This window comes from Somniosus microcephalus, chromosome 34 (genome assembly GCF_052327205.1).
Source record: "Somniosus microcephalus isolate GS21.2 chromosome 34, FLI_Smic_1.0, whole genome shotgun sequence".
NCBI classification, from domain to species: domain Eukaryota; kingdom Metazoa; phylum Chordata; class Chondrichthyes; order Squaliformes; family Somniosidae; genus Somniosus; species Somniosus microcephalus.
In genome coordinates, this window is record NC_141020.1 from 14,247,291 (window position 1) to 14,319,100 (window position 71,810).

A 71,810-nucleotide genomic window follows, 5' to 3' on the forward strand; every position below is an offset into this window, starting at 1 on the left:
CGCTGCGCACACCGATGACGTCATCGGTGGCGGCGCAGCGCAACAGGCTAACGCCGCCATTAGCGCCCCAGCTAAATATCGCAGGAGGCGTGGCCAGTGGCGCTAAAGCCACTGAGTGCCCTCTTTAGGCGCTAACTGGTGGCGCAGCCCACCAAATTTCTAGGTTATGGGTCCTCCTCCTGATGTCATATATCCTTGCCTACTCCAAGCTACCATGCAATCAGGCACCACCCCAAAGGCATACCGACTATCTGTATATGTTTACACTTTTTCCTTCGGCTAACCTCAGGGCTTTGGTGAGAGCCACCAAGTCTGCTACCTGAGCCAATAGGCTTCCTTCTAGCCGACCTTCCCTTTTAACCTGTCCCTTGCCATTGTAATGATCTTTACTGTGGTAGTTATAGATGTGGATTGGCCTATTCTGGTCTGGTAATCCCAGGGCAGGAGCACTTACAAGGGCTTGTTTCACTTTACAAAAGCTGTTTCATGGTCGGGGCCCCAGTCCACCGGCTCCTGGGACGGTTTCCCCCCTTTGATCAAATGCTGTATAGGCTGGGCCATTTCTGCATATTCTGGGATAAAGTTCCGGCAATAATGACATAGCCCTAATACCTGCTTGCCCTCCTCCCCTCTCTGGCACGGTCCCTTCCTGCTGCCATCTCTAGCTGCTTGTAAGTACGGTACTGTGAGAAATCAAAGCACACAGCCAGTGGTTGCGTGCTGCTCCTGCTAGCTTTCCTCTTGGTCCTGGTGCCCCTCCCATCTGTCTTCGGGCATTTGTCTCTTCCCTTGTGTTATTATGTATCCTAGGTAGATTTCTTCGTCCTTCCCTACCCGTACCTTTCTAGGGTTTAACTTCAGTCCCGCATTCTGTAGGGCTCCCAGTACCGTAGTCAATCAAATATTGTAGAGGGACCTGCCACTATCGGATGTTCTCGCGGAGCGGTGTTATCTTATTCAATTCGGACTACACCAATCCACACCCCATGGCCACAATGAAAGTTCGGCTTCAATAGGTTAACCCACCTCACAACTCCAATTCAATCCAAGCCAATCCCCCTTTCAACCAACCAGTATCACTTGGAAAAGGGAGTGGGCCTTTGGCGTTGCGGTAGCATCCCTGCCACGGGGCCAGAAGGTGTAGGGTTTCGAACACCGCTCCAGATAGTCCCGGCAAGTGGAGTCGGAGCTCCGGCTCTAAATTCTGGGTTGACATCCAGCGGGATACTTGCGTCCGTGGGTGTGGGTGTGGGTGTGGGTGCCCCCCCCCACCCTTTGTATGGGTTGCGGGAGCATGTAAAACCCTCCCACCATAGGACTAACTACCCTAATGGCTGGTATGAAGATGGTTACGGTCACGGAAGGAGCGTTAACGCGGCCAGAAATCCTTCCACCGCTTCATACAGTTCCCCAAAGGGAACAGTGTGAAGACACGTATGACGACGACGACTTGGAAAAGAAAGAAGGAAGTCATTTCAACAAAGAAACAATCACTCATGCCCTGCAAACATTCACATTCAAATTCATTTTCTTCCAGGCACACCGGCAACTGCAACGTCAAGGCCGAAGCCCATCCTCTGCATCAACAATGAACAGACAAAAGAAAACAAAATAGCACATTCTTGCAGAAAACAGTAAATTACATCATATTTCTTATTGTCCTTTCTTCAGATGTCTTTCCAAAATACTATAAAAACATTGGCCTAGAAATTCAGTGCCCTTAGCACCGATTTTGCGGCGCTAGAGGGCCTAGCGCTGCAATTGGCGCCGGTTCCTAAATTGCCTGGGGCCCTTCCGCGGCGGTAGACCGGTAGCGCTGCGCCGGCACCGATGACGTCATCGGTGTGCGCAGCATCCCGGTTGCCGTGGTAACCCGGCCCCAAGCCGAAATTCAGTTGCGGCCGCCTCGCCAGTGGCAGCCGCAACTAAGACTCCGGCAAACGAGTGCTGCCGGAGTCTGCGCCGGCGCTTTAAGGAGGCGTGGCGGCCGGCCGCTTTCCCGCCGGCCGCCTGCCCGCAGCTCCCTCCCCGGACTTCTTCCCCCACCCCCTCCGGAACAGATGCAAGCCCGGCACTTGTCCGAGGTGCCGGGCTCATTTTTGCAGAGATTTGCGCGGGCCGCGGCCGGGTGCAGGCAGCTCCTCCTTAACGGAAGGAGGAGGCCTGCACTTCCCGAGCCTGCCACACCGCATCGGGCGCCGCAGCGCCGGAATAGCGCCGCAATGCGGCGCGTAGCGCCAGTTTTCAGGCGCAAACAGCCTTCAGTAGCGCCGGCAGCCGTTTGGGCGCGGCGCTACTGAATTTTTGGCGCGCACAGCGCGACTTAGCACCGGCGCTAAATTTCCGGCGTTAAGCCCCGGCGCAGCGCAACCTCAATTTCTAGGCCATTGAATATAACTGGAGAAAAATTAGTTTTTCAACATTTAAACAAATCAAATCAAACTGTTTTGGAAGATTTCACCATAGCAACCGCAACTCCAAGGTTAAATCTTAAACTGATACTTAGGCCTAGAAATTCAGTTGGCAGCGCCAGCCGCTAGCGCCTTAAGAGGGCGATAAGTGGGGCGCGAAGCGGCTAGCGCCCGGGCGCGGCGCGATCTGCGCCTCTCGCGAACTTCAGTGAACATTTAGCGGTGGCGCAAATCCGCAACGCCCGCTCAGCTGCGCGCGCAGATCCTGATGTCATTTCATGGTGCAACACCCTTGGTGCGCCCCGAACCGGAACTTCAGTGGCGCCCCCCTTCTTTCCGCCTGGCGCTCCCAGCGACTGGTTGAGTGGAACGGTTCCCAGTCACTGTGGGGCTGGGGGGCGCTATTTAAAGGGGGCTCTTCCTGCATTCTTTGTGGTAGCCATTTTGGACCACTCCTTCTGTGTGAGAGAGAGAGACAAAGGGAGACAGCTTTCTGCTTTGACTCAGCGCTCGCACAGGAACTTCTGGCTTCGGGCCAGAGCTTTGCAGTTGGATTTATTTTTCAGTGCCATAGCCTTGAGTGGCCACATATAATGGGGGCTGCAATGGGTGGAATCGTTGGGTTTCTCCATTGCATTGAGAGGGCTCAGAGACGCCGAGAGAGAGTTCCAATCATGGCCATCGGAGGAGGGCCAACAGGCGTCGGCACAGGAGGCCTTACCCTCCCAGGGTATACCGCCAGCACTTCTCCTACCTCATGTCTGAGGAACAGTGCATTCAGAGGCTTCGATTCAGAAGGGAGGTGGTAACTGAGATCTGCCACCAGCTTCAGAGAGATCTGCAGCCTCAGCTGAGGAGCAGGACGTCTCTGTCGGTGGCAGTGAAGGTGACAGTAGCTCTGAACTTCTATGCCACCGGCTCCTTCCAATCCGCTACTGGGGACATTGCCAATGTCTCCCAGTTCGCGGTGCATTGCTGCATCCACCAGGTCACGAATGCCCTCTTCAAAAGGAGACGTCAATACATTTCCTTCCCCATGACCCTGGACAAGCAGCAAGAGCGTGCAATGGGATTTGCAAGAATAGCGGGCTTCCCCATGGTCCAGGGCGCCATTGACTGCACGCATGTGGCTTTGCGGGCGCCTCTAGAGAATGCCGAGGATTACCGCAACCGGAAGGGGTTCCATTTGTTGAACGTGCAGTTGGTGTGTGACCACAGGCAGCTGATACTAGCTGTCAATGCCCGCTTTCCAGGCAGCAGCCACGACGCCTTCATCCTGCGCCAGACTTCTGTGGCAGACATTTTCGAAGCCCCGGCTCACCCAGGAGGCTGGCTTCTCGGGGACAAGGGCTATCCTTTGTGCACCTGGCTGATGACCCCGCTCCGTGCGCCCAGCACCCCTGCTGAAGAGCGATACAGTGACAGCCATCAAGCGACCAGGAACATCATTGAGCACACAATCGGCGTGCTAAAGCAATGGTTCCGCTGTCTGTACCATTCCGGGGGAGCCCTTCAGTACTCGCCTAAGCGAGTCTCCCATTTCATTGTAGTGTGCTGCATGCTGCACAACCTGGCTATCCTCAGGACTCAGCCACTGCCAGTAGACATTGGAGGACCACCAGAGGAGGAGGAGGAGGAGCACCAAGACGGGAGGGAGTCACAAAGTGCAAGGGCCGTCCGTCGGCGGCTTATTGCAAGTCGGTTCTAGGCCCCCTCTCAGGGAATGGCTTGTGCCATTGAAAGAACATGAATGGACCCGCTCCGCAAACCCTCAGCCGGTCAAGGCAACAAATAGTTCAAAGTGCAAACATGCACAATCTGAATAAAGACAATTATTTATTTAACAAACTCTGTGCCCCTCCCGCATGATGAACAAATACAGAGAAACCCCCCAAAAAACAGTCAGACACATAACTGGTTCTCACAACCTGGAGACAATGAACAAAAGAATTAAACAAAAATGACCATGATCCTCGGCCTTCACAAAAAAAACACATTTTGCCACAGCTCCTACTTTTTGGCCTGCGAGGGTGATCTGCCTCGCTTCCGAGATTGGCCCCTTCCCGCCCTGTAGCTCCTCCGCAATGGGACCCCAGTGGCTGCAGCAAGGCTGGGGGAAGGCTGCTGAGGGTCAGATAGTGAGTCGGCAGATGCCCTTGGGGGACGGCCTGGACCAGCTCTGGGCCTGGAGGGCCCGGCTGCTGACTGCTCCAACTCTGCTTGGGCAGCAGCAGTCTGTCCTACGGGTGGTGGCAGCTGCAGTGGAGGAGTGACAGTGTTGGCAGCAGGAATGCTGCCAACCTGACAGAGCACAGGCACTCCCTGGTCGGACGACACACTGGCACTCGCACGGGTCAGCACTGAAGCATGCGCAGCAATCTGCTGAAGCACAGACTGCTGGGCTGCTGCGGCACGGTGAGGGCTCCGGCGAATCATGGCCGATCCAGCGAGGGTGGCAGCAGTTAGTGCTCATGTGGCCCTGATCTGTGTCTGCATCAGACCAGCCAGTGACTGCATGGCACGACTAAGCACTTGGCTGGAAGCCGCCTGTGCTGCACCGAAGTCCTGCAGACTCCTTGCCTGTGCTGCCTCGAAGTCCTGCAGACTCCTTGCCTGTGCTGCCCCGAATTCCTGTACACTCCTTGCCAGTGACTCTATGGAGTCAGGCATCCTTGCCACTGCAGCCATGAGCTCAGTGTGCCTGTGCTCAGCCTGGGTGCCCATTTCACCAAGGAGCCGCACCTCCTCTGCGCTCACTGTAGCAGGACTGGAGGCCGCACTCACTCTCCGGGGAGAAGGCCGCCGAGCTTCCCTACCCCCCCCGCGTTGCTGCAGCCCGCTGGGCCCCGGAGCTTCAACCTCCTCAGACCCTTCCCCCCTGCTCCCCTCCAGGGAAGACGTGTCCCCATCATGGCCATGGGCTGCCTCGGCTGAGGGTGGCGCTGATGTACCAACTTCCTCTTCCTCCTCCTCACCTTCCGATTCACTCACAGTGCCAGCTTGAGGGCCCGCCTCCTCACCTGGCGATTCAGCATCTGAAAGCAGGGAGGTACAAGAGTTGCTTTAGCGTGAGGACAGGGCGGCAGTGAGGGAGGCATGAGTGCTGCAATGCACTGCATTGGTTCGATAGTGGCAAAGGATGCTGGTGTGAGGCACAAGTGGAAAGAGAGAGGTCAAAAAGGTCATGACCTTACCATCGCTGTCCAGAATGGGGTCGGCATCTCCAGTGGCGACGGGGCCAATCAGCCGGCCTGCCATTATCCGTTCCACTTGCTGCTCCAGATCGCTGAGGTCTTTAAGGTCAGGACGGCCTCCCCCGGTCCGCTGCTGCTGCCTCCTGTTGTGGGCCAGCTTGCCCTGCAAGAGAAAGGACGGGCTCTGAGTACAGTGTGAAGCCCTGATCTTTCGTGCACTGCCTCCCATGGTGGAATAGCCCTGACAGTGTGAAGCCCTGATCTTGGGTGCACTGCCTCCCATGGTGGAATAGCCCTGACAGTGTGAAACCCTGATCTTGGGTGCAATGCCTCCCATGATGGAATAGCCCTGACAGTGTGAAACCTTGATCTTGGGTGCACTACCTCCCATGGTGGAATAGCCCTGACAGTGTGAAGCCCTGATCTTGGGTGCACTGCCTCCCATGGTGGAATAGCCCTGACAGTGTGTAAAGTGGTGAATGTGCATGTGAGTTTCATGAGAGGCCCATAGATGTTGGATGAGGGCTGGGCATTGGGGCTTTCAGGACCCTTTGGCCATGAAGTGAGGTGCACATGCAGGGATGAAGAGGATACTGGAAAGGGTACTCACCCTGACAACCCGAGTGAGGTCGTTGAACTTCTTCCTGCATTGCGTTGGGGTCCTAGGTACCATGCTGCTGGAGGTCACCCTGTGTGCCACCTCCCTCCAAGCTTTTCTATATTCATTGGGCAGCAGCCTCCTGCCACTGTCAGGAAAGAGGGTAGGTCGCCTGCGCTCCAGTGCGCCAACCAGAACCTTCAGGGCCCCCTCACTGAAGCGCTGCGCTCACTCCCTCACCCTCTCCATGGTCGTAGGCGTAGTGATGTCGCAGCAGGTCTGTCCAGGCCTAGAATCAGGGCTCCAATGTGCAGGGCGTGGCTGCAAGCCAAGTCGACCCTCCCCCTTTAAGAGGTGACCGGCGCCAGCGTGTCTGCCTGCAACCGCTAACTGGCCGCACCTGCGCTGCGCCTGCCCTCAGTGGTAGCGCCTCGGTTGGTCGGCTTAGCGCCTTAGGCTAGTCGTGCACCGCCTGCTTTAGCGCAGCAACAACCTCTTGGGGCGATGCAACTCAATTTCGCTGAGGGTGGCGCTAAGTTGCGCCTGGCGCTAAATTTAGCGCACGCCCGACTGTAGCACCCCAAACGTGGCGATACTGAATTTCTAGGCCTTACTCTTTTGTTAAACAAATTGTTTTTGTTCTTCTCAGTTTTTTTTTTACACACCAGCTTAAATTTAATTAGTTCAAAGTTTTTCCACTTCTGGGGGCACAATCTTATTCGCACATTCTTAAAACTTCCAAAATCCAAGACAAGACAAAAGGGTTAAATGCTTTTTTTTTAACACAGAGAAGTGGGTGGAGCTAAAACACACAACAGACATTTTTCTTTTTTTTTAAGGACAGACTTTCAGACAAATGAATATTGTAACTTCTTAAACATTCACAGCCAGGAAAACGTTCACACGCCAACACACACCTTCACACAAACTGAAATTCCAGCATATTCTCAAGGTTCCTTTCACTCAGCAAATCCTGTATCTCATTTGCCCCGGCATAGACGTCAATAACCTCCATGTCGGTAAAACCCTAAAAAAAAAATTAATTCGGTGACTCAACAGCTTTGCCTGGCTTTCCAAATCTCTGGGTTTTTTTTCCTTGCTGAGTTTTCAAATTGGTTAGCCTGCAAATTAGATCTTTTTCCTTCTTTATCTCTGCATCCTTTTTAGGTATTCTATATAACTTCTGACTTACTTCTCAATAGTTCTTATGTTACCCTATCATTCACCCACACACTTATTTTGTGCACACTCACTCGTCACGGGATCACGACCCTGTGGTGTTTATGGTTCCTGTAAAGTATGCGCATATACTTGATACAAAAAGGAAGAGACAGCTTGGAAGGGTTTAACTTAGGTCTTTACTTCATACCCACAGGCGGGAACTGAGGGGAGATCAGTACCCGCAGTACTATTTATACCCCTATGGCCAGGAGTGGTACTACGGTATCACTACGCCCTACAAAGTAGTGCTGCCCTGGCCATAGGGTTAAAGTAGCATACATATTACATACACAACATTCCTCCCCTTTTAATTAAAACGTACCCGTGCAATTAAGTCAACAGATGCACCATAACTAGGGCTAATAACATTTGGTAACACAACATACATAACATATTTACATCAGAGTTGTCTACCTATATATATATATAAAAAGAAACATGTTATAGATTCAGTCTCTGAGGAGGCCTCCTGTCTCGACTAGGATAACGTCTTTCTCTAGTCGGTCTCGGTGTAGGCGGCGGTACTTCCGTCACCACTTCATCGCTGGAGTCGTCGGTGTCTGATGGCACATCCTGTGCCGTGGAGCTCACTGGAGTGCTGAACTCCTCGCCATCCTGAGACTTCTGTAGCGACGAGCTGGGCCATGATTCCGCTGGAACAATGTGCTGAGACGTTTGAGGTAGTGAATCAGTTGGGTTTCTGGACTCCACAAGTTGATCAGCATGTCGTCTGATTATGCCGTCCCCAGTATCCACTGTGTACATCAAAGGTCCCTGGCGGGCCTTTATCGTACCAGACCGCCACTTTTCATTTCTATAATCACGGGCCAACACTTGCTGCCCCACCTCGAAGCTCCGTGTCTGTCTGTCAGGAGCCCTACGAAATACTCGGTTTTCCACATCTCTCCGGATGTTTGGTCTGAGCAATTCGAGGCGAGACCTTAACCTTCTATTAAAGAACATGACGGCGGGGGCCTGGTTGGTCACCGTATGTGCAGCATTACGGTACGCGAATAGGAAATTGTCCACCTTGTGTTGTAGTGGCAACCTTTCCTCCCCCATCGCCTTGATGGCCTTTTTAAAAGTCTGTACAAATCGCTCTGCCAGCCCATTTGTAGCCGGATGATATGGTGCGGACGTATAATGTCGCACTCCATTCCTTTTTAGGAATGCTTGAAATTCTTCTGCCACAAATTGTGGCCCATTGTCCGAACAGACTTGCTCGGGCACCCCATTTCGGGCAAAAATGGTCCTTAAGGCTGCGACCGTCTTTTCGGCTGTCGTTGATGACATCTTTATGACCTCCGGCCATTTTGAGTGGGCGTCCACTACAATAAGGAACATCGCATCCAGGAAGGGGCCAGCGAAGTCCACGTGGATCCTTTGCCACGGCGTTGAGGGCCACTCCCACGGATGTAGTGGGGCTTGGGGTGGTACGTTCTGTACCATCTGGCACCCTTGGCATGCTTTTGCTACTTCCTCGATGTCCCTGTCAATGCCGGGCCACCAGACGTAGGCTCTGGCGAGGCTTTTCATTTTGACACCCCCCAGATGACCTTCGTGTAAGTCCCGCAACACTTTATGTTGTAATTTTTGAGGGACCACCACCCTGGCTCCGCACATCAATGTGCCCCGGCATACGGACAACTGGTCCTTCCTTGCCGAAAACGCCGGCAATGATGCGTCACCCTGCGCCGGCCAGCCTTTCACGGTCAATTCGTAAACCCTTGCCAGTGTCGGGTCATTCTGTGTTTCCCGCTCGATACATTGGCTGGTGATGGGCAAGTGTTCCATAACCGCCGTATGATATATTTCCACGGGGTCCTGTACTATCTCTTCGATCTCTGCAGGCAATGGTAGCCGCGACAGGCCATCCGCATTGCCATGCTGTTTGGTACCCTTATATTCGATAAGGTACTGGTGTGCTCCTAAGAACAGTGACCATCTCTGTAGCCTTTGGGCCGTCATCAGGGGCACCCCTTTTGTTGGATTAAATATGGACACCAACGGTTGATGATCCGTCAGTAGTGTGAAACGTTGCCCATGTAGGTAGTGGTGGAATTTTTTTACACCCCACACCAGACTGAGGGCCTCCCTGTCGATTTGCGCATAGTTTCTTTCGGCTGTAGTTAACGACCTTGAGGCAAATGCTATTGGCCTCTCCGTCCCATTGGGAAATTTGTGTGACAACACTGCCCCTATACCATACGGGGAGGCGTCACATGCCAACCTCATTGGCATTTTTGGGTCAAAGTGTGCGAGCACTTCCTTTGATGTAATGAGTTGTTTACCCTTTTTAAAAGCAGCCTCACACGCTTCGTCCCAATTCCAGGAGACTCCCTTTTGCAGCAATGAATTTAGTGGATGTAAAATGGACGATAAGTTCGGGAGGAACTTATGGTAATAGTTTATAAGGCCTAAGAATGATCGTAACTGAGATACATTCTCAGGGGGCGGGGCCTTCACTACTGCCTCGATCTTTTCTGGGGACTTATGCAGGCCTTCCTTATCTATAATGTGACCACAGTATGAGATACGTTCCTGGAAAAACTCACATTTCTGCTTGTTCGCCCTGAGTCCGTATTGTTGCAACCGCAGAAGTACTCGCTCCAGGTTAGCGAGGTGGTCGTTATCCGTTTGTCCTGTCACCAGGATGTCATCCAGGTAGCACTGCGTTCCTGGAATGCCCTGTAGGACCTGTTCCATGGTCCTCTGCCATATGGCTGGGGCGGACGCCACACCAAATACCAGGCGATTGTACTGGTACAATCCCTTGTGGGTGTTAATCGTTAGGAGCTTTTTCGAGTCCTGCTCCACCTCCATCTGTAAATAAGCTTGACAAAGGTCAATCTTCGTAAAGTGTCTACCCCCAGCTAACGATGCGAATATGTCCTCTATCCGCGGCAGCGGATACTGTACCGTGTGCAGGACTGGGTTAATAGTTATTTTAAAATCCCCGCAAATGCGAACCTTCTTTGGTTCCCCCGGCGTGTTATTTGCAGATTTCTTTATAACTGGGACGATGGGCGTGGCCCACTCGCTCCACTCAATCTTTGTAAGGACACCTGCACTCTCTAAGGCATCCAGTTCTGCTTCCACAGCTGGCCGGATGGCGTAAGGCACCGGTCTGGCCTTACAAAACTTGGGGTTTGCATCTTGAGCAATAGTTATTTTTGCTCTAATGTCCTTTAAGGTCCCCAGCCCTTGTTGGAACACCTCTGGCGTTTTTGCCAATAGTTTCGACAGCCTGCTTGTAATGGTTGTATCATCCTTGGTGGTCTCTACTTTTATCTCGTGTATCGACTTCCAGTCGAAATGGATTTTTCTTATCCATTCCCTACCCAAAAGTGGTGGTCCGCCGTTTGGTAGGACGTATAAATAAAGTCCTGGCACTTTTCTGCCATTGTATTTAACTGTTACTTGCATTTTTCCCTTCGGGTAAACTTTTTGTCCCGTATATGTTTTTAATTTGATTTCGGTATCCTTTAAGGGAATGCGTTTGAACAGCCTGTTATAATCTTGTTCATTAATTACTGATAGGGCTGAACCCGTGTCCAGCTCCATATTAACTTCGACGCCTGCTACCTTCATTTTAACCCACATTGTGCTGTGGTCCTCCGTTTTGTCTACACCATATAACTTGAGACATCCCAGACCTTTAGGCTCTGCTTTTGTGCCTTCCTGTGACTCGTCTGAGCTACTGTCAGATATCTTATGTATTTTTGTCCTTGCCTTGGTACTGCTCGGATTGCCCCCACTATTGGGTTTCGTACCCGACCGACAAACTTTCGCTATATGCCCCTTTTTCCCACACTGCCGGCATATTTTATCACGAAACCAACAATTACTTTGGTCGTGGGTGGTTTTGCCACAACGGTAGCATTTACCTTTGTGAAATGTCACCTCATGGGTGTCATAGCCGGTTGTATTTTGTCGTATTTGGGCAGCACCCTGTGCTGCTGCTTCATGTGCCAATGCTATTTCTATCGCCTGATCTAGGCTGAGCTGTTTCTTGGCCAGCAACCGTTTTCGTGTACTCTCATTTAACATGCCACAGACAAATCTGTCTCTGATCGCTTCCGCCAAAAAGGCTCCAAACTGGCAATGTTTGGACAACCGTCTGAGCTCAGCCAAATAGGCTGCCTGCGACTCATCATTCCTTTGGTCGCGTCTGTAAAAGCGGTACCTTTCCGCTATAAATGGTGGCTTAGGGTTTAAATGTTCCTTTAACGTATCAACAATTTGGGCATACGTTTTGTCTGCTGGCTTTTCTGGAGTAAGAAGATTCCTCAGCAGACCGTATGTTTTTGCCCCCATAAAATTTAATAAGGTTGCTGCCTTTTCGTCATCTTTCACCTTGTTTACTATGCAATAAAGCTCATGCCTTTCTACATATGCGTCCCAATCTTCTATGTCGGCAACAAATTCTGACAACCGAGCTTCTTTAGCCATTTTTAAAACTACTGAAGAGGTTTTCCCGCCTTTTTCCACTAGATGGCGCTGTTATTCTTTTTCCTAAGAGAAAAACTTTCCCCCTTTTGTCCACTAGATGGCGCTGTTCATTTTAAACTGCTGAAGAGAAAAACTTTTCCCCTTTGTCCACTAGATGGAGCTTTTCCCGCCTTTTCTCCCTCTGCTGTCAACGACGTCTCTCCAGGTTCGTTATTTTTTTTCTTGCAGCTCCCGTTATTGCCACCGCCGCTATTACAACGACCTTCCCCTCTCGTGGCCCGCTAGTCCTCGTGGCTCCGTTTGTTCCCCAGATCGCCTGCCTGTTCTGGCCCTTGCAGCTCGCGTTCCCCGGGAAGGATTGCAGTTTACCTGACCCTGAGTGGACTTTTGCCCCGTGGCTGGAACGCCCGTTCAGCCTCTTCTCTCAGCTGCCGCAGCCTTCGCTGGAACCTCTCTCTCTCGCTCCGCTGCTGCCGCTCCTCCTGAACTGGGTGGCCTCCTTCGGTCGACGCTGGACTCTGCAGGCTGGTAAGAAGCTTCTCTCCCCGTACTGCTACCGATCCTTTGTTGCACCTTGTACTGGTGAGTTCGAACGTTTCTAGTCGCCAGTGTAAAGTATGCGCATATACTTGATACAAAAAGGAAGAGACAGCTTGGAAGGGTTTAACTTAGGTCTTTACTTCATACCCACAGGCGGGAACTGAGGGGAGATCAGTACCCGCAGTACTATTTATACCCCTATGGCCAGGAGTGGTACTACGGTATCACTACGCCCTACAAAGTAGTGCTGCCCTGGCCATAGGGTTAAAGTAGCATACATATTACATACACAACAGTTCCCTACTCCTACTTGATCCTGGCCGTCACGTGGGACTACGTCCTCTTAATTCAGGCTGAGGCAAGGTGTTTGAGATAATACATCACCCTTGTCCGTGTCGGTCACCCCGTGACTCTCAAGGATCCAATTTTATGCTTTATCGGAACGACGACACAAAACTTACACTCTAAACAGACAAACACTTAGGCCTAGAAATTCAGTTAGGGGCGCCCAGCTCGCCTGGGCGCCGGAATTACCGCTGCGCGCGGAGCCACTTGCGCCAGCGGGATATTCAGTTTCAGGGCCCCAAGTGGAAGCCGGCCGCTAAACAAGGGTTTCGGCGCCCCGCTTGGGGCGCTGAAACTGAATATCGGCGTGTAAAGTGCTGCAGCGCCACCCGCTGCGGCACGGCAGCCTGCGGTACTGCAGGCCTTCCTCTCAGTCTTAAGGGGGAGGTGCCTGCAACAGCGCGATCCCCGCTCGCGAGTGCCGGCAAATGAGCCCGGCACCAAGGAGAAGTGCCGGGCTCTCGGGAAACAGCCGGCAATGCCGCGGGGGGGGGGGTTAGGAGGCCGGGGACGGAGGTGCGGGCAGGCGGCCGCCGAAAAAGCGGCCGGCCGCACCTCCACCTTAACTCGCCCCACTACCGGCACAGGAAGGCCCCGTGTACCGGTCGCTGTTTGCGGCCGGCGCGGGGGAGGCGGCAGCAACCAAATATGGCCAGCGGGGCGATAGCGGGGCGCTGCGCACACCGATGACGTCATCGGTGGCGGTGCAGCGCTACTGGCTAACGGCGCCATTAGCGCCCCGCTAAATATCGCGGTAGGTTTGCACAGTGGCGCAAAAGCCCTCTTTGGGCGCAAACTGGTGGCGCAGGCCCCTGAATTTCTAGGCCTTATGCTCTAAACAGACAAACACTTATGCTCTAACTACCCTTTAATCCCTCTGGATCGTCACCTGGTATTTTGTGTCGCGGGGACTCTCTATCCCCAGAAAGACACCCTTCAAGCTCTCTCCCCCCGACTCTCTCCTGGCCGTCGGCGACACTAAACCCTTCGCGGGGACTCTCTATCCCCAGAGAGACACCCTTCAAGCTCTCTCCCTCGGCTCTCTCCTGACCGTCGGCGATTTTCACCCAGCACTTCCCCACCTAGCGCTTTTCCCACATAGCACTTCCCCACCTAGCGCTTTTCCCACCTAGCGCTTCCCCACCTAGCGCTTTTCCCACCCAGCGCTTTCCCACCTAGCGCTTTTCCCACCCAGCGCTTTCCCACCTAGCGCTTTTCCCACCTAGCGCTTTTCCCGGCGCTTTTCCACCTAGCGCTTTTCCCGGCGCTTTTCCCACCTAGCGCTTTTCCCAGCGCTTTTCGCCTCCGAGAGTTTCTAAGCGGAGATTTGCATCACAATTTCCATTAAAATCATCATTTGTTACATGAACTGCAACAGCAAGCCGCCCGGCCAAGGCTAGTCATGCTAATTTGCACATTCTCGCACGACACGGCTCATTCCACCAACACACGTCCTTAATTTAGCCCCACCCCGTCCTCAAACACAACCCCAGTGAGAGTCAGCACCTTAACTGTACCCCAGTGAGAGTCAGCAGCTTCAGGAACTGTATCCCAGTGAGAGTCAGCACCTTCAGGAACTGTACCCCAGTGAGAGTCAGCAACTTCAGTAACTGTACCCCACTGAGAGTCAGCACCTTCAGGAACTGTACCCCAGTGAGAGTCAGCACCTTCAGGAACTGTACCCCAGGCAGTGTCAGGACCTTCAGGTACTGTACCCCAGTGAGAGTCAGCACCTCCATGAACTGTAACGTAGATAGAGTCAGCACCTTCAGGAACTGGAGCCCAGAGAGAGTCATTCAGCAATTGTACCCCAGAGGCAGTCTGGACATTCAGGATCTGTCCCCGAGTGAGGGTCAGAACCTTCAGTAACTGTAACGCAGAGAGAATCAGCACCTTCAGGAATTCTACCCCAGTGAGAGTCAGCATCATCAGGAACTGTACCCCAGTGAGAGTCAGTACCTTCAGGAACTGTACCCCAGTGAGAGTCAGCACCTTCAGGAACTGTACCCCAGTGAGAGTGAGCACCTTCAGGAATTCTACCTCAGTGAGAGTCAGCACCTTCAGGAACTGTACCCCAGTGAGAGTCAGCACCTTCAGGAACTGTACCCCAGTGAGAGTCAGCACCTTCAGGAACTGTACCCCAGTGAGAGTCAGCACCTTCAGGAACTGTACCCCAGTGAGAGTCAGCACCTTCAAGGACTTTTCCCCAGACATCGCAGAGATCTGAGGGAGAATGGATGCACAGAGCGAAGAAGGAGCTGTGAGGAGGGATGGCCAAAAGACTGGCCAAAGAGGTGTATTTTAAAGTGGGTCTTAAACGAGGAGAGAGAGGTGAAGACTTTTAGGGAGGGAATTCCAGAGTCTGGGACCCAGACAGCTGAAGGCACGGCCGCCAATGGTGGAGTGAAGGGAGAGCGAGTGCACAAAAGGTCAGAGTCAGGGGAAGAGAGTATTTGAAGGGGGCTTTTGTTGGGCTGGAGGAGATTAGAGAGATAGGGAGGTACAAGGCCAAGAAAGGATTTAAACACGAGGATGATCACCTTAAATTAAAGGCACTAGAGAAGGTGCAAAAAATATTTACAAGGACAATACCAGAACTGAGAGGTTCTACCCATCAGGAACGACTGAGCAGGCTGGGGCTCTTTTCTCTAGAAAAGTAAAGGCTGAGGGGAGACCCAATAGAGGTCTTTAAGAATATGAAAGGGTTTGATAGGGTAGACATAGCGAACATGTTTCCACTTGTGGGGGGGTCAAAAACTAGGGGCCATAAATAGTCCCGAATAAATACATTCAGGAGAAATCTCTTTACCCAGCGAGTGATTGTCATTGAATATATTCAAGGCTGAGATTGACAGGTTTTTGAACGACAGGAGAGTCAAGGGTTATGGGGAACAGGCAGGAAAGTGGAGTTGAGGCCAAGATCAGATCAGAGATGATCTTATTGAATGGCGGAGCAGGCTCGAGGGGCCGAATGGCCTACTCCTGCTCCTATTTCTGATGTTCTTATGAGTGGTCAGCATGTGGAACTCGCTACCCCAGGGAGCAGTTGAGGTGAATAGCAGAGATGCATTTCAGGGGAAGCTGGATAAGTACATTAGAGAGAAAGGGATTGGAGGTTAGGCAGATAGGTTTGGGTGAAGAGGGGTGGGAGGAGGCTCGTGTGGCGCACAAACACTGGCACGGAGCAGTTGGGCCGAATGGCCTGTTTCTGTGCTGCTGATTCCATGGAATAGAAAAATGATCCAACGCACTTCGCAGAGATCTGAGGGAAACTGGATGCACGGAGCGAAGAAGGAGATGTGAGGAGGGATGGACAAAAGACTGGCCAAAGAGGTGGATTTTAAAGTGGGACGTAAAGGGGGAGAGAGAGGTGGAGACTTTTAGGGAGGGAATTCCAGAGTCTGGGACCCAGACAGCTGAAGGCACGGCCGCCAATGGTGGAGTGAAGGGAGAGCGAGTGCACAAATGGTCAGAGTCAGAGCAGGAGAGATTTTGAAGGGGTTTTTTTGTAGGGCTGGAGGAGATTCGAGAGATAGGGAGTTGCAAGGCCAAGAAAGGATTTAAACACGAGGATGATCATCTTAAATTGGAGGCAAGGGCCACTGGTAGTCAGCCAGGGCAAGAATGGATTCAGGAGAATATTAGATCAGCCAGGGCAGGAGTGATGGGTGAGCTGGTGAGGGATAGGATACTGGCAGCAAGAGCTTAGGATGAGCTGAAGTTTACGGAGGGTGCAGGATGGGAAGGCCGGCCAGGAGAGCATTGGAATAGTGGAGTCAGGAGGTAACAAGAGCGTGGATGAGGGTTTCAGCAGCAGATCGGCTGAGGCGGGAGATGTTACTTAGCTGGACCAAGGTGGCCTTTGTGAGGGATATGGGGTCTGTGGTGTATGTAACTTGTTCCACCTTAAGAGAACTTAAACCTGTTCCACCTTAAGAGATGTACTACTTTCTCTGGCTGCTGTATACGGTAATACCGGTGGTGACCACACCGGTATATAAGTGCTGTGTAGTAATTTGCTGTGTAGTTCAGCCCTGACCTTCGACTAGTAAAGACCTGTTAAAGTTATTCTTGTGGTCTGTGTGCAGTGATTCATATTAACCATAACTGGAACACGCAGACTTAACAGTGGCGACGAGTACGATCTTACCCTGCGGCAGAGATACATCCAGGGCAGTTTAATGGGTGTCGAGAAGAGGCATCCGCCCTCGTCATCCTGCTGAGAAAAGACTCGGGTCTGAAGAGCAAAGGAAGAATCCTGACACGAAGCCTTCCATCAGCGACAGGCAGTGATCATCCCTTCTACCACGGTGGTGGGTAAGCTGATCAGCGACGAGCAGCAAGTCGGCCACGTTGGCTGTGGAGTAGGGGAGGGAAAACGGAGGATATAAGGGCGGAGAACTCGACCACGGCCGGGGAAAAGAGCCGGACAGAAGTCGGGGCCAGAGGCGCTGAGACTGGGGCAGCGTAAGGCACGGGAGCCGCAGTGAATGCAAACGCAGCCGGTGTAAAAGACTGGGCTGCAAGCGGGCTGGGAGACGCAACAGCGTCGAGAGAGAGCTCGACCGCGACCGGTGAAAAAGGCCGGGCAGCTACCGAGGCCGCGAGGCGCAGCGACCGGGACAGCGTAAGGCGCGGGAGAAAAAAAAAAACGCGGAGAACTCAGCCGCAGCCGGTGGAAAGGACCGGACTGCAAGAGGGGCTGGGAGGCACGAATTGAGAACTGCTGGGGAGGCGCGAATGGCAGCAATACAGCAATCGCCATTACAGCCAGCGGGGGAGAAAGGCAAACGTGGGAAGCCGCCATTTTCGTAGGCGGGGGAAGAAGACAAGCGCGGGAAACCACCATTTTTAAATTTAAAAAAAAGAAAAGAAATTTTTTTTTTGTTTCTCAAGAAGATTGCAAGGATGCCTAAGCGTGGTAACATCAACGATTTTGAAGCCGATGTTGAAGATTGGGCCACGTATGTAGAACGCATAGAAGTTTATTGTAAAGCAAATAAGATATCAGATGAGGATAAAGCACTAACCTTATTAAACTTAATGGGTGCGAAGACATACGGGCAATTGAAACACCTTCTATCACCAGAGAAACCGGTGGATAAGACTTTCGCGGATATTGTTACCGTCCTGAAAAATCATTTAAGCCCCACGCCGCTGATGCTAGTGGAACGATTTAAATTTTACAGCAGAAAGCAGCTGAAAGATGAAAGCAATGCTGAATTTTTAATTGAATTGCGTAAGCTAGCAAAGTACTGTCAGTTTGGAACAGGACTAACAGATGCGCTAAGAGATAAATTTGTGTGTGGATTGTTAAAAGAAGAGACACAAAAGCGACTGCTTGAGGAGAATGAGCTGACGCTTGATAAAGCTGTCGCTATGGCAGCATCGCACGAAGCCGCAGCGAGAGGCACGGCGGTAATGCAGCTACGGTCACCGGAACTCAGCACAAATCAAATGGTCTTGGGTACAGTAAAATGTTATCGTTGTGGAAAGACAACGCACGATCAGAACCAGTGCTGGTTCAAAAATAAGGAATGCAGAAAATGTGGCAGGCTTGGTCACATAGCTAAAGTATGCCGGTCAGGAGAGAAGACCGGCAACAAAAAGTCACCGCAGGGAAAGTACAGAAAGGTACACAAGGTTACAGAGAACAGTTCGAACGAACAGAAGTCAGATTCAGACGCCAGCAGTAATGAACTGGGTAGCTTAAGAGTACACAACGTTGGTAAGGAAGCAGACCTCCAGACAATTTGGGTCACACTTCAGATAGCAGGAGTCCAAGTGAAGATGGAATTGGACACTGGATCGGCATTGACGGTCATGAATAAGAAAGATTACAAAAGGTTATTCCAACATATTCCCCTACGGGATACGGAGATTGTATTGAAAACATACACGGGGCAAAGAGTATACCCCATCGGAAAGATAGAGGTAAAGGTGGTCCACAAGGGCAAAGAAAGCCGAGGAATGGACTTATATGTGCTACCTGAAGGAGGTCCACCACTACTGGGACGGGAGTGGATTAGAAAAATGAATATGGACTGGCATTCCTTAAAAGCACTAACGGTAGATGCCAGGGAAACAGATGTCAAACCTAAACGATTGTCCAGAATATTGGACGATGCTAAAGAGGTGTTCCAGCAGGGACTGGGAACACTGAGAGGAATTACGGCAAACATCAAGATTGAAGAACATGCACAACCAAAATTTTTCAAAGCCAGACCGGTACCCTATGCGATACGACCTGCTGTGGAAGCGGAGCTGGAAGCGCTAGAACGTTCAGGAGTACTGTCTAAGGTAGACTGGAGTGAGTGGGCTACGCCCATTGTTCCCGTGATGAAACGTCCTTCGAGCAACAAGCCGGGAGAACCAGGGAAGTTTCGCATCTGTGGAGATTTCAAGATCACTGTTAATCCGGTGCTTCACACGGTGCAGTATCCGCTTCCGCGGATTGAGGATATCTTCGCTTCATTGTCGGGCGGGAAACACTTCACCAAGATAGACCTGGCGCAAGCGTACTTACAGATGGAAGTTGAGGAAGAGTCACGCCAGTACCTCACGATCAACACGCATAGAGGCTTGTACCGGTATAATAGACTGGTTTTTGGAGTGGCATCGGCTCCAGCAATTTGGCAGAGGGCCATGGAGCAGGTATTACAGGGAATTCCAGGCACACAATGTTACCTGGACGATATTCTGATTACAGGAGAGGGTGACGAGGAACACCTCGCAAATTTGGAACTGGTGCTCATCAGATTGAAAGAATATGGACTTCGAGTTAATCGGCAGAAATGTGAGTTCTTTCAGAAGCGGATCTCGTACTGTGGCCATGTCATTGACCAGGAGGGACTTCATAAGTCTCCTGACAAGATCGAAGCGGTTGTGAAGGCTCCCGCTCCGGTTAATGTATCTCAGTTGAGGTCGTTCCTAGGATTGATTAACTATTACCATAAGTTTCTGCCAAATTTATCCACGGTACTGCACCCGCTGAACGCTCTTTTGCAGAAGGGAGTACCATGGGAGTGGAGCGAGGACTGTAAGAAGGCCTTTCGCAAAAGCAAGGAATTGATAACCTCAGAGGAAGTGTTGGCTCACTTCAACCCAACACTGCCTATTCGTTTGGCTTGTGATGCTTCTCCATATGGTATTGGGGCAGTACTCTCACACAAGTTGCCAAATGGCACGGAGAGGCCAGTCGCGTTCGCATCCAGATCATTGACCTCCGCTGAGCGCAACTATGCTCAGATAGATAGGGAGGCTCTCAGCCTTGTGTGGGGAGTAAAGAAGTTTAATCATTACCTGCAGGGCCAAAAGTTTACGCTTCTGACAGACCATCAGCCGTTGGTATCCATTTTTAACCCTAAGAAGGGTGTGTCGGTGATGACAGCACAGAGACTCCAGAGATGAACCCTTTTCCTAGGGGCACATCAATATCAGATAGAATTCAAAGAAAGCAGCATGGTAATGCTGATGGGCTGTCGCGCCTGCCACTACCTGAAGAAGAGGAGACAACGAAGGTTGACCCTGTTGAGTTATTTCACTCGACCATCACCGAGTGTTTACCAGTCACCAATGCAAGTATTGAAAGAGAAACCAGGAATGACCCGACACTGTCCCGAGTCTACGAGGTGACAGTGAAGGGATGGCCAGCACATGGTGATTCTCTGTTACCGGCATTCTCGGCAAGACGAGACCAGCTGTCCGTCTGTCAAGGAACATTGATGTATGGAACGAGAGTGATTATTCCTCCTACGTTAAGGGAAAGAGTTCTAAAGGAACTGCATGAAGGTCATCTGGGGGGAGTCAAGATGAAAAGCCTTGCTAGGGCTTATGTGTGGTGGCCGGGTATCGACCAACAGATAGAGGAGCTGACGAAAAGCTGCTCAGGGTGCCAAAAAGTGCAAAATGCACCTCCGATTGCACCGCTGCATCCATGGGAATGGCCTTCAGCCCCATGGCAATGTGTACATATTGACTTTGCTGGTCTATTCGTGGACTCCATGTTTCTAATTGCGGTGGACGCACATTCTAAATGGCCAGAAGTGATCAAGATGACTACCACTACTTCAGAAAAGACAATTGCGGTGTTAAGAACGATATTCGCAAGGAACGGATTGCCAGAACAAATATGTTCCGACAACGGACCACAGTTCGTGTCAGAAGAATTCCAAAAATTCATGAAGAAGAATGGGGTGAAACATTATACCTCTGCCCCATATCATCCGGCTACAAATGGGTTGGCCGAGAGATTTGTACAAACATTCAAAAAGGCAATAAAGGCCATGAGCGAAGATCAGATTCCACTACAACATAAGGTGGACAAGTTTCTACTGGCATATTGAAACGCCGCTCATGCAGTGACAAACCAAAGTCCTGCCATGATGTTTTATAACAGGAGGTTGCGGTCCAGGTTGGACTTGTTAAAACCAAATGTGCGGAGGGAAGTTGAAAACAAACAGTTCCAGCATATAAATAACAAGACCACTCGGAGTTTCGAGGTAGGACAACCAGTGTTGGCCAGGGACTATGGAAACGAGAAATGGCAATCCGGAACAATTCGGGCCAGACAAGGACCCCTGATGTACACGGTAGATGTTGGTAAAAATGTAATACGGCGTCATGCTGACCAACTGGTAGAATCAAGAACAAGGGTCGAACCCATGGTTACGACAGAGACAACCGTGGAAGAAGTTAGTGAACCTGAAGCATCTACCTCGGCAGTGAATGTACCTGATGATGATGTCCAAGACATAAGAGACCAACTAGAGGAGTCACCTCAGCAACAAGAATCAGAGACCCCTGAAAGGTGTTATCCAACTCGAATCAGGAGGCCTCCTGAGAGACTGAACCTTTGAACTGTTTCTACATGAAGTTGTATATGTATATATGTTATTATGTTATGTTAAATGGGGATATAACTGTTAAGCTAAAAAGGGAGGATTGTAGTGTATGTAACTTGTTCCACCTTAAGAGAACTTAAGCCTGTTCCACCTTAAGAGATGTACTACTTTCTCTGGCTGCTGTATACGGTAATACCGGTGGTGACCACACCGGTATATAAGTGCTGTGTAGTAATTTGCTGTGTAGTTCAGCCCTGACCTTCGACTAGTAAAGACCTGTTAAAGTTATTCTTGTGGTCTGTGTGCAGTAATTCATATTAACCATAACTGGAACACACAGACTTAACAGGGTCGGAAGCTCAGTTCAGGATCAAGAAGCACACAGAGAGATTGCAAACAGTATTGGTTCAGCCTGAGACAGAGGGCGGGGAGGGGGATTGATTGGGCGGCGCGCGAACGGACATTGTGGCGGGGTCCAAGGCGACAGCTTCAGTCTTCCCGAAGCGCTCCCAAAGGGCAGACAGCGATCACCGCTCCTCCTCGAGGCTGGAGCTGGGGCAGTTGTTTGAAGCTTGAATGGAGGAACGCGCGAGGGTAGGGTACCGTGGGGACCTCGGGTCAAAGCCTCAGCTCGCTCCATCAGGACTCCGAGGGAGACGCACCACCATCACGGGAGAAGCCATTCCAAGGAGCTGCTGAGAAACATAACCACAATGTCAAAAATAAGACAAATAGCGGAGACTTGCATCAAAATTTCCATTAAAATCATCATTTGTTACATAAACTGCAACAGCAAGCCGCCTGGCCAAGGCTAGTCATTCTAATTTGCACATTCTCGCACGACACGGCTCATTCCACCAACACACGTCGTTAATTCAGCCTTACCCCGGCCACAAACACAACCTCTGTGAGACTCAACTCCTTCAGGAACTGTACCCCAGTGAGAGTCAGCACCTTCAGGAACAGTATCCCAGTGAGGGTCAGCACCTTCAGGAACTGTACCCCAGTGAGAGTCAGCACCTTCAGGAACTGTACCCCAGTGAGAGTCAGCACCTTCAGGAACTGTACCCCAGTAAGAGTCAGCACCTTCAGGAACTTTACCCCAGTGAGAGTCAGCACCTTCAGGAACTGTACGCCAGTGAGAGTCAGCACCTTCAGGAACTGTACCCCAGTGAGAGTCAGCACCTTCAGGAACTGTGTCCCAGTGAGTGTCAGCACCATCAGAAACTGTACCCCAGTGGGAATCAGCACCTTCAGGAACTGTACCCCAGTGAGAGTCAGCACCTTCAGGAACTGTACCCCAGTGGGAGTCAGCACCTTCAGGAACTGTACCCCAGTGAGAGTCAGCACCTTCAGAAACTGTACCCCAGTGAGAGTCAGCACCTTCAGGAACTGTACCCCAGTGAGAGTCAGCACCTTCAGGAACTGTGTCCCAGTGAGTGTCAGCACCATCAGAAACTGTACCCCAGTGGGAGTCAGCACCTTCAGGAACTGTACCCCAGTGAGAGTCAGCACCTTCAGGAACTGTACCCCAGTGGGAGTCAGCACCTTCAGGAACTGTACCCCAGTGAGAGTCAGCACCTTCAGAAACTGTACCCCAGTGAGAGTCAGCACCTTCAGGAACTGGAGCCCAGTGAGAGTCAGCACCTTCAGGAATTGTACCCCAGTGAGAGTCAGCACCTTCAGGAACTGTACCCCAGTGAGAATCAGCACCTTCAGGAACTGTTCCCCAGTGAGAGTCAGCACCTTCAGGAACTGTACCCCAGTGAGAGTCAGCACCTTCAGGAACTGTACCCCAGTGAGAGTCAGCACCTTCAGGAACTGTACCCCAGTGAGAGTCAGCACCTTCAGGAACTGTACCCCAGTGTGAGTCAGCACCTTCAGGAACTGTACCCCAGTGAGAGTCAGCACCTTCAGGAACTGTACCCCAGTGAGAGTCAGCACCTTCAGGAACTGTACCCCAGTGAGAGTCAGCACCTTCAGGATCTGTACCCCAGGGAGAGTCAGCACCTTCAGAAACTGTACCCCAGGGAGAGTCAGCACCTTCAGAAACTGTACCCCAGTGAGAGTCAGCACCTTCAGAAACTGTACCCCAGTGAGAGTCGGCACCTTCAGGATCTGTACCCCAGGGAGAGTCAGCACCTTCAGAAACTGTACCCCAGGGAGAGTCAGCACCTTCAGAAACTGTACCCCAGGGAGAGTCAGCACCTTCAGAAACTGTACCCCAGGGAGAGTCAGCACCTTCAGAAACTGTACCCCAGTGAGAGTCAGCACCTTCAGAAACTGTACCCCAGTGAGAGTCGGCACCTTCAGAAACTGTACCCCAGGGAGAGTCAGCACCTTCAGGAACTGTACCCCAGTGAGAGTCAGTACCTTCAGAAACTGTAACCCAGTGAGAGTCAGTACCTTCAGGAACTGTACCCCAGTGAGAGTCAGCACCTTCAGGAACTGTACCCCAGTGAGAGTCAGCACCTTCAGGATCTGTACCCCAGTGAGAGTCAGCACCTTCAGGAATTTTACCCCAGTGAGAGTCAGCACCTTCAGGAATTTTACCCCAGTGAGAGTCAGCACCTTCAGGAACTGTACCCCAGTGAGCGTCAGCACCTTCAGGAACTGTACCCCAGTGAGAGTCAGCACCTTCAGGAACTGTAGCCTAGTGAGAGTCAGCACCTTCAGGAACTGTACCCCAGTGAGAGTCAGCACCTTCAGGAACTGTACCCCAGTGAGAGTCAGCACCTTCAGGAACTGTACCCCAGTGAGAGTCAGTACCTTCAGGATCTGTACCCCAGTGAGAGTCAGCACCTTCAGGAACTGTACCCCAGTGAGCGTCAGCACCTTCAGGAATTTTACCCCAGTGACAGTCAGCACCTTCAGGAACTGTACCCCAGTGAGAGTCAGCACTTTCTGAATCTGTATGCCAGTGAGAGTCAGCACCTTCAGGAACTGTACCCCAGTGGGAATCAGCACTTTCAGAACTGTACCCCAGTGCGAATCAGCACCTTCAGGAACTGTACCCCAGTGAGAGTCAGCACCTTCAGCAACTGTACCCCAGTAACAGTCAGCACCTTCAGTAACTGTACCCCAGTGAGAGTCAGCACATTCAGGAACTGTACCCCAGAGAGAGTCAGCATCTTTAGTAACTGTACCCCAGTTAGAGTCAGCACCTTCAGGAGCTGTACCCCAGTAAGAGTCAGCACCTTCAGGAACTGTACGCCAGTGAGCGTCAGCACCATCAGCAACTGTACCCCAGAGAGAGTCAACATCTTCAGGTACTGTACCCCAGTAAGATTCAGCACTTTCAGTACCTGTACCCCAGTGAGAGTCAGCACCCTCAGCAACTGTACCCCAGTAAGATTCAGCACTTTCAGTACCTGTACCCCAGTGAGAGTCAGCACCCTCAGCAACTGTACCCCAGTAAGATTCAGCACTTTCAGTACCTGTACCCCAGTGAGAGTCAGCACCCTCAGGAACAGTATCCCAGTGAGAGTCAGCACCTTCAGGAACAGTATCCCAGTGAGAGTCAGCACCTTCAGGAACAGTATCCCAGTGAGAGTCAGCACCTTCAGGAACTGTACCCCAGTGAGAGTTGTAAGGGGTGTTGTGTGTGGTCAGCTTTGCCTCTGACTCCCTGAGAGGTTTGAATCACTCCCACTCCCTTGGTTCTAGACTTTGGACTTTTTTGGGGGTTGTAATGAAATTGCAACAGACAATTGAGTTGGTGAAAAAACTTGGATTTTATTTGAGACAGGAAAATATACACAACACAATAAATCTTATCACTCTAAAAGGGGGAACACTTCGGAATCTACGCTGGAGAATGACAATAGACAAAATACTTCACCCCTCCCAATCCCAGTACACTGACTAGGTTGGATTCCAGAGGACCAGGGGAATGCTCACCAAACGACTTTCTTGACAGTTGTGGAGGTTCGCGATTTCCGGGTTCTCTTAGGTGTGGCGGTTGGGACCTGCCGTACCCCGGACATGGTGGAAGATTTCACCTGCGTTGGGTTTTCAGTTTTCGTGATCTGTCATGAAGGTGCTGACTCTCACTGGGGTACAGTTCCTGAAGGTGCTGACTCTCACTGGGGTGCCATTCCTGAATGTGCTGACTCTCACTGGGGTACAGTTCCTGAAGGTGCTGACTCTCACTGGGGTACAGTTCCTGAAGGTGCTGACTCTCACTGGGGTACAGTTCCTGAAGGTGCTGACTCTCACTGGGGTACAGTTCCTGAAGGTGCTGACTCTCACTGGGGTACAGTTCCTGAAGGTGCTGACTCTCACTGGGGTACAGTTCCTGAAGGTGCTGACTCTCACTGGGGTACAGTTCCTGAAGGTGCTGACTCTCACTGGGGTACAGTTCCTGAAGGTGCTGACTCTCACTGGGGTACAGTTCCTGAAGGTGCTGACTCTCACTGGGGTACAGTTCCTGAAGGTGCTGACTCTCACTGGGGTACAGTTCCTGAAGGTGCTGACTCTCACTGGGGTACAGTTTCTGAAGGTGCTGACTCTCACTGGGGTACAGTTCCTGAAGGTGCTGACTCTCATTGGGATACAGATCCTGAAGGTGCTGACTCTCACTGGGGTACAGTTCCTGAAGGTGCTGACTCTCACTGGGGTCCAGTTCCTGAAGGTGCTGACTCTCACTGGGGTCCAGTTCCTGAAGGTGCTGACTCTCACTGGGGTACAGTTTCTGAAGGTGCTGACTCTCACTGGGGTCGAGTTCCTGAAGGTGTGTGAACCTCAACTGCAAGTGTCAGCAGGATATTTGACCAAGTGGTGCATCACAACAGATCCTAATCCTGTCCATAACCAACATGTCCCTGCAGTAATCCTGCGCAGCAATATCACTAAAGTAATCAAGTGCCCTGGTTCAGCTTTGCTGGGACGTACAGGCCTATATGGGTCAGTGCCGCACTATGCGGTGCTTTTAAAGAAGGACTTGCCTTTATACAGCGCCTTTCACAACTTCAGGACATCCCAGCCAATGTGTTACTTTTTCAAGTGTAGTTACTCTTCTAATGTAGGAAACACAGCAGACAATTTGCGCACAGCAAGCTCCCACAAACAGCAGTGTGATAATGACCAGATAATCTGTTTTAGAGATATTGATTGAGGGATACATATTGGCCAGGACACCGGGGATAACTCCCCTGCTCTTCTGCGAAATAGTGCCGTGGAATCTTTTACGTCCACCTGAGAGAGCAGACGGGGCCTCGGTGTAACGTCTCATCAGAAAGACGGCACCTCGGACAGTGCAGCACTCCCTCAGCACGGCACTGGAGTGTCAGCCTAGATTTTTCTGCTCAAGTCTCTGGAGTGGGACTTGAACCCACAACCATCTGACTCAGAGGCAAGAGTGCTACCCAGTGAGCCACAGCTGACACACACACTGAGACAGGAGGGGAACTCTTTAATTTGGCTTTCAAATAATTCGGGGCTGGGGATTATGCAGGACGGACAATTGAGTGCCTCTGAGTCCTGTGCATTCTTCACGTGTTCTTAACAGATGAGCTCACCTGAAATTAGTTAGGTAAAACTAGCCGAGCCCATCTGTCTCAACCCATAATATCAGTCTTTGCCAACATTCACACTTTGGAGAACGGCAAGACCGTACATTGTGCGCCCCAAGGTGATCTTCGCTCTATTTGCATTGACTGAACTATTATGGGGTGGAACCCATCTAAGTGCATTATAAAAGAGGCTGAACCACGGATGAGTCAAACACCGATTTCTCAAAGGAACGAGAAGCCATGGAGACCCCGAACTTCATTGGTGTCCTCATTCTCTTTGGAGGTAAGTGATGAGCAAGCAGCAGGAGATCTCGGGGAGGTGGTGGGGGAGAGCAGGTAACAGCGAGTGAGTCAACACCCAAAACTGACCTTCAGCTGGTGAATTTCCAATCACAGAGAAGGGAAAGGGAATGGGAGTATCTGCCCTGGGAATGTTTGATGGGACAGTGTAGAGGGAGATTTACTCTGTATCTAACCCGTGCTGTACCTGCCCTGGGAGTGTTTGATGGGACAGTGTAGAGGGAGCTTTACTCTGTATCTAACCTGTGCTGTACCTGGCCTAGGAGTGTTTGATGGGACAGTGGAGAGGGAGCTTTACTCTGTATCTAACCCGTACTGTACCTGCCCTGGGAGTGTTTGATAGGACAGTGTAGAGTGAGCTTTACTCTGTATCTAACCCATGCTGTACCTGCCCTGGGAATGTTTGATGGGACAGTGTAGAGGGAGCTTTACTCTGTATCTAACCCATGCTGTACCTGCCCTGGGAGTGTTTGATGCGACAGTGTAGAGGGAGTTTTACTCTGTATCTAACCTGTGCTGTACCTGCCCTGGGAGTGTTTGATGGGATATTGTAGAGGGAGCTTTACTCTGTATCTAACCCGTTCTGTACCTGCCCTGGGAGTGTTTGATGGGACTGTGTAGAGGGAGCTTTACTCTGTATCTAACCCGTGCTGTACCTGCCCTGGGAGTGTTTGATGGTACAGTGTAAAGGGAGCTTTACACTGTATCTAACCCGTGCTGTACCTGCCCTGGGTGTGTTTGATGGGACAGTGTAGAGGGAGATTTACTTTGTATCTAACCCGTGCGGTACCTGCCCTGGGAGTGTTTGATCGGGCAGTGTAGAGGGAGCTTCACTCTGTATCTAACCCATGCTGTACCTGCCCTGGGAGTGTTTGATGGGACAGTGTAGAGGGAGCTTTACTCTGTATCTAACCCGTGCTGTACCTGCCCTGGGAGTGTTTGATGCGACTGTGTAGAGGGAGCTTTACTCTGTATCTAACCCGTGCTGTACCTGCCCTGGGTGTGTTTGATGGGACAGTGTAGAGGGAGATTTACTCTGTATCTAACCTGTGCGGTACCTGCCCTGGGAGTGTTTGATCGGGCAGTGTAGAGGGAGCTTCACTCTGTATCTAACCCGTGCTGTACCTGCCCTGGGAGTGTTTGATGGGACAGTGTAGAGGGAGCTTTACTCTGTATCTAACACATGCTGTACCTGCCCTGGGAGTGTTTGATGGGACAGTGTAGAGGGAGCTTTACTCTGTATCTAACCCGTGCGGTACCTGCCCTGGGAGTGTTTGATCGGGCAGTGTAGAGGGAGCTTTACTCTGTATCTAACCCATGTGGTACCTGCCCTGGGAGTGTTTGATCGGGCAGTGTAGAGGGAGCTTCACTCTGTATCTAACCCGTGCTGTACCTGCCCTGGGAGTGTTTGACGGGACAGTGTAGAGGGAGCTTTACTCTGTATCTAACCCGTGCTGTACCTGCCCTGGGAATGTTTGATGGGACAGTGTAGAGGGAGCTTTACTCTGTATCTAACCTGTGCTGTACCTGCCCTGGGAGTGTTTGATGACGATGAGAGTAACCCCGTGTCTCTGAGCCTTACAGAACAGGAGGGTCCCAAGTCCCATCTTTGAGCTGTCCTCAATGAGCTGATGTGAAGCGCTGAGTTTCTGCTCTCGATCCCTCTATAGCAACTCACGATGCAAAGTGCGTGTGTGCAGACTGGAATCTGAGTCCCACTTGCGCGGTGAATCAGCATGTGACCCTCTCCGGGATTGACAGGGGAGCCCAGGCACAGTTTGCCCCAGAGACCTATCAATGAAACAACAACATCAATAATAACTTGCATTTATATAGCGCCTTTAATATAGCAAAATGTCCCAAGGCCCTTCACAGGAACGTATAAAATAAAATTTGACGCCGAGCCACAGAAAGAGATATCAGGACAGATGGCCTGCTTGGTCACCGAGGTCGGTTTTAAGGAGCATTTTAAAGGAGGAGAGAGAGGCGGAGAGGTTTAGGGAGGGAATTCCAGAGCTTCGGGCCGAGGCAGCTGAAGGCACGGCCGACAATGGTGGAGCGACTAAAATCGGGGATGCGCAAGCAGCCAGTTGTGGAGGAGTGCAGAGATCTCGGAGGGTTGTGGGGCTGGTGGAGTTAAAGAGATAGTGAGGGGGGCGAGGCCATGGAGGGGTTTGAAAACAAGAATGAGAACTTTAAAACTGAGGCGTTGCCGGACCAGGAGCCAATGTAGGTCAGCAAGCACGGAATCTCCACTGTTTAATGGGACAGTGTAGACTCTGTATCTAACCTTGCTGAACCTGCCCTGGGAGTGTTTAATGGGACGGGTTAGTGGGAATGTGTGGTAAACCACTGTTTGTATTCCACTGTGTACATGCCTGTACATGCCTCAGCTGACTCCTCCCACGAATCCAGGTATAAAGGTGACTGCTCCACAGCCCCTTTGTATTCTGGACCGGTCGACCACTCGAGGCACACCTTCATTCTCTTGTTAATAAAAGCCTGTTAATTACTCGCTTAATCTCAGTCTTTTGAGTTATTGATAGCGCATCAATTTTATTAACAAGATTTTTATAATGGAGAAGATCCTCACACCAGCATGCCTGGACTTAGATCATCGGGAGGCGGACTCATCCACCAAGTTTACTCACTGGCTTAGGTGTTTCGAAAAATTCCTGACCGCCTCTGCTGCAATCAAATCGGACGAGGACAAACTGGATGTCCTGACCTCCAAAGTGAACCACCGAGTGTACTCGGTCATCCAGGACGCGACCTCGTATGCGGATGCTATCAAGCTCCTCAAGGACCAGTACACGCGCCCAGTGAACGAGGTGTACGCTAGGCACCTCCTGGGGAGTCGTAAACAACAACCTGGGGAATCGACCGAGGAATACCTTCAGGCACTGTCTGTGCTTGGCCGGGCCTGTGGTTGTGAGGATGTAAAGGCCGCCGTGTACACAGAGGAACTTATCCGGGACGCTTTTGTAGCGGGCCACAGGTCCAATTACACCCGACAGCGACTGCTGGAGCAGAGTGACCTCGATCTCAACAAGACGTCTGAACTCGCACTATCATTAGACGCAGCCTACCGGGGCATGGATGCCTACTCCTCTGCACCGTGGACGCCGCGGGGAACGACAGCCTGGGACACGGTAGGACCGTCTCATAGCGCCGTGCCACCCCAGCCACATCCCAGCAACGGCCCAACTACCGCAGCAGTGTCCCAAGGCCAGACAGCAGTGCCCCAAGGCCAGAAATGCTACTTCTGTGGCCAGGCTAAACACCCCAGAGCGCGCTGCCCGGCGAAAAATGCGATCTGCTCGGGCTGCGGGAAGAAGGGACACTACGCCAGCGTCTGCAGAGCCAAAGCCACCCCGAACCCCAGCAGCGCCGCGTGTGGGCCGTGCAGGCCGCCATCTTGGGCCTCCCCAGCCATGTGCGAACCACCGGAACAGCAGCCATTATGGACGCCTCCAGCCACATGGGGATCATGGACGCCGCCATCTTGGACGACAGCCGGGACACAACAGGCCCCCAACACCGCCTCATCTGATACCCGCAGCGACACACCGACCCCTACGCTGGCCTCCGTTACACTGGACCAAGCGAGACCGCACCAGCTGGCCAGTTCCACAATGGACATTAAGGTAAATGGTCACAAAACAATCTGCCTTTTTTGACTCTGGGAGCACGGAGAGCTTCATCCACCCCAACACGGTGCGGCGTTGCTCTCTCCCAGTCCTGCCTGCGCACCAGCGGATTTCTATGGCCTCTGAGTCCCAGTCGGCGGACATTGGCGGCTACTGCGTGGTGACACTCGTAGTAGACGGGACTGTGTACGATAATTTTAAACTTCTGGTCCTGCCCGACCTCTGCGCTGCCATTCTACTGGGGTTAGATTTTCAGTGCCACCTTAAAAGTGTTACGATGGCGTACGGTGGACCCCTCCCCCCACTCACAGTCCGCAGCCAGCAGCTTCCAAATTGCCCGCCGCGCACCAGGTGCAACCTCTCCACACTCAGAGTCACCCCCCCCCCCCACTGTTTGCTAACCTCACCCCCGACTGTAAGCCCATCGCCACAAAGAGCAGGCGATACAGTGCCGGGGACAGGGTTTTCATTAAAACCGAAGTGGAGCGGCTCCTGAAGGAAGGGATTATTGAGGGCAGCACCAGCCCCTGGCGAGCCCAGGTTGTGGTCGTTAAGACCGGCGAGAAGCAGCGCCTGGTCATCGACTACAGCCAGGCAATAAATCGCTACACCCTGCTGGATGCTTACCCACTCCCCCGCATAGCTGATATGGTCAACCAGATCGCGCAGTACCGTGACTTCTCGACCATTGACCTGAAATCAGCGTACCACCAGCTCCCTATCCGCCCTGAGGACCGCCAGTATACTGCCTTTGAGGCAAACGGCCGCCTCTATCACTTCCTTAGGGTTCCCTTTGGCGTCACCAACGGGGTCTCCGTCTTCCAAAGGGAGATGGACCGGATGGTCGATCAAAATGTGTTGCAGGCCACTTTCCCATATCTGGACAATGTGACCATCTGCGGCCATGACTTGCAGGACCATGATGCAAACCTCGAAAAATTCCTCTGCACCGCCAAACTCCTCAACCTGACGTATAACAAGGAGAAGTGCATATTCCGCACAACCCGCCTCGCCATCCTTGGCTGTGTTGTGGAACACGGAGTCATCGGCCCCGACCCCGACCGGATGCGTCCCCTTATGGAACTCCCACTGCCCCACTGCCTCAAGGCCCTGAAGAGGTGCCTAGGGTTTTTCTCTTATTACGCCCAGTGGGTCCCCTACTATGCGGACAAGGCCTGTCCGCTGATCAAGTCCACCTCTTTTCCCGTGACGGCAGAGGCCCGCTTAGCCTTCCACCGTATCAAGGAAGACATTGCCAAAGCCACCATGCACGCAGTGGACGAATCCATCCCCTTCCAGGTGGAAAGCGATGCGTCCGACTTTGCCCTGGCCGCTACCCTCAATCAGGCGGGGAGACCCGTGGCCTTCTTTTCACGAACCCTCCAGGGCCCGGAGACCAGACACTCCGCTGTTGAGAAGGAGGCCCAGGCTATTGTGGAGGCTGTGCATCATTGGAGGCACTACCTGGCCGGAAAACGATTTACCCTGCTCACTGACCAGCGGTCAGTTGCTTTCATGTTTAACAACAAGCAGAGGGGCAAAATCAAAAACGACAAGATCTTGAGGTGGAGAATCGAACTTTCCACCTACAATTGCGAGATCTTGTACCGGCCCGGGAAGCTCAATGAACCCCCGGATGCTCTATCGCGTGGCACCTGCGCCAGCGCGCAGATCGATAGACTGCGGGCCCTCCACAATGACCTCTGCCACCCGGGGGTCACCAGGTTCTTCCACTTCATCAAGGCCCGCAACCTGCCTTACTCCATTGAGGAGGTCAGGACCATGACCAGGAACTGCCAAGTCTGCGCTGAGTGCAAACCGCACTTTTACAGACCAGACAGGGCTCACCTGATAAAAGCCACTCGCCCCTTCGAGCGCCTGAGCGTTGATTTTAAAGGGCCTCTCCCCTCCTCCGACCGCAATGTGTACTTCCTCAATATTATTGATGAGTACTCCCGTTTCCCATTCGCCATCCCCTGCCCGGACATGACCAGTGCCACGGTCATTAAATGTCTGAACGACCTCTTCACCCTGTTCGGTTTCCCCAGCTATATCCATAGCGACCGGGGCTCATCGTTTATGAGCGACGAACTCCGTCAGTACCTGCTAGCTAGGGGTATTGCCACAAGCAGGACCACCAGTTACAACCCCCGGGGGAACGGACAGGTGGAAAGAGAGAATGCGACAGTTTGGAAGGCCGCCCTGCTAGCCTTAAAGTCTGGGGGCCTTCCGACCTCCCGCTGGCAGGATGTGCTCCCCGATGCGCTCCACTCTATTCGGTCACTGCTCTGCGCTGCCACTAACGCCACCCCTCATGAGAAAATGTTTGTCTTCCCAAGGAAGTCCACATCGGGGACATCGCTACCGCCATGGCTGATGTCCCCAGGGCCGGTCCTACTGAGAAGACACGTGAGGACCCATAAAACGGACCCCCTGGTCGAGAGGGTCGACCTCCTCCACGCCAACCCCCAGTATGCTTACATTGCATACCCGGACGGGCGGGAGGACACAGTCTCCATAAGAGACCTCGCACCCACAGGGGCCGCAGTAACCCACCACCCACTACCACCCCCCCCAACGATCCGATATCCAGCCCCAGCAGACGGCAGGCCTGGGCCCCGCGACCCGCTCGACATCTACGAGGACTACACACCAGTGCCCCAGTCTACGCGGGACTCGACGCCGGAAGCTTCACTACCCCTGCCGTCGCCACGCCGATCACAGCGGCAGACAAGACCTCCGGAGAGACTCCAATACACTAACTTTTAATACACTTCACCCCGCTGGACTCAATTTTAAACAAGGGGTGAATGTGGTAAACCACTGTTTCTATTCCACTGTGTACATGCCTGTACATGCCTCGGCTGACTCCTCCCACGAATCCAGGTATAAAGGTGACTGCTCCACAGCCCCTTTGTATTCTGGACCGGTCGACCACTCGAGGCACACCTTCATTCTCTTGTTAATAAAAGCCTGTTAATTACTCGCTTAATCTCAGTCTTTTGAGTTATTGATAGCGCATCAGAATGTCACTCTGAGACCCAGTAATAGACAAGGCAGTGAATATACCCAATAACTCCACGGATCCTTCAATCCATTCTTCCTATGGGGTGAGGCTGGGGCAGGGTCAGTTGATGGTGAAGTGTATGTACCTTTAAGAGAGAACTACTTTTACAGCTCCTGTATACTGTAGTACCGGCAGTGACCACACCTGTATATAAGCCCTGAGCAGGCATCTGTACTGTTAGTTTTTAGAATACCCTCATCCAGTAAACACCTGTTGATTGTTGATCTGCAGTCTCCGTCTATTTATTGAAGAACACCATACCTTAAGATTCACGGATTTAATAGTGGTGACGAGGTCGATTTGAACCTACCTGCAACTCTGCATTTCCTCCCAAGGATTCGCTCCTGGAGGACAGTGGAAGAAGTCGAGGCCAGAAGCACGGGCGTCGACCACGAGCAACCACCCAGTCATCCGGCAGAGAGTGAGCATCGCAGGGGAGGCTGTTGAGAGCTGGGCTTGGTTCTCCAGCCACGACGATCCAGCAACAGGCCGGCAACAGGCACAGCGCAGACCCTTCCTGGACAGCGGCGGCTGGAGCCGACCGACAGCATAGAAGAAGCCGAGCAGCGTCGACGGGGTAAGAGAGAGGGTAAAGCACACAGGGTGCAGCGGGGGGGTTGAAGACCGAGCGGCGTCGATGGAAAACAAAAAGAGAGAGAGGGTAAAGCACAGCCGGGGTTCAGGACCGAGCGGCGGCAACGAGAGAGGCGCACAGGAAAATGCGCAGAGCGCAGCCAGGGCTCAAGGGCTGAGCAGCGAGCGCGGGAGATGCCATTTTTGAAGCCGCAGTGGAGAAGAAGGGCGAGCGCGGGAAGAAAGGGAAGCGCGAGAGACGCCATTTTGAGCCAGCGGAGAAGAAGGGAGAGCGCGGGAGACGCCATTTTAGCCAGTCTAACCATGCCCAGGGATGCCGAAGAGTGGCAGTGTCACAGCGTTCGACAATGAAGTCGAAGATTGGGCGACATATGTGGAACGCAAGGCGAATGAAGTGCCAGATGCCAGGAAAGCACTGGTTTTGTTGAATTCCATGGGTGCAAAAACGTATGGCTTACTGCGAAACCTAATAACCCCAGAGAAGCCAGTGGATAAGGATTTCGAAAGCATAGTGGAAATCCTACAGGACCACTTAAACCCCACACCGCTGCTGATAGCAGAAAGATTTAAGTTTCACAAAAGGAACCAGCATAAAGGCGAAAGTAATGCTGAGTATTTAACGGAACTGCGTAAGCTATCGAAACACTGCCAGTTTGGAATGGGACTAGCAGATACGTTAAGGGACAAGTTTGTGTGTGGGCTTCAAAGTGAAGGAACCCAGAAACGGCTTCTATCAGAAAAGGATCTTACGCTGGACAAGGCTTTCAGCATGGCAGTATCACACGAAGCAGCCGCACGGGGCGCTGCAGAGGTACAATGGAGACCGCAAGAATATGGCACCAATGAAATGTCATATGGAGCAGGGAAGTGTTATCGCTGTGGCAGAACAACACACGACCAGAAGGAATGTTGGTTCAAGGACAAAGTGTGCAGACAGTGTGGAAAAGCAGGACACATAGCAAGAGTCTGCAGGTCGGGGAAGAAAACCAGCAGCAAGAAATCTCCACAGGAGAAGTACAAAAAGGTACATAAGGTGACGGAGAGTAGTTTAGACGAACAGAAAAGTGATACAGACTCCGGAAGCAAGGAGCTGGGTTGTCTGAAACTACATAATGTAATCAAAATGGAGGATCACCAGACTATCTGGGTCACGCTCAAGATAGACGGAGTCCAAGTGAAAATGGAATTGGACACAGGATCAGCCCTAACAGTCATAAACCAAAGGGACTACAAGCGGCTATTCTCACATATACCCTTGAGAGCTACAGAGATTGTCTTGAAGACGTACACGGGGCAAAAAGTCGACCCCAAAGGAAAAATAAGGGTGAACGTGATATACAACGGCCAGGAAATACCAAAAATGGACCTATATGTATTGCCAGATGGAGGACCACCACTACTAGGACGTGAATGGATCCGGAAGATACAATTAGATTGGCATTCCATACAGGCACTGACGGTAGAGGCCAAAAAGGATGACGACGTCACACCTGGACGACTGTCAAAAATGCTAACTGACGCACAAGAAGTGTTCCAGGAGGGACTCGGAACACTAAAAGGCATAACAGCGATGATTAAAATAGAGGAAAATGCAAGCCCAAAGTTTTTTAAGGCCAGACCGGTGCATTATGCGACCCGCCCAGCAGTCGAAGCAGAGCTGGAAGGTTTGGAACGTTCAGGAGTACTGTCCAAAGTGGACTGGAGCGAGTGGGCTACTCCCATCGTTCCTGTAGTGAAGAGGTCGTTGAGTAATACACCTGGGGAACCAAAGAAGGTTCGCATCTGTGGGGACTTTAAGGTGACAGTGAACCCAATCCTTCACACGGTACAATATCCGCTTCCGCGGATTGAAGATATTTTCGCCTCGCTATCTGGAGGAAAACACTTCACTAAGATTGATCTGGCCCAGGCGTACCTGCAAATGGAGGTAGAAGAAGCCTCGAAACAATACCTCACGATCAACACTCACAAAGCTCTCTACCAATACAATCGGCTGGTGTTCGGGGTAGCATCGGCTCCGGCTATTTGGCAAAGGGCAATGGATCAAGTCCTGCAAGGGATTCCAGGGACCCAGTGTTATTTGGACGACATCCTGGTCACGGGCGAAAATGACAGTGATCACCTCGCCAACCTGGAGCAGGTGCTCACTAGATTGAAGGGATATGGGCTACGAGCTAATCGCCACAAATGCGAGTTTTTCCAGAAGCAGATCTCGTATTGTGGCCACGTTATTGATGAAGAGGGGTTACATAAGTCCCCTGAAAAGATTGAGGCAGTAGTCAAGGCTCCAGCACCGGAAAATGTGTCACAACTGAGGTCGTTCCTCGGGCTGGTGAACTACTACCATAAGTTCTTACCAAATTTGTCTACAGTATTACACCCGCTGAACACCCTACTGCAAACAGGGGTACCATGGAAGTGGAATGACGAATGTAAACGAGCTTTCCAGAAGTGCAAAGAATTGATCACATCAAAAGAGGTGTTGGCCCATTTCAACCCAGCACTACCAATTCGGTTGGCGTGTGATGCATCACCCTATGGTATTGGAGTGGTGCTGTCACACAAATTCCCAGACGGGTTGGAGAGGCCAGTAGCCTTTGCGTCTCGGTCACTAACCTCAGCCGAGCGCAACTACGCCCAGATTGACAGGGAGGCCCTCAGCCTAGTATGGGGAGTAAAAAAGTTCAACTACTATCTGCACGGGCAGAAGTTCACCTTGCTGACTGACCACCAACCACTTGTCTCCATCTTTAATCCAAAGAAGGGCGTTCCGGTGATGACTGCGCAACGGCTACAAAGATGGTCCCTTTTTCTAGTGGCAAACCAATATGAAATAGAGTATAAGGGCACGAAACAGCATGGAAACGCTGATGGGTTATCACGCCTGCCACTGCCTACTGCGGAGGATACACCAGCAGTGGACCCTGTCGATATATTTTATTCGTCGATAATTGAACGCTTGCCAGTAACTAACACGGATATAGAGAAGGAGACCCGAAATGATCCGACACTGTCTCGGGTATATGATTTGACGGTGAAGGGATGGCCAACACATGGCGACTCACTGTTGCCAGCATTCTCATCCAGAAGAGAACAGCTGTCAGTATGCCAGGAGACAGTGATGTGTGGATCCCAAGTGGTGATTCCACCCAAGTTAAGGGAGAGAGTGCTCAATGAGCTTCACGAAGGCCATCTGGGAGGGGTGGAAATGAAAAGCCTTGCTAGGGCTTATGTGTGGTGTCCGGGAATCGATCAACAAATCGAGGACCTAACGAAGAGCTGCTCAGGATGCCAGAAGGTCCAAAATGCACCACCACATGCCCCCCTACACCCATGGGAGTGGCCCTCCTCTCCATGGCAACGGGTGCATATTGATTTTGCTGGTCCATTCATGGACTCAATGTTCTTAATAGCAGTGGATGCGCACTCGAAATGGCCTGAGGTGATCAAAATGTCCTCCACCACTACGGAGAAAACGATTGCAGTCCTACGGACCATATTTGCCAGGAACGGCTTGCCAGAGCAGATTTGCTCTGATAACGGACCACAGTTTGTGTCCGAAGAGTTTCGGAAATTCATGAGAAGGAATGGGGTAAGGCATTACACATCCGCCCCGTATCATCCAGCCACAAATGGATTGGCTGAGAGGTTCGTACAAACCTTTAAAAAGGCAGTAAGGGCCATGTGCGATGACGACATTCCACTGCAGCATAAGGTGGACAATTTCCTGTTGGCCTACAGAAATGCGACACATGCAGTTACCAACCAGACCCCGGCCATGATGTTCTTTAACCGAAGGTTGAGATCTCGTCTGGATTTGCTCAGACCAAATGTGCGAAGAAATGTTGAGAATAAGCAATTCCAGCACATCAATGAGAAGCCGACAAGGAGCTTCAATGTAGGACAACCAGTCTTGGCCCGCGACTACCGAACAGAGAAATGGCAACCCGGAATGATATGCACATGGCAGGGGCCACTAATGTACACAGTGGATGTCGGGGAGAACATTGTGAGACGCCATGTCGACCAGATCCTAGCGTCACAGGAACGAGTCAACCCCATGTCTCGCGTACCTGGTGATGAACCTGACATACCGGTAGCATCTACCCCAGAAACAGTAGCATCGGAAACTGATGAACTAACCGACGACAGGGGGCCAGAATCACCTCCGCACCAAGAACAAGACACTCAGGAAAGGCGCTATCCAGAAAGGATCAGGAAGCCGCCCCAAAGACTGAATCTATAAATGGACTATTTCAGTTAATGTGCATGTTAAAAGTGTTAACTTGTAGGAGTCTACGTACTCCTAACAAAATATACTGAACTCGGAGAGGTTCAACAGAAAAGGTTTAATTGTTGAGACCACATGTTGAACACAAAAATGGCGTCAGAGACTACACCAAGTCCAACTGTCTTTCATCAGTCCACAGCTTAGACTGCCCCTCCCCCGCTCTGGGCTTAACTATGTTGCGGATTGAGTTTCTTAAAGGTGTGATCCTTCTTAAAGGCATGACGCCTGATTTATAGTCTACGGACCGAAAAGCGGATTGTGTCCTTTCTGTGATCGGTACACCACACAGCTCCCCCCAGAATCCGCTAGTAGGGAGTGTATGAACCGGCGTGGCGGCTTGATGGCACGGCCGGAACGGCTCTTGGCGGTTGGTGTCGGGAGCGGGGCGGTTGGACGCGTCGGGCTCTTAGGCGGTCTGCCCCGCGGTGGGGGTTGGCCCACTTGAACGGGTTCGTCGGGCTCTAGGTGCACCAGCTTGAGCCGGTCGACCGACACCTTGTCAGTTCTGCCGCCCACTTGGAGGAGGAAGAACTTGTTCCCCGTCTGGAGTACCTTGTAGGGTCCGTCGTATGGGGGCCGTAGAGGTCCTCGGTGGGCGTCATGGCGCACGAAAACAAATTTGGCCATGTGCAGGCTAGGTGGTACGCGGGTTGCTGGTTCGCCGTGCCGGCCGGTGGGTACCGGAGTGAACTGTTGTGCTCGGTTGGCGAAAGCGCGGCATTGCTGGTCAGCCGACCAGGGGGTCGTGGCGGTGGGCAGGAACTCTCCGGGTACGCGCAGCGGCTGGCCGTACACGGGTTCCGCCGTCGAGGCTTGCAGGTCTTCCTTGACCGCGGAGCGTAGGCCAAGTAGCACCCATGGGAGGCGATCGATCCAAACCTCGTCCTCGAGGCTGGCGCGGAGGGACGCCTTCATGGACCTGTGGAATCGCTCGCACAGTCCGTTGGCTTGGGGGTGGTAAGCCGTGGTGCGGTGAACGGCCACCCTGAGGTTTCGGGTGATGGCGGCCCACAGATCAGAGGTGAACTGCGGGCCTCTATCCGACGTCATGTCGGAGGGGACGCCGAACCGAGCAACCCAGGTCCCGATGAATGCCCTCATGATGTCGGCGGTGGTGGTGGACATCAGTGGAATGGCCTCGGGCCAGCGGGTGGTACGGTCCACGATTGTCAGCAGGTGCGTGTGACCTTGTGATGGCGGCAGGGGGCCGACGAGGTCGATGCGGACGTGGTCAAACCTTCTTTCTGGCACGGTGAACTCCTCGAGTGGGGCTTTGACGTGCTGGTGGATTTTGGCATGCTGGCAAGCTATGCGGGATCTGAACCAGACGCGCACATCTTTGCGCAGGCCGCGCCAGACAAATCGGTTGGCCACCAGTCTAATGGACGCATGGGTGCCGGGGTGTGAGAGGCTGTGGACGATGTCGAACACCCGTTTTCACCAGGACGCCGGGACTACGGGGCGGGGTTGCGCCAAGGAGGTGTCGCATTTGACTGTGACGGCGGATGAGCCGCAGTCGGCGTCAGTCAGTCGCAGTCCTGGGAGGGTTGTGGGCGCGGAGAGCAGATCGGGGTCGGTGCGTTGCTCCGCTGCCAGTTGAGCATAGTCCACTGCCAGGTGGGCGCCGTGGACGGCGAGGCGGGATAGGCAGTCGGCCACCACGTTGTCTCGACCGGAGACGTGCCAGATGTCCGTGGTGAATTCGGACACCGCGGCGAGCTGGCGTTGTTGCCTGGCTGACCACGGGTCCGCAGATTTTGCCATCGCGAATGTCAGGGGTTTGTGGTCGACAAACGCGGTGAAGGGGTGGCCCTCCAGAAGAAATCTAAAATGGCGGACTGCCAGGTACAGTGCGAGGAGCTCGCGGTCAAAGGCGCTGTATTTGGCCTCCGGGGGGTGCAGTTGGCAGCTGAAAAAGGCCAGCGGTTGTCAGGCCCTGTCGACCCACTGTTCATACACGGCGCCGACCGCGTGGTCGGAGGCGTCCGTGGTGAGGGCCACCCTGGTGTTGGGCTGTGGGTGAGCGAGCATGGTGGCATCGGCGAGCGCCTTTTTGGTCGAGTCGAAAGCGGTCAACATGTCCGCCGACCACTCGATCGCCATTCTGTCCTTCTTACCCCGAAGGGCTTCGTATAGGGGCCGCATGAGGGAGGCCGCTCCGGGAATGAAGCGGTTGTAAAAGTTGATCATCCCCAAGAACTCTTGGAGGCCTTTGATGGTGGTAGGCCAGGGGAACTGCTGGACGGCTTGCACCTTGGCGGGCAGGGAAATGGCTCCGTCCTGCGTGATGTGGTGGCCGAGGAATTCGATCCTGCTGAGGCCGAATTGGCACTTGGCTGGGCTGATGATGAGCCCGTGCTCACTGAGCCGCTGGAACAGGGTGCAGAGGTGCTCGATGTGTTCCTGCTTGGAGGAACTAGCTACCAGGATGTCATCCAGGTAGACAAAGAGGAACTTCAGGTCCCGGAGGACCGAGTCCATGAGCCGCTGGAAGGCCTGGGCTGCGTTTTTGAGGCCGAAGGGCATTCGGAGGAACTCGAATAGCCCAAAAGGGGTGATTATGGCCATCTTGGGGACGTCCGTGGTGTGGACTGGCACCTGATGGTAACCGCACACCAGGTCGACTTTGGAGAAGACTGAGCGGCCGGCCAGTCTAGCCGAGAAGTCTTGAATGTGCGGTATGGGGTACCGATCCAGCGTGGTGGCGTTGTTTAGGCGCCGGTAGTCCCCGCAGGGGCGCCATCCCCCGTCGGGTTTGGTGACGATGTGGAGTGGGGAGGCCCAGGGGCTGTTGGAGTGGCGGATGATGCCGAGCTGTTCCTGATATGCCATCAATGACTCAAAGACAAGGATTCAACTGAAGGCTTTTAATCACTAAGAACATAGCAGCATTGTAGGTCTTCCCACATCGGGTTCGTCTGGTAGTAAATGACTCATACAGCTCCTGAGACCTTTATATGGCAAAAGACAGGGGCGTAGCCAATACACACAATAGGAACAAAAGGAGGCGGTTCACACAATACAAGCAGGTAAAATACAAGCAGGTAAAATACAAGCAGGTAAAACACATGGGCTGATGAAGGCATATATTTCATCACATTCACCCCTTCTACAGATTTAGTCTGTCCGGGGGTGTGATAGTCCTTCCTGAACGTCGCAACAGTACCTCGGGTTCCGACCGGGAGTCCGTGGTGCCCTCCTGGGCATACCCATGTGCTGGGGGTGTTGCAGGTACTTCTGGGGGTGGTGAGGATACCTCTGGGGATGGTGGAGGTTCTTCTGGGGGTGGTGGTGATGGGTCGTCGTCGTCGCTTCCTGCCGAGGCGAGGTCCTTTATGGACACAGTGTCTTCACGCCCGTCGGCGTGCTTGACGTACGCGTACTGTGGGTTTGCGTGGAGTCGGTGTACTGCCTCCACGAGTGGATCCGTTTTGTGGCCCCTCACATGCTTCCGTAACAGGACTGTCCTGTAGTGTCCGTGTGTAGATAAAGACACTGAAGACAGGAGTTGGTTCATAGGTATTTACTAAGCAAGTCTGGGGGGGGGGTTTCTAAAGGATATACACAATACACAGGCTTATATAGCCCAAGTGGCAATTACCGGCATTACGCACACCTGGGGCTCTTAAAGGCACATACACCATAATTGCTCTTAAAGGCACATACACCACAATTCCTCCCCTTCTAGCTAACTAGTACATCATATTTTAAGTAATTATTCATTACATGTTATATGCAAAATAATATACATTGCTGTATTAATTAATTATAAGTTAGTCTCTCAGGAGGCTTCCTGACTCGGTCGGGATAATGCCTCGGGGGTGTAGTAGTTTCTGGTGGTGTAGTAGGTTCTTCTGGCAAGGCTGATTCGGCTTGAAGGCCAGTGTCGGGTTCATCGGGCTCCAGTATCACCGGATCGGAGGTAGATATGGGTATCTCTACTTCATCGTTAGATGTATAGAGTGGTGGTGTAGGTTGTCCCTTTTCGGATGACTTGATGATTTGGTCAGCATGGCGCCTTATTATGCTGTCTCCGATGTCCACGGTATACATCAGTGGTCCTAATCGTGTGCAGATAGTTCCAGGCTGCCATTTCTCGGTACGGTAGTCCCGGGCCAAAACCGGTTGGCCTATCTGGAAGGCCCTAGTTGGCCTTTCATTCATGCCCTGAAACTGCCGGTTCTCCACGTCCCTTCGGATGTTGGGCTTGACCAAATCCAGCCGGCATCTTAGGTTTCTATTGTAGAACATCATGGCGGGAGTTTGGTTAGTAACCATATGCGTTGCATTCCTATATGCAAATAAGAAGTTATCCACCTTGTGCTGAAGTTTTGTCTTCATTACCCATGGCCTTGATGGCCTTCTTGAAGGTCTGGACAAACCTTTCAGCCAATCCATTGGTGGCGGGATGGTATGGGGCGGACGTGTAGTGCTTTACCCCATTGTTCTTTAAGAACTTTCTGAATTCTTCGGACACAAATTGCGGTCCATTATCAGAACATATCTGCTCCGGTAGCCCATTCCTGGCAAATATGGTCCTTAATACTGTGATGGTTTTTTCCGTGGTGGTGGAGGACATCTTTATTACCTCCGGCCACTTGGAGTGTGCATCAACTGCGATTAAGAACATTGAGTCCATAAATGGACCAGCAAAGTCGATGTGCACCCTTTGCCAGGGAGTTGAGGGCCACTCCCATGGATGTAGAGGGGCCTGTGGCGGAGCATTTTGGACCTTCTGGCATCCTAGGCAGCTCTTGGTCATGTCTTCGATGTCTCCATCGATACCTGGCCACCATACAAACGCCCTAGCTAGGTTCTTCATTTTCACTCCACCCAGATGCCCCTCGTGAAGCTCCTTTAGCACTTTATCCTGGAGTTTGGGTGGAATCACCACTCTGGATCCACACATCAAGGTTCCTCGGCACACTGACAGCTGTTCTCTTCTTTGCGAGAATGCTGGCAACAGTGGTTCGCCATGTGCTGGCCATCCCTTCACTGTTAAATCGTAGACCCGTGAGAGAGTAGGGTCATTTCTTGTCTCCCTTTCAATGGCAGAATTTGTCACCGGTAGACATTCCACTATGGTAGAGTGGAATATCTCTACTGGGTCTACTGTAGGTGCCTCTTCTATCGTTGGCAACGGTAGGCGTGATAAACCGTCAGCATTCCCATGCTGTTTTGACCCTTTGTATTCAATGTTGTATTGGTGTGCCCCTAGAAAAAGGGACCACCTCTGTAGTCTTTGTGCCGTCATAATGGGGACACCTTTTTTAGGGTTGAATATGGAGATGAGGGGTTGATGGTCAGTCAGCAAGGTAAATTTTTGTCGGTGTAGGTAATGGTTGAATTTCTTCACTCCCCACACCAAGCTGAGTGCTTCCCTGTCTATCTGGGCATAGTTACGCTCAGCTGAGTTCAATGAGCGTGACGCAAAAGCTATCGGCCGTTCCGAGCCATCAGGGAATCTATGGGACAATACCGCTCCTATGCCGTAAGGGGATGCATCGCACGCCAGTCTGATTGGTAGTGATGGGTTGTAATGAGCCAAAATTTTCTCGGATGTGATTAAGTCTTTATATTTATGGAAGGCACGTTTACAGTCTTCGTTCCATTTCCAAATCACTCCTGTCTGTAGAAGATCATTAAGAGGGTGTAGAATAGTTGATAAGTTCGGTAAAAATTTATGATAGTAATTTATTAATGACCTTAATTGTGAAACATTTTCAGGTGCTGGGGCTTTTATAACTGCTTCAATTTTTTCAGGTGACTTATGCAACCCTTCCTTATTAATTATGTGGCCACAATATGATATCTGATTTTGGAAAAATTCACACTTGGGGCGATTTGCTCGTAGGCCCCGTTCTTTCAGCCTAGTGAGCACCTGCTCCAAATTGGCAAGGTGCTCGTTGTCGTTTTCTCCTGTTATAAGGATGTCGTCTAGGTAGCATTGAGTCCCCGGAATCCCTTGTAGGACTTGCTCCATAGCTCTTTGCCAGATAGCTGGAGCTGATGCTATTCCAAAAACCAGTCGATTGTACTGGTACAGGCCTTCGTGTGTGTTTATTGTGAGATACTTTTTAGAGGTCTCCTCAACCTCCATCTGTAGATATGCCTGTGCCAAGTCAATTTTTGTGAAACTTCTCCCTCCGGATAGTGAGGCGAAAATATCTTCTATCCTCGGAAGAGGATACTGTACCGTGTGAAGGACCGGGTTTATAGTCACCTTAAAGTCCCCACAGATGCGAATTTTTTCTGTTCCTCAGAGTTATTTTTCAATGTTTTTTTCATGACTGGAACGATGGGTGTTGCCCATTCGCTCCAATCTATTTTGGACAATACGCCTGCCTTTTCCAAATTCTTCAGCTCTGCCTCGACTGCCGGACGTATTGCGTATGGCACCGGTCTTGCCTTAAAAATTTTTGGAATTGCTGTATCTTCCACTTTTATTGAGGCGGTGATGCCTTTCAAGGTTCCTAGTTTCTCTTGAAACACTTCTTTGGCGTTGGCCAAGATGTCTTTTAATCGTTCAGGTATGATGTCATCATTGTTTTTTTCCTTACTGGTCACCGTCAGTGCCTGAATGGAGTGCCAGTCTAAACGTATCTTCCTTATCCATTCACGTCCCAACAACGGTGGACCACCATCTTGTAGAATGTATAAATACAACTTTTGTATTTCTTTGCCGTTGTATACCACAGGCACCCTTATTTTTCCTTTGGGGTAGACCTTCTGCCCCGTATATGTTTTTAAGATAATGGATGTGTCTTTTAGAGGTATATGCGAAAATAGCCTCTCGTAATCTCGTCGATTTATTACGGTTAGAGCTGATCCTGTATCTAGCTCCATTTTAACTGGGGACCCTGCTATTGTGAGGGTAACCCAAATGGTTTGGTAATCCTCTTTGGCAAGTACATTATGTAATTTGAGACAGCTTAGTCTCTTGTTTCCGGAGTCGCTATCGCTATTCTGGTCTTCGGAGCTATTGTCCGTCATTATTTGTACCTTCCTGTACTTTTCTTTATTGATTTTTTGTTTTCTGTCAGTGGATTTATTTTGTCCAGATTGGCATACCCGTGCAATGTGTCCAATCTTACCACATTGCCTGCATGCTTTGCCCTTGAACCAGCAGTCCCTCTGGTTATGGGTGGATCTGCCGCAGCGATAACATCTTCCGAACTCCTGTGTCATTTTATGGGTGCCGAAGTCCTGTGTCTCTTGTTGTATCTCTGCAGCTCCTTTTGCTGCTGCTTCGTATGATACAGCCATACTGAAAGCTTTGTCCAATGTTAAATCTTTTTCAGAAAGCAGTCTTTTTTGTGTTCCTTCACTTAAGAGACCGCAAACAAATTTGTCTCGAAGATAATCCGATAGTCCTGCTCCGAATTGGCAGTACTTTGATAGCTTTCTTAATTCGGTTAGATAATCAGCGTTACTTTCATTCTTGTGTTGATTTCTCTTGAAGAACTTGAATCGTTCCGCTATCAGCAGCAGTGTTGGGTTTAAATGCTCCTGCAGGGTATCAACAATTTCTTTAAAAGTCTTGTCCTTTGGTTTGGCTGGAGTGATTAAATTTCGTAACAGCCCGTATGTCTTCGCGCCCATTAAGTTCAGAAGTACTGAAGCTTTTTTTTCATCTGTTATTCCATTTGCAGTGCAATAAACCTCTACTCTTTCCATGTATGTGGTCCAATCTTCTATTTCGCCATCAAAAGCCTCAATATTACCAGATTTAGGCATTTCAGAAAAGATATGGCGCTTCCCGCGCTTTTTTTTTCTCTCTGTAGCAACGATATGGCGCTTCCCGCGCTTTCCCGCCGCTGCTACCGATAACAGCGCTGTTTTACTGTGGTTTCCGTTTATTCACTGTTGGAGACTCGTTCCCGACGGAGGTCTAAACGCTGACCTGCTTGCCGCGCCGGCCGTCTCTCGAGTGCACCCTCCCAGTCCGTTATTGCTTGCCTCCGATTTCGCTGCCTGTCTCAGCTGTAGAGCCCGCCGCTGGAGCTCCAGCCTGACGCCCAGGAAGGATTAGCGCAGTACCTGTCACCAGCTTGGCCAGCTGGCGAAACCACAGTTTCTCTTACTTCCTTGAGTCTTCTGGACGCTGGAGGAATCGATGTCCTTGAGGTGCTGCTGAATTGCAGGTAAGTCCGTTTCCACTTCGTCGCCACTGTAGTGTCCGTGTGTAGATAAAGACACTGAAGACAGGAGTTGGTTCATAGGTATTTACTAAGCAAGTCTGGGGGGGGTTTCTAAAGGATATACACAATACACAGGCTTATATAGCCCAAGTGGCAATTACCAGCATTACGCACACCTGGGGCTCTTAAAGGCACATACACCATAATTGCTCTTAAAGGCACATACACCACATGTCCCTGGGGTGGAGAGCCACGAGGGTAGGGATACTCCTGAGGTTGATTTGTGGGGAAAAACAAACATCTTCTCGTGAGGAGTGGCGTTAGTAGCAGTACACAGTAGCGACCTTATCGAGTGGAGTACGTCAGGGAGGACCTCCTGCCAGCGGGAGGTGGGGAGGCCTTTAGACCTTAGTGCTAAGGTGACCGCCTTCCACACTGTCGCGTTCTCCCTCTCCACTTGCCCATTACCCCGGTGGTTATAACTAGTGGTCCGACTCGTGGCTATCCCCTTCGACAGCAGGTATTGGCGCAGTTCATCGCTCATGAACGACGCCCCCCTGTCAGTGTGGATGTAGTTAGGCATGCCGAACATGCAAAACAGGTTGCCGAGGCACTTGATGACCGTGGCACTGGTCATATCTGGGCAGGGGTAGGCGAATGGGAAGCGGGAGTACTCGTCAACAATGTTGAGAAAGTACACATTGCGGTCGGTGGAGGGGAGTGGTCCCTTGAAATCTAAGCTCAGGCGCTTGAATGGCCATGTAGCTTTGATCAGGTGGGCTCGGTCGGGCCTGAAAAAATGGGGCTTGCATTTCGCACAGGTGCGGCAGTCCCTGGTCATAGACCGGACCTCCTCGATGGAATAGGGCAGGTTACGGGATTTTATAAAGTGGAATAGCCGGGTGACGCCCGGGTGGCAGAGGCCATTGTGGAGGCCCTGTAGCCTGTCCCCCTGGATGCTGGCACACATCCCTCGTGATAGGGCGTCGGGGGATTCGTTGAGGGCCCCCGGCCTATATATTATGTCGTACTCAAACGTGGAGAGTTCGATCCGCCACCTGAGAATTTTGTCGTTCTTGATCTTCCCCCTTTGTTTGTTGTTAAACATGAAGGCTACCGACCGCTGGTCGGTAAGCAGGGTGAAGCGTTTGCCGGCTAGGTAGTGCCTCCAGTGCCGCACTGCCTCCACTATGGCCTGGGCCTCCTTCTCTACCGAGGAGTGCCTGATCACGGGCCCTTGGAGGGTTCTTGAGAAAAAGGCTATGGCCCGCCCATCCTGGTTGAGGGTGGCTGCTAAAGCGAAGTCGGACGCATCGCTTTCGACCTGGAAAGGGATGTTTTCGTCCACTGCCCGCAGCGCGGCCTTCTCAATGTCGTGTTTAATGCTGTTGAAGGCGGCATGGGCCTCGGCCGTGAGCGGGAAGGACGTTGATTTCAGGAGGGGACGGGCCTTGTCGGAATAATTGGGGACCCATTGGGCGTAATAGGAGAAGAACCCCAGGCACCTTTTCAGGGCCTTGGGAGTGTTTGGTAGGGGTAGCTCCCGTAGGGGGCGCAATCGGTCGGGGTCCGGACCGATTTCCCCGTTTTCCACCACGCAGCCCAGGATACAGAGGCGCGTGGTGTTAAAGACACACTTATCCTCGTTGTAGGTGAGATTGAGTCTGAGGGCGGTTTTCAGAAATCTCGCGAGGTTCGAGTCGTGGTCTTGCTGGTCGTGGCCGCAGATGGTGACGTTGTCTAGGTATGGGTAGGTGGCTGTTAACTGGTTCTCATCGACCATGCGGTCCATCTCCCACTGGAAGACCGAGACCCCGTTCGTTACCCCAAAGGGGACTCTGAGGAAGTGGTAGAGACGTCCGTTCGCCTCGAAGGCGGTGTATGGACGGTCCTCCGGACTAATGGGGAGCTGGTGGTATGCCGATTTTAGGTCGATGGTGGAAAACACCCGGTATTGCGCGATTTGGTTAACCATATCCGCTATGTGGGGCAGAGGGTAGGCGTCTAGCTGGGTGTATAGATTAACCGTCTGGCTATAATCTATCACCATCCGCTTCTTTTCGCTACCCTTAACTACTACTACCTGGGCGCGCCACGGGCTGGTACTGCATTCGATGATACCCTCCCGCTTGAGTCTTTCTACTTCCGACGCAATGAACCGTCTATCCTCCCAGCTGTACCGCCTACTCTTGGTCGCTATGGGTCGACAGTTGGGTGCGAGGTTGGCGAACAGAGAGGACGGCTTGACCTTCAGGGTAGCCAGACCGCACACTGTGAGGGGCGGCTGGGACCCACCATAGGTAAGCGTGATACTTTGGTGGTGGCACTGGAAGTCCAGACCCAAGATCACGCTCACACAGAGATCTGGCATTATCAATAGTTTAAAATCTCTGTAATCATTGCCTTTTACCGACAACATAGCCGCGCAGAAACCTGTAATTTTTGAGGTATGAGTCTTATCGGCCATGGCGATTTTGCCCTGTGTGGGGACTATCGTTAGTGAAAGTCGTTTTACCAGGCTAGGATGAATAAAGCTTTTGGTGCTCCCGCAGTCAATCAAGCATTTAACCTTGTTCCTGTTTACCTCTATGTCCATCATTGATTTAGACAACGGATGCGGCCTGGATTGATCCACTGTGATCGAGGCCACCAGTGGGTCCTGGAGGTCCGTGTAGTCGGGGCAAGATGGTGGACTCCATGAGGGTGGACAAGATGGCTTCCAAGATGGCCGCTCCCATGGCGCGCACGCGGCGGTGGTGGAGTTGGAGGCGGGGTTCCCTCTGCAGACTTTGCTGAAATGTCCTTTCTTCCCGCATTTAAAACAGGTGGTGCCCTTCGCTGGGCACAGATGCCTGGAGTGTTTGTCCTGGCCGCAGAAGTAGCATTTCGGGCCCCAATGCATCGCGGCAGTAGTGGGGCTCCTGGGTGGAGGCTGGGGCTCCGATGGTGCTGGGCTGGCCTGAGACCTGGGAGGTGAAGATGGCTTCCAAGATGGCGGCCCCCACGGCGTGCACGAGGCGGAGTGGGCCGCGTGGCCTGGGGAACAGGATTCAGAGTTCTTCTGGGCCATATCCAGCGATCGCGCTATATCTATAGCCTGTTTTAAGTCCAGTCCCTCCTTTTCAAACAGTTTCTGCCGAATATAATTTGAACTGAGGCCCGCAATAAGGGAGTCTCGAATCAGCTCCTCCGTGTACACGATGGCAGACACGGCCTTACAGTTACAGTCTCTGCCCAGTACTTTTAGGCTTAATATAAAGTCCTCTAGTGACTCACCATGCCGCTGCATGCGAGTAGTCAGAAGATGCCTGGCGTACACCACGTTTATTGGCCGCGCGTAGTGGGCCTTCAGAATGATGCAGGCATCTTCGTAGCTGGTGGCATCTTGGATGAGAGAGGAGGCCCGATGGCTCACCCAGTTTCACAGGATTCCCAGTTTCATGTCTCCGGCAGCGGTTTTGGCTGCGGCTATGGCGGTGGATGAGTTTGCAATGAAAAATTCGAAGCATTGGAACCAGTGTCCGAACTGTGTGGCTGCGTCTGAGGCATGGGGGTCCAGATCCAAGCGCTCTGGTTTCAGGAGTCGATCCATCTTGGTGTTTTAGTGATTAAAATTGATATGCCATCAATGACTCAAAGACAAGGATTCAACTGAAGGCTTTTAATCACTAAGAACATAGCAGCATTGTAGGTCTTCCCACATCGGGTTCGTCTGGTAGTAAATGACTCATACAGCTCCTGAGACCTTTATATGGCAAAAGACAGGGGCGTAGCCAATACACACAATAGGAACAAAAGGAGGCGGTTCACACAATACAAGCAGGTAAAATACAAGCAGGTAAAATACAAGCAGGTAAAACACATGGGCTGATGAAGGCATATATTTCATCACAGTTCCATTGTGGCGAACTCGGCCCGCGCGATCTCCAGCTTGGCCGGGTCCAGCCTGCGGGCGTGGGCATACACCGGTGGGCCTGTGGTGGGGATGAAGTGTTCTACCCCGTGCTTAGCAACTTTCGCGGAGAAGGTCGGGTTGGTGAGGGCTGGGAACTCAGCCAGGAGTGCTGAGTAGTCGTCCGTTGAGCGGGCGCGGCACTGCCACGCCATTTCGGCAGGTTGGGGGGGGCCATGGCGCCCGGGATAGGTGACATTTTGTTCATGTCCACGAGGCGGCGCCGAGGCATGTCGACCAACAGACCATGGGCGCACAGGAAATCCGCACCGAGGAGCGGGTAGAGCACCTTGGCGGTGATAAACTCCCAGTGGTAGCGGCGGCCTGCGAGGTCGATGGTGACGGTGCGCGTGCCGTACGTCCGGATGTCGGTGCCGTTGGCGGCAGCCAGCGCAGGGCCGCGGCCGCCTCGCTGGATCTCGAGGGCGGACGCGGGGATGATGCTGCGCTGCGCGCCCGTGTCGCATAGGAAACGGCGTCCGGAGGCGCTGTCCGTAACATACAGCAGCGCGCCTGCTTGCCCCACGGCCATCATGTAGGCCGGTGTGGGGGTGGTTGGAAACGTGCAGGGATGGCTGCAGCGGCGTGCCCGTGCGCCGAACCGGGTATGGAAGTAGCAGTAGCCCTGGGTCGGAGGGCTTGGGGGACGTGGGGGCCTGGGGGGCCTCGTGGCCGAGCTGTGTGGCCGCGCGATAGAGGGTGGAGCACGCGCCGACGCTGCGGAGGCCAGGTCGGGGGTGACGCCGTGGTTGGAGCCGGCGGACAGGAGCTTATCGGCTTCGTCGGCCAGGTCCTCGAGGTCCGTGAGGCTGGACGCCACGATCGCCGGGCAGATGCTGGGGGGTAGTTGGCGGATAAAGAGCATGTGGAAGAGGGAGCCGGGCGGTTTCTCGTCGGTCAGAGCAAGCATGTGTGAGAGCAAGTCTGACGGCGTGGAGTCACCGAGGCCCGGGAGGTCGAGGAGGTGGCAGTTGCGCACGAATTGGGAGGCTGTGAATTTTTTAAGGAGCGCGGCCTTGAGATGTGCGTACTTGCCTTCCTCCGAAGGGTTTTGTAGTGTTGTCCAGACTTTCGTGATTGTGGAGCTGCCCAGGGAGGCGAGGAGGTAGTCGTACATCGTTGCGTCGGCGGTGATGCCGCGGAGTCGGAATTGCGATTCGGCTTGAAGGAAACAGGCGGTGGCTAGGTTCTCCCAGAACTCCGGCAGCTTCACAGAAACTGCGTTTGTGTCAGCCATGGTTACGCTTAGGAGTCGTCCTGAGCGTCAGGGTCACCAATGTAGGAGTCTACGTACTCCTAACAAAATATACTGAACTCGGAGAGGTTCAACAGAAAAGGTTTAATTGTTGAGACCACACGTTGAACACAAAAATGGCGTCAGAGACTACACCAAGTCCGACTGTCTTTCATCAGTCCACTGTTTAGACTGCCCCTCCCCCGCTCTGGGCTTAACTATGTTGCAGATCGAGTTTCTTAAAGGTGTGATCCTTCTTAAAGGCATGACGCCTGATTTATAGTCTACGGACCGAAAAGCGGATTGTGTCCTTTCTGTGATTGGTACGCCACACACTGTTATTTGAATGTTATGGTACTGTTAATCTAAAAGGGGAGGAATTGTAGTGTATGTACCTTTAAGAGAGAACTACTTTTACAGCTCCTGTATACTGTAGTACCGGCAGTGACCACACCTGTATATAAGCCCTGAGCAGGCATCTGTACTGTTAGTTTTTAGACTACCCTCATCCAGTAAACACCTGTTGATTGTTGATCTGCAGTCTCCGTCTATTTATTGAAGAACACCATACCTTAAGATTCACAGATTTAATAGATGGGACTGGAAATAACTGTGGCTAAGCTTCAGGAAAGGCGCCACGGTCAATGAAGGACAATAGCCCCAAAGCGTCTACCTGTGCCCAGCCTTCACTCAGCTACAAAGGAGACTGTGCAGACAGGGCTATTGCTACCTCAGGTCCACGCAGTGGAGGCTGTTAATGTCGGAGGATGAGGCGGTGTGCTTGATTGTGAAACGGTCACTAATAAATCCAATTGGGAATTCAGGAGAAACTTCTTTACCCAGCGAGTGGTCAGTATGTGGAACTCGCTACCACAGAGAGCAGTTGAGGTGACTGGCATAGATGCATTTAAGGGGAAGCTAGATAAACACATGAGTTGAAAGGAATCAAAGAATATGCTGATAGGATGAGATGGAGAGGGGTGGGAGGAGGCTCGTGTGGAGCATGAACACCAGCATGGGTCGAACGGCCTGTTTCTGTGCTGTAAATTGTACGTAATTCCCACTGAATTCACGGATGTGATTGCACTAGAGAGGGTACAGAGGAGATTTACGAGGATGTTGCCAGGACTGGGGAATTTTAGCTATGAGGAAAGATTGGATAGGCTGGGGTTGTTTTCTTTGGAACAGAGGAGGCTGAGGTGTATCGAATTATGAGGGACCTAGAGTGGATAGGAGAGACCTATTTTGCTTAGCAGAGAGGTCAATAACCAGGGGGCATAGATTTTAAGTAATTGGTAGCAGGATTAGAGGGGAGTTGAGGAGAACACTTCTCACCCAGAGGGTGGTGGGGGTCTGGAACTCACTGCCTGAAAGGGTGGTAGAGGCAGAAACCCTCATTGCATTTAAAAAGTACTTGGATATGCACTTGAAGTGCCGTAACCTACAGGGCTACGGACCAAGAGCTGGAAAGTGGGATTAGGCTGGATAACTCTTTCTCGGCCGGCACAGACACGATGGGCCAAATGGCCTCCTTCTGTGCCGTAAATTTCTATGATTCTATGCTCTTTTCGAGGTTGCTTTTTTAAAAAAAAGGAATCCGCCCATGGATTGTCAGCCTGCTCACTCTGATTGAGGGGTTTCATGAGGGGACACTGATTTTTTTTCGATGTCTTTTTGCAGCAGTGTTGATTCCTACTGAGGGCGTTACTCTTCAGGAGAGAACCAAGTACGACATTGGAAACGCTGTTGCGTGCGTGAAGCTGGCTGTCTATAACTCACACTACGACAGCTATGGCTGCTTCTGCGGGTTCGGTAGAAACGGCAACAATCCAGTCGATGCAATTGACAGGTAAAGTAAAGCGAATTCGTGGGCAGGGCTCCATGTTTGTTGTGGGCAGGGCTCCATGTTTGCTGTGGGCAGGGCTCCATGTTTGTTCTGGGTGGGTTGCCATGTTTGCTGTGGGCAGGGCTCCATGTTTGTTGTGGGCAGGGTACCATGTCTGCAGCACGGCCTCCCGCAGTCCCACGTTCCGCTCGACCTTCATGCGGCGGAGTACGTTTTCGTCCGCCACGACGCCCACCGGGGCCCTCTTCAGCCACCCTACGATGGACCATTCCGCATCCCGGAGACCGGGGACAAGACCTTCGTCGTGGATGTCGGGGGTAAGCCGGACTGCATTTCCGTGGACCGTCTTAAGCCGGCCCACCTGGATCTGGACCGACCCGTTGAGTTGGCACAGCCCCCGAGGCGGGGCCAACCTCCGGTTTCTGCACCCTCAGTCTACCACCGAGCGCCCGAGGTCCCTCCGACGAACCCCCCGGCCCCCGCCCCCCGAATTGAGGAGCCGTTCCGACCGTGTGATCTGGCCCCCCCAACGACTGAGATTGCCAGTGCTAGTGAATTCTGGGGGGACGTATGTGGCGGAGACCACATAGGGACAATAACACAATGTACAGCCAATGTTGTTATATGTACCTAAACACAATAATTCACTATGTATAGCCAATGTTGTTATATGTACGTACTTGGTGGGTTATCGGGGGCAGGGTCCCTTTAAGAGCGTCGGTAGCGCGATGACGTAATGCGTCGGAACGTGATGATGTCATAGCCCCTGCAACGGGGCTGAGACCCTCAGTCCTCATGGAGAATGAATAAAGTAAGACACATTTTGCCTTTGCTACAACAAAAATCTCAGAGCCTGTTGATTTCTATCGATCCCAACAGTGCCATGTTCGCTGTGGGCAGTACGCCATGTTTGTTGTGGGCAGGGCTCCATGTTTGTTTTGGGCAGAGCTCCATGTTTGCTGTGGGCAGGGCTCCATGTTTGTTGTGGGCAGTACACCATGTTTGCTGTGGGCAGGGCTCCATGTTTGTTGTGGGCAGGGCTCCATGTTTGCTGTGGGCAGGGCTCCATGTTTGTTGTGGGCAGGGCTCCATGTTTGTTGTGGGCAGGGCTCCATGTTTGTTGTGGGCAGGGCTCCATGTTTGCTGTGGGCAGGGCTCCATGTCTGCTGTGGGCAGTACGCCATGTTTGTTGTGGGCAGGGTACCATGTCTGCTTCAGAAAACATTTGGTCTGAGGATAGGGATGCCAATTCTGGTTGGACCTATTCCTGGACGTTTTCATCACAAGACCTCCTGCCTCCAAATGCCTGCCCCCGCACTCCCACCATTGGTCGGCTGACACGTCCATCCTCGGGGTGCCCCGCCCTCCCATGCTAATTGGAAAGCGAATGGACCCTTTGTCATCTGATTGGATGATTCTTGAGTGTCAGTCAAACAGCCTTCTGCCCGCATCCCCCCCGCCCATGTCCAATATTTCGATCACTAATAAACAAAAGTTTTCGAAGAAAATGGGGAAAACACTTTTTTTCAACGCCCCTATGGTTTTTCGCCTGGGTTTTGCTCGTAGTGTGTGCCCAGGAGATTAATCTTTAATTCCTGGAGACTCCAGGGCAATCCTGGAGAGTTGGCGACCCGGTCTGAAGTCCAGCTGGAATGACTTAGACGCTGACAGAGTTTCAGTCTCTTCAGAAAGACTTACTTCTGTGAAATAATATTTCCTATTTGTCACCCCTCCTAGGTGCTGCCAAGTACGTGGTCAATGTTATGGTGAAATCGAAGAAATGGGCTGCAATCTTTGGTTCACGTCGTATAGGGTTTCATGCAGAAATGGAGTGCCCACGTGCGGTAAGTAACACACCAGACAAAACAGATTTTGATCGCCTCAATTGTAAAATTCTCATCCTTGTGTTGAAATCCCTCCAGGGCCTCGCCCCTCCCTCTCTCTGTAACCTCCTCCAGCCCCACAACACTCCGAGATCTCTTGCTCTTCTCCAATTCTGCCCTCTTGAGCATCCCTGATTTTAATCGCTCCACCATTGGTGGCCATGCCTTCAGCTGCCTGGGCCCTAAACTCTGGAATTCCCTCCCTAAACCTCTCCGCCTCCAGAAGTTCCCAGATTCGTCCTCAGGCTTTGCCAAGTGTACTGATCTCAGATAGTGAAGTGCGAAATGCTAATACTGGCCTCGGTGGGGAAAACCAGCCCGGGGTGGGGGGGAGGTGTTCCTGCTCCTGGTCACTATCCAGTGACTCCCGCTGGAAAGTAACATTGGGTGAGGACAGAGTGGCACTCTCAGTCGAATATCCTGCCATCTCACTATCTCGGCTCGCACACAACTGATGGGCATGGGCGATGCTGATGGAAAGGTAGCGGAGCATGAGTCCGTGCCTTCAGGAGAGTTCGGGAACACTCACGGTGACACCGAGATTTTAGATGGCTTGCTGCATCTCACTGTAGTGTGGCTCGGATTGGTTGATTTCACCAGTGTGTGCGGAATATCCAGCAGAAATCACCATGTTAGGGACACTAGGAACCCCCCAGAACACGAGGGACCCCCCACAACAGGAGGGACCCCCCACAACACGAGGGATCCCCCCACAACACGAGGGACCCCCCACAACACGAGGGACCCCCCACAACACGAGGGACCCCCCACAACACGAGGGATCCCCCACAACACGAGGGACCCCCACAACACGAGGGACCCCCCACAACACGAGGGACCCCCCACAACACGAGGGACCCCCCACAACCCGAGGGACCCCCCACAACCCGAGGGACCCCCCACAACACGAGGGACCCCCCACAACATTAGAGACCCCCCACAACACTAGGGACCCCCAGAACACTAGCGACCCCCCAGAACACTGGGGACCCCACAACACCAGGGACTCCCCTCAGCATTAGAGACCCCAGAACACTAGGGACCCCCGCAACACTAGGGACCCCACAGCATTAGTGACCCCCCACAACACTAGGGAACCGCCACAACACTAGTGACCCCACAGCATTAGTGTTTATATTACTGCATGTACATTACAGTGTGTACATTAGTGTGAATATTACAGTATGTCTATTACAGTGTGTATATTACAGCATGTATATTACAGCGTGTATATTACATTGTATAAATTTGTTTGTACTCTCCTCCTTTACTGGTCAATCAACAGACTCAAGTAACAAATGCAGAAACAAGATGTGCGAATGTGTTGTCGCAGCGGCCCTGTGCTTCAGGAAGCACAGCGACAAGTTCGACACAAAATTTGTGGAATATGACCAATCTCTGTGCAAGACCACCTGAAGCTCCGAGCCGGAGGAGATGTGATTGAGAGTGGTACTGCCAAGCCTCTCTCCAATGGAATATTCCGGGTGTGGTTGATGGGATTTCTCTTGCGCGGTCTTAATGATTTCTTGACCACTGAGTGTGATTCGTGCCTAAGCTTTGTCACTATTTTACCTTTAATTGATTTAAAATGTAGTGCACAATTCTAGTGAAATAAAGTACATTGAAGCATCCTCCGCTACTCTCATTGATTGGCAGTGCTGCGAGTGGGAATGTTTGTTCAAAATTGACTCAGAAATCTGCAAAATGGAGCGGGCGCACTGCGCGCACACTCAGCATCAGCTCCATGGTTTGAGAAAGGATATTGGCTCAGAAAATCAAGATGTAGAATCAGTCTGGGTGGAGCTAAGAAGCACGAGAGGGGGCAGAAAACATTGGTGGGCGTTGTCTATAGGTTTCCAAACAGTAGTGGGAATGTAGGGGATGGCATCAAACAGGAAATTAGAGAAACATGTAACAAGGGTACTACAGTAATCATGGGTGACTTTAATCTACATATAGACTGGCCAAACCAGATTAGCAATAATACTGTGGAGGATGAATTCCTGGAGTGTGTACGAGATGGATTTTTAGACCAGTACGTTGAGGAGCCAACTAGGGAACAGGCTATCCCAGATTGGGTGTTGTGCAATGAGAAGGGGTTAATTAATAATCTTGTTGTGCGGGGTCCTTTAGGGAAGAGTGACCATAACATGATAGAATTCTTCATTAAGATGGAAAGTGAAGAAGTCCAATCCAAAACTGGGGTCCTAAATCTAAACAAAGGAAACTACGAATGTATGAGGAGTGAGTTGGCTATGATACATTGGGGAACTTCTTTAAAAAGGCATGACGGTGGACAGGCAATGGATAACATTTAAGGAATAAATGCATGAATTGCAACAGTTATACATTTCTTTCTGGTGCAAATACCCAAAAGGAAAAGCAACCCAACCATGGCTAACAAAAGAATTTAAGGATAGTATTAGATTATTATTAAATTAATTTTTTTTAAAATAATAGAGAGAGAGAAGATGAATTATGAGAGTAAACTGGCAAGAAATATTAAAACAGATCGTAAGAGCTTCTACAGGTATATAAAAAGGAAGAGAGTAGCGAAAGTAAACGTTGGTCCCTTAGAGGATGAGACTGGGGAATTAATAATGGGGAACGGGGAAATGGCAGAGACTCTGAACAAATATTTTGTATCTGTCTTCACGGTAGAAGACACTAACAACATCCCAATAATGGATAATCAAGGGGCCACATGGAGGGGGGAACTAAAGACAATCACTATCACTAAGGAAAAAGTACTTGGTAATGTAGTGTCCGTGTGTAGATAAAGACACTGAAGACAGGAGTTGGTTTATAGGTATTTACTAAGCAAGTCTGGGGGGGGGTTTCTAAAGGATATACACAATACACAGGCTTATATAGCCCAAGTGGCAATTACCGGCATTACGCACACCTGGGGCTCTTAAAGGCACATACACCACAATTCCTCCCCTTCTAGCTAACTAGTACATCATATTTTAAGTAATTATTAATTACATGTTATATGCAAAATAATATACATTGCGGTCCGGATAACGCCTCGGGGGTGTAGTAGTTTCTGGTGGTGTAGTAGGTTCTTCTGGCAAGGCTGGTTCGGCTTGAAGGCCAGTGTCGGGTTCATCGGGCTCCAGTATCACCGGATCGGAGGTAGATATGGGTATCTCTACTTCATCGTTAGATGTATAGAGTGGTGGTGTAGGTTGTCCCTTTTCGGATGACTTGATGATTTGGTCAGCATGGCGCCTTATTATGCTGTCTCTGATGTCCACGGTATACATCAGTGGTCCTAATCGTGTGCAGATAGTTCCAGGCTGCCATTTCTCGTTACGGTAGTCCCGGGCCAAAACCGGTTGGCCTATCTGGAAGGCCCTAGTTGGCCTTTCATTCATGCCCTGAAACTGCCGGTTCTCCACGTCCCTTCGGATGTTGGGCTTGACCAAATCCAGCCGGCATCTTAGGTTTCTATTGTAGAACATCATGGCGGGAGTTTGGTTAGTAACCATATGCGTTGCATTCCTATATGCAAATAAGAAGTTATCCACCTTGTGCTGAAGTTTTATGTCTTCATTACCCATGGCCTTGATGGCCTTCTTGAAGGTCTGGACAAACCTTTCAGCCAATCCATTGGTGGCGGGATGGTATGGGGCGGACGTGTAGTGCTTTACCCCATTGTTCTTTAAGAACTTTCTGAATTCTTCGGACACAAATTGCGGTCCATTATCAGAACATATCTGCTCCGGCAGCCCATTCCTGGCAAATATGGTCCTTAATACTGTGATGGTTTTTTCCGTGGTGGTGGAGGACATCTTTATTACCTCCGGCCACTTGGAGTGTGCATCAACTGCGATTAAGAACATTGAGTCCATAAATGGACCAGCAAAGTCGATGTGCACCCTTTGCCAGGGAGATGAGGGCCACTCCCATGGATGTAGAGGGGCCTGTGGCGGAGCATTTTGGACCTTCTGGCATCCTAGGCAGCTCTTGGTCATGTCTTCGATGTCTCCATCGATACCTGGCCACCATACAAACGCCCTAGCTAGGTTCTTCATTTTCACTCCACCCAGATGCCCCTCGTGAAGCTCCTTTAGCACTTTATCCTGGAGTTTGGGTGGAATCACCACTCTGGATCCACACATCAAGGTTCCTCGGCACACTGACAGCTGTTCTCTTCTTTGCGAGAATGCTGGCAACAGTGGTTCGCCGTGTGCTGGCCATCCCTTCACTGTTAAATCGTAGACCCGAGAGAGAGTAGGGTCATTTCTTGTCTCCCTTTCAATGGCAGAATTTGTCACCGGTAGACATTCCACTATGGTAGAGTGGAATATCTCTACTGGGTCTACTGTAGGTGCCTCTTCTATCGTTGGCAACGGTAGGCGTGATAAACCGTCAGCATTCCCATGCTGTTTTGACCCTTTGTATTCAATGTTGTATTGGTGTGCCCCTAGAAAAAGGGACCACCTCTGTAGTCTTTGTGCCGTCATAATGGGGACACCTTTTTTAGGGTTGAATATGGAGATGAGGGGTTGATGGTCAGTCAGCAAGGTAAATTTTTGTCCGTGTAGGTAATGGTTGAATTTCTTCACTCCCCATACCAGGCTGAGTGCTTCCCTGTCTATCTGGGCATAGTTACGCTCAGCTGAGTTCAATGAGCGTGACGCAAAAGCTATCGGCCGTTCCGAGCCATCAGGGAATCTATGGGACAATACCGCTCCTATGCCGTAAGGGGATGCATCGCACGCCAGTCTGACCTTAATTGTGAAACATTTTCAGGTGCTGGGGCTTTTATAACTGCTTCAATTTTTTCAGGTGACTTATGCAACCCTTCCTTATTAATTATGTGGCCACAATATGATATCTGATTTTGGAAAAATTCGCACTTGGGGCGATTTGCTCATAGGCCCCGTTCTTTCAGCCTAGTGAGCACCTGCTCCAAATTGGCAAGGTGCTCGTTGTCGTTTTCTCCTGTTATAAGGATGTCGTCTAGGTAGCATTGAGTCCCCGGAATCCCTTGCAGGACTTGCTCCATAGCTCTTTGCCAGATAGCTGGAGCTGATGCTATTCCAAAAACCAGTCGATTGTACTGGTACAGGCCTTTGTGTGTGTTTATTGTGAGATACTTTTTAGAGGTCTCCTCAACCTCCATCTGTAGATATGCCTGTGCCAAGTCAATTTTTGTGAAACGTTTCCCTCCGGATAGTGAGGCGAAAATATCTTCTATCCTCAGAAGAGGATACTGTACCGTGTGAAGGACCGGGTTTACAGTCACCTTAAAGTCCCCACAGCTGCGAATTTTTTTCTGTTCCTCAGAGTTATTTTTCAATGTTTTTTTCATGACTGGAACGATGGGTGTTGCCCATTCGCTCCAATCTATTTTGGATAATACGCCTGCCTTTTCCAAATTCTTCAGCTCTGCCTCGACTGCCGGATGTATTGCGTATGGCACCGGTCTTGCCTTAAAAAATTTTGGAATTGCTGTATCTTCCACTTTTATTGAGGCGGTGATGCCTTTCAAGGTTCCTAGTTTCTCTTGAAACACTTCTTTGGCGTTGGCCAAGATGTCTTTTAATCGTTCAGGTATGATGTCATCATTGTTTTTTTCCTTACTGGTCACCGTCAGTGCCTGAATGGAGTGCCAGTCTAAACGTATCTTCCTTATCCATTCACGTCCCAACAACGGTGGACCACCATCTTGTAGAATGTATAAATACAACTTTTGTATTTCTTTGCCGTTGTATACCACAGGCACCCTTATTTTTCCTTTGGGGTAGACTTTCTGCCCCGTATATGTTTTTAAGATAATGGATGTGTCTTTTAGAGGTATATGCGAAAATAGCCTCTCGTAATCTCGTCGATTTATTACGGTTAGAGCTGATCCTGTATCTAGCTCCATTTTAACTGGGGACCCTGCTATTGTGAGGGTAACCCAAATGGTTTGGTAATCCTCTTTGGCAAGTACATTATGTAATTTGAGACAGCTTAGTCTCTTGTTTCCGGAGTCGCTATCGCTATTCTGGTCTTCGGAGCTATTGTCCGTCATCATTTGTACCTTCCTGTACTTTTCTTTATTGATTTTTTGTTTTCTGTCAGTGGATTTATTTTGTCCAGATTGGCATACCCGTGCAATGTGTCCAATCTTACCACATTGCCTGCATGCTTTGCCCTTGAACCAGCAGTCCCTCTGGTTATGGGTGGATCTGCCGCAGCGATAACATCTTCCGAACTCCTGTGTCATTTTATGGGTGCCGAAGTCCTGTGTCTCTTGTTGTATCTCTGCAGCTCCTTTTGCTGCTGCTTCGTATGATACAGCCATACTGAAAGCTTTGTCCAATGTTAAATCTTTTTCAGAAAGCAGTCTTTTTTGTGTTCCTTCACTTAAGAGACCGCAAACAAATTTGTCTCGAAGATAATCCGATAGTCCTGCTCCGAATTGGCAGTACTTTGATAGCTTTCTTAATTCGGTTAGGTAATCAGCGTTACTTTCATTCTTGTGTTGATTTCTCTTGAAGAACTTGAATCGTTCCGCTATCAGCAGCGGTGTTGGGTTTAAATGCTCCTGCAGGGTATCAACAATTTCTTTAAAAGTCTTGTCCTTTGGTTTGGCTGGAGTGATTAAATTTCGTAACAGCCCGTATGTCTTCGCGCCCATTAAGTTCAGAAGTACTGAAGCTTTTTTTTCATCTGTTATTCCATTTGCAGTGCAATAAACCTCTACTCTTTCCACGTATGTGGTCCAATCTTCTATTTCGCCATCAAAAGCCTCAATATTACCAGATTTAGGCATTTCAGAAAAGATATGGCGCTTCCCGCGCTTTTTTTTTTCTTCTCTCTGTAGCAACGATATGGCGCTTCCCGCGCTTTCCCGCCGCTGCTACCGATAACAATGCTGTTTTACTGTGGTTTCCGTTTATTCACTGTTGGAGACTCGTTCCCGACGGAGGTCTAAACGCTGACCTGCTTGCCGCACCGGCCGTCTCTCGAGTGCACCCTCCCAGTCCGTTATGCGGGTGGAGGCGGAGCTGAGCGGCAGAGCGACTACAAGAGGCCCCAGAGGCTCAGGTAGGCCCCAGTGCGGCATCGGCAGCGGGTGGAGGCGGAGCTGAGCGGCAGAGCGACTACAAGAGGCCCCAGAGGCTCAGGTAGGCCCCAGTGCGGCATCGGCAGCGGGTGGAGGCGGAGCTGAGCGGCAGAGCGACTACAAGAGGCCCCAGAGGCTCAGGTAGGCCCCAGTGCGGCATCGGCAGCGGGTGGAGGCGGAGCTGAGCGGCAGAGCGACTACAAGAGGCCCCAGAGGCTCAGGTAGGCCCCAGTGCGGCATCGGCAGCGGGTGGAGGCGGAGCTGAGCGGCAGAGCGACTACAAGAGGCCCCAGAGGCTCAGGTAGGCCCCAGTGCGGCATCGGCAGCGGGTGGAGGCGGAGCTGAGCGGCAGAGCGACTACAAGAGGCCCCAGAGGCTCAGGTAGGCCCCAGTGCGGCATCGGCAGCGGGTGGAGGCGGAGCTGAGCGGCAGAGCGACTACAAGAGGCCCCAGAGGCTCAGGTAGGCCCCAGTGCGGCATCGGCAGCGGGTGGAGGCGGAGCTGAGCGGCAGAGCGACTACAAGAGGCCCCAGAGGCTCAGGTAGGCCCCAGTGCGGCATCGGCAGCGGGTGGAGGCGGAGCTGAGCGGCAGAGCGACTACAAGAGGCCCCAGAGGCTCAGGTAGGCCCCAGCGCGGCATCGGCAGCGGGTGGAGGCGGAGTCGGGACCAGCGGGAGCAGCGAGGAGGAGCTCAGGAGAAAACCCGGCGACCAGCGAGGCCCGAGACCAGTCGGGAGCAGTGAGTCGGAGCCCGGTATAAAAACCGGAGAGAGGCGAGGCCCGAGACCACAGCTGGGGCAGTCGGGAGAGCAGGAGGCCAGTAACTGCTGGGGCAGTCGGGAGAGCAGGAGGCCAGTAACTGGTGAGTTTAAAAGCTCACCTTTCGCGGGCTTTTTCTTTCACAGCTGGTGCAGTCGGGAGAGCAGGAGGCCAGTAACTCTTATATAGGTGGAGCTGTTGCTAAACCCGAAACACTACAGTGTAGTGTCTCCCACCCTTCCACCTCCTCTAACCTTTTAGGGGTTAGGGGAAGTTGAAAAGGTAGGTTCAATTTATTTTATTTCAGGAGCCTAACCTAGGTGGAAAAGGTTCCAGGACAGGAGGCGGCAGTGAAAATACAACACCAGAAAACAGGTAGGTGACTGGTTGGTGAGTACTTTCACAAACTTATTCTAAGTAGAATTCAATAATTAAGCTAAATCGTAGTAAATAAAAGGGTATTGTAAGGGTTAAGTCATGGAAGGGCAGCTCGGACCCGTGTCATGCTTCTCCTGTGCCATGTGGGAAATCAGGGACACTGTCCCTGACAACTATGTGTGCAGGAAGTGTGTCCAGCTGCAGCTCCTAGCGGACCGCATGGCGGCGCTGGAGCTGCGAATGGACTCACTCTGGAGCATACGCGATGCTGAGGATGTTGTGGATAGCACATTCAGTGAGTTGGTCACACCGCAGGTAAAGGCTAGCTCAGACAGTAAATGGGTGACCAAAAGGCAGGGTAAAGGCAAGAAGGTAGTGCAGGAGTCACCTGCGGTCATCTCCCTCCAAAACAGGTTTACCGTTTTGGGTACTGTTGGGGGAGATGACTTATCAGGGGAAGGCACCAGCAGCCAGGTTCAGGGCACCATGACTGGCTCTGCTGCACAGAAGGGCGGGAAAAAGAGGGATAGGGCTATAGTGATAGGGGATTCAATTGTAAGGGGGATAGATAGGAGTTTCTGTGGCCGAGACCGAGACTCCAAGATGGTATGTTGCCTCCCTGGTGCAAGGGTCAAGGATGTCTCGGAGCGGGTGCAGAGCATTCTGAAGGGGGAGGGGGATCAGCCAGTTGTCGTGGTACATGTAGGTACCAACGATGTAGGTAAAAAGAGGGAGGAGGTCCTACAAGCTGAATTTAGGGAGTTAGGAGCTAAATTGAAAAGTAGGACCTCAAAGGTAGTAATCTCTGGATTGCTACCAGTGCCACGAGCTAATAAGTTTAGAGAGAGTAAGATAGATAAGCTAAATACGTGGCTTGAGCAGTGGTGCAAGGGAGAGGGATTTAAATTCTTGAGGCATTGGAACCAGTTCTTGGGGAGGAGTGACCTGTACCAAGGGGACGGTCTACACCTGAACTGTGAGGGAGCCGATGTCCTCGGGGTAATATTTTCTAGGGCGGTTCGGGAGGATTTAAACTAATTTGGCAGGGGGATGGGAACCTAGGTAGTGGAAAAGAGGGAAGTCATATGAAGTCAGAAATAGATGGTAGAAAGGTGAGAAGCAATAAGCAAAGGAGAGAAACACAAAGGGCCAAACTAATTCATAATGAGAGTGTGAAAAAAGCAAGCCTGAAGGCTTTGTATCTTAATGCTAGAAGCATTAGGAACAAGGTGGATGAATTAGTTGTGGAAATAGAGGTAAACAAGTATGATTTGATTGGGATTACAGAAACGTGGCTGCAGGGTGGGCAAGGCTGGGAACTTAACATCCAGGGATATACAATATTTAGGAAGGATCGGCAAAAAGGTAGGGGAGGTGGGGTAGCATTGCTGGTAAAGGAGGGGATTAATGCAATGGAAAGGAAGGATATTAACTCGGATGAAACGGAATCTGTATGGGTAGAAATGAGAAATAGCAAGGGGAGGAAAACGTTAGTGGGTGTGATATATAGGCCTCCAAATAGTAATATGGAGGTGAGGGAAGGCATAAAAAGGGAAATTAGAGAAGCGTGCGATAAGAGCACAGCTGTCATCATGGGTGACTTTAATTTACATATTGATTGGACTACCCAAATTAGTAAAAATTCTGAGGAGGAGGAATTCCTGGAATGTTTTCGGGACGGTTATCTGGACCAATATGTCGAGGAGCCGACTCGAGATCAGGCCATTTTAGACTGGGTATTGTGCAATGAGAAGGGACTTATCAGCAATCTTCTTGTACGAGGCCCCTTGGGTCAGAGCGATCATAATATGATCGAGCTCTCAGTCGAGATGGAGAGTGAGGAAATTGAATCAGAGACTAAGGTCCAGAACTTAAATAAAGGGAATTACGAGGGTATGAGACAGGAATTGGGTAAGATTGATTGGGTGGTGTTTCTGGGGGGATTGACAGTGGATAGACAATGGCAAGCATTCAAAGATAGAATGGAAGAATTCCAGAACATGTTTATACCGGTTTGGCATAAAAATAAACCTAAAAAGGTGACTCAACCGTGGATAACGAGGGAAATTAGGGACAGCATAAAATCAAAAAAAAGGGCATATCAACTGGCAAAAAAAAGCACCAGACCGGAAGATTGGGGGCAGTACAGGATACAGCAAAAGAGGACAAAGGGATTAATCAGGAAGGGGAAAATAGAATACGAAAGTAAACTTGCAGCAAACATAAAGACAGACTGCAAAAGCTTTTATCGGTATATCAGGAGGAAAAGACTGGTAAAATCCCAAGTCGGTCCCTTGCAGTCCGATTCGGGAGAATATATAATGGAGAATAAGGAAATGGCAGACCAATTAAACTCATACTTTGGTTCTGTATTCACAAAGGAGGACACAAATAACCTCCCAGGAATATCGACAAACATAGGGACTAATGAGAGGGAGGAGCTGACAGAAATTAGTATCTCTAGGGATATGGTGTTGGGTAAGTTGAGGGGACTGAAGGCCGACAAATCCCCGGGGCCTGATAAACTACATCCTAGGGTACTTAAGGAGGTGGCCCTGGAGATAGCAGATGCTCTAAGGATCATCTTCCGGAACTCCATTGACTCAGGAACAGTACCCGTGGATTGGAGGGTAGCTAATGTTACCCCAATATTTAAAAAGGGGGGTAGAGAGAAAGCAGGGAATTATAGACCAGTAAGCCTTACATCGGTTGTGGGCAAAATGCTAGAGTCCATTATTAAGGATAAAATAGCGGAGCACTTGACAAATGGGGAAAGGATCGGACAGAGTCAACATGGATTTACAAAGGGTAAATCGTGTTTGACTAATCTGCTGGAATTTTTTGAGGAAGTAACTGGTAAAATAGATGGGGGAGAGCCAGTGGATGTGGTGTACCTTGACTTCCAGAAAGCCTTCGATAAGGTTCCACACAAAAGATTATCATGCAAAATTAAGGCTCATGGGATTGGGGGCAAAGTATTAACGTGGATAGAGAACTGGCTGGCGGATAGAAAACAGAGAGTTGGAATAAACGGCTTGTTTTCGGAGTGGCAGGCAGTGACCAGCGGGGTGCCGCAAGGATCTGTCCTGGGACCCCAGCTGTTCACAATATATATAAATGATCTGGATCAGGGAATTGGATGCAATATTTCCAAATTCGCTGACGACACTAAACTAGGAGGAGGGGTGGGCTCTGATGAGGATGTCAGGAGGCTACAGTGCGATTTGGACAGGTTGGGGGAATGGGCGGATACGTGGCAGATGCACTATAATGTGGATAAATGCGAGGTTATCCACTTTGGGGGTAAAAACAGGAGGGTGGATTATTATCTAAATGGCAATAGATTGGGAGATGGGGAAGTGCAGAGGGACCTGGGTGTTCTTGTGCACCAGTCACTGAAGGAGAGCATGCAGGTGCAACAGGCGATTAAGAAGGCAAATGGTATGTTGGCCTTCATATCAAGGGGGTTCGAGTATAGGAATAGGGATACCTTACTACAGCTGTACAAGGTGCTGGTGAGACCGCATCTGGAGTATTGTGTACAGTTTTGGTCGCCCCATCTGCGGAAGGATGTTCTTGCCATGGAAAGAGTGCAGCGGCGATTCACCAGGCTGATACCTGGAATGGCGGGAATGACCTACGAGGAGAGATTGAATAGTTTGGGCTTGTACTCACTGGAGTTTAGAAGATTGAGAGGGGATCTCATCGAAACATATAAAATTATGGCAGGCCTGGACAGGCTGAATTCAGAGAGAATGTTTCCAATGGCAGGGGAGCACAGAACCAGGGGCCACAGTCTAAAAATAGCGGGCAAATCATTTAAAACAGAGATGAGGAAGAATTTCTTCACTCAAAGAGTGGTGAGCCTGTGGAATTCCCTGCCACAGAGGGCTGTGAAGGCTAATTCAATAAATATTTTCAAGAGAGAATTGGATATATTTCTGAAGGCTAAGGGGATTAAGGGTTACGGAGAAAAGGCGGGGACGGGGTACTGAACTGGTAAGATCAGCTATGATCTCAGACGAAGATCAGCCATGATCTCATTGAATGGCGGAGCAGGCTCGAAGGGCCGAATGGCCTACTCCTGTTCCTATCTCTATGTTTCTATGTTATTGCTTGCCTCCGATTTCGCTGCCTGTCTCAGCTGTAGAGCCCGCCGCTGGAGCTCCAGCCTGACGCCCAGGAAGGATTAGCGCAGTACCTGTCACCAGCTTGGCCAGCTGGTGAAACCACAGTTTCTCTTACTTCCTTGAGTCTTCTGGACGCTGGAGGAATCGATGTCCTTGAGGTGCTGTCGAATTGCAGGTAAGTCCGTTTCCACTTCGTCGCCACTGTAGTGTCCGTGTGTAGATAAAGACACTGAAGACAGGAGTTGGTTCATAGGTATTTACTAAGCAAGTCTGGGGGGGGTTTCTAAAGGATATACACAATACACAGGCTTATATAGCCCAAGTGGCAATTACCGGCATTACGCACACCTGGGGCTCTTAAAGGCACATACACCATAATTGCTCTTAAAGGCACATACACCACAGGTAAAATAATGGGACTAAAAGGAGACAAGTCCCCTGGACCAGATGGCCTGCATCCCAGGGTCTTAAAAGAAGTGGCTGCAGAGATAGTGGATGCATTGGTTGCAATATACCAAAATTCCCTGGACTCGAGAGAGGTCCCAGCGGATTGGAAAACCACAAATGTAACACCCTATTTAAGAAAGGAGGGAGACAGAAAGCAGGAAACTGTAGACCAGTTAGCTTAACATCTGTCATTGGGAAAATGCTGGAGTCCTTCATTAAGGAAGCAGTAGCAGGGCATTTGGAAAATCATAATGCAGCCAAGCAGAGTTAGCATGGTTTTATGAAGGGGAAATCATGTTTAACAAATTTGCTGGATTTCTTTGAGGATGTAATGTGCAAGGTGGACAAAAGTGAGCCGGTGGATGTGGTGTATTTGGATTTCCAGAAGGCATTCGATAAGGTGCCACATAAAAGGTTACTGCATAAGATAAGAGCTCACGGAATTGGGGGTAATATATTAGCATGGATAGAGAATTGGCTAACTAACAGAAAGCAGAGAGTCGGGATAAATGGGTCATTTTCCAGTTGGCAAACGGTAACTAGTGGGGTGCCACAGGGATCGGTGCTGGGGCCTCAACTATTTACAATCTACATTAATGACTTGGATGAAGGGACCGAGTGTAATGTAGCCAAGTTTGCGGATGATACAAAGATGAGTGGGAAAGCAAGTTGTGCAGAGGACTCAAAGAATCTGCTAAGGGATATAGAGTCATAGAGTTTTACAGCACAGAAAGAGGCCCTTCGGCCCATCGTGTCTGCGCCGCCCATCCATCCCTGTCCAGTCTAATCCCATTTTCCAGCATTTGGTCCATAGCCTTGTATGCAATGGCATTTCAAGTGCTCATCCAAATGCTTCTTGAATGCTGTGAGGGTTCCTGCCTCTACCACCCTTTCAGGCAGTGAGTTCCAGATTCCAACCACCCTCTGGGTGAAAAAGTTCCTCCTCAAATCCCCTCTAAATCTCCTGCCCCTTACCCTGAATCTATGCCCCCTTGTTATTGACCCCCCTACTAAGGGGAAAAGTTCCTCTTTATCTACCCTATCTATACCCCTCATCATTTTGTACACCTCAATCAGGTCCCCCCTCAGCCTTCTTTGCTCCAAGGAAAACAACCCAAGCCTGTTTAGTCTTTCTTCATAGCTGAGGCGCTCCATCCCAGGTAACATCCTGGTGAATCTTCTCTGCACCCTCTCCAAAGCAATCACATCCTTCCTATAGTGAGGCGACCAGAGCTGCACACAGTACTCCAGCTGTGGCCTCACCAGCGTTTTGTACAGCTCCATCATAACCTCCTTGCTCTTATATTCTATGCCTCGGCTAATGAAGGCAAGTATCCCATATGCCTTTTTAACCACCTTATCTACCTGTTCCGCTGCCTTCAGAGATCTATGTACATGTACACCAAGGTCCCTCTGACGCTCTGTACTTCCTAGGGTCCTACCACTCATTGTGTATTCCCTTGCCTTATTTGTCCGTCCAAAATGCATCACCTCGCACTTTTCAGGGTTAAATTCCATTTGCCACTTTTTCGCCCATCTGACCAACCCGTTTATATCGTCCTGTAGCCTGAGGCTTTCCTCCTCGCAATTTACCACCCCACCAATTTTCGTGTCATCTGCGAACTTACTGATCATGCCTTTTACATTCTCATCCAAATCATTTATGTAGATCACAAACAACAAGGGACCCAGCACCGATCCCTGAGGTACCCCACTGGACACAGGCTTCCAGTCACAAAAGCATCCTTCGACCATCACCCTCTGCCTCCTGCCACTCAGCCAGTTTAGGATCCAACGCGCCAAGGCACCCTGGATCCCATGGGCTCTTACCTTCTTGACCAGTCTCCTATGCGGGACTTTGTCAAAAGCTTTACTGAAGTCCATGTAAACCACATCCACAGCATTTCCCTCATCCACCCCCCGAGTCACCCCCTCGAAAAATTCAATCAGATTTGTCAGACATGATTTACCCTTGACAAAGCCATGCTGACTATCCCCGATTAATCCTTGCCTCTCCAAGTGGAGACTAATTTTGTCCCTCAGAATTTTTTCCAATAATTTCCCTACCACAGATGTTAGGCTCACTGGCCTGTAATTCCCTGGTTTATCCCTGCTACCCTTCTTGTATAATGGTACTACATTAGCTGTTCTCCAGTCCTCTGGTACATCCCCTGTGGCCAGAGAGGTTCTGAAAATTTGTGTCAGAGCCCCTGCAATCTCCTCCTTTGCCTCCCACAGCAGCCTGGGATACATCTCGTCCGGGCCTGGGGATTTATCCACTTTTTGGCCTGCTAAAACCGCTAGCACCTCCTCCCTCTCGATGCTAATATGTTCAAGTATGTCACAGTCCCCTTGCCCGATTTCTATGTCTGCATCGTCTCTCTCCATAGTGAACACAGATGCAAAAAATTCATTTAAAACCCCGCCTACATCATCTGGCTCTACACACAGATTGCCACTTTGGTCCCTAATGGGCCCTACCCTTTCCCTGGTTATCCTCTTGCCCTTAATATACTTATAAAACATCTTAGGATTTTCCTTTATTTTGCTCACCAGTGTTATTTCATGGCCCCCTCCTCGCCCTCCTAATTTCTTTTTTAAGTATGCCCCTGCACTTTTTATACTCCTCTAGGGCTTCTTCCGTCTTTAGTCTTTTGTAACTGCCAAAAGCCCCCCTTTTATTTCTAATGCATTTTTGTATATCCCTTGTCATCCAAGGTTCCCTTTGCTTGTTGGTCCCACCCTTGACCTTTACAGGAACATGTTGGCGTTGTACTCTCTCTATTTCCCTTCTGAAAGTCTCCCACTGTCTTGATGTGGATTTTCCTATAAGTAGCTGCTCCCAGTCCACTTTGGCCAGATCCTGCCTTATCATATTAAAATCGGCCTTCCCCCAATTTAGAATCCTTATTTCTGGGCCGTCTTTGTCTTTTTCCATGACCACCTTAAATCTCA

General features: G+C 51.1%; 1 protein-coding gene across 1 annotated transcript; it reads left to right on the plus strand.

The window, feature by feature from the left end:
- Positions 1 to 11,918: 11,918 nt before the first annotated feature.
- On the plus strand, positions 11,919 to 57,706 carry LOC147096791 (uncharacterized). Its single transcript, XM_085973131.1, has 5 exons — positions 11,919 to 11,926; positions 12,031 to 12,404; positions 54,027 to 54,195; positions 55,930 to 56,036; positions 57,361 to 57,706. The coding sequence occupies exons 1-5, from the start codon at positions 11,919 to 11,921 to the stop codon at positions 57,489 to 57,491; spliced, it is 789 nt and encodes a 262-aa protein (XP_085829257.1). The 3' UTR covers positions 57,492 to 57,706.
- Positions 57,707 to 71,810: the final 14,104 nt, after the last annotated feature.

Bases quoted from the DNA above. Each gene is read 5' to 3' on its own strand.
- LOC147096791 (XM_085973131.1), top strand. The intron at 12,405-54,026 runs GTAAGAAGCTTC...GTCTTTTTGCAG, and splicing joins ACGCTGGACTCTGCAGGCTG to CAGTGTTGATTCCTACTGAG. The intron at 54,196-55,929 runs GTAAAGTAAAGC...CACCCCTCCTAG, and splicing joins CCAGTCGATGCAATTGACAG to GTGCTGCCAAGTACGTGGTC.